This window comes from Malaclemys terrapin, chromosome 1, assembly GCF_027887155.1.
Source record: "Malaclemys terrapin pileata isolate rMalTer1 chromosome 1, rMalTer1.hap1, whole genome shotgun sequence".
Taxonomy (NCBI): domain Eukaryota; kingdom Metazoa; phylum Chordata; order Testudines; family Emydidae; genus Malaclemys; species Malaclemys terrapin.
In genome coordinates, this window is record NC_071505.1 from 349122869 (window position 1) to 349194161 (window position 71293).

Consider the following 71293-nt stretch of genomic DNA (forward strand, 5'->3'; position numbering starts at 1 on the left):
ATTCAGAAATACAACAGAGAAGTGGCTCGTGCCCCCATCCAGAAAACTGGGAAAATTACACCCCCCCCCCTTGGTGCCTCTGAAAGGAAATACTTCTCCACTCGCACGCACAAACTCTGAGTGTAGGAAAGTAACTTTTAATTAAAGGAGAGAAGTCATTCGATATTAATTAGGGAAAATGTCACAAGCAGGATTCTTAAACAAAAAAGTGTGAGAAGGACAGAATGCATGGGGCAGTGTTTTCTGCCTCATATGCTTGAGTTCTACAATGAAAAGTTACTTTACTGTTCCCCTCTCTGCTCCCTCACCTCACCCTACTCACTGTGGTCATCCTTGGTCAGTGATGACACAGGGTTGAGAGGTGCATATGTGTGAGTTCACCTCCCACCTGGGGAAGAAGGCACCTTGCTTGCTCTGCCATCTGAGGACTTGCTCTGTCTGGCCATCCCACCAGACTCAGTTCCTCTCCACTGTCTGACTGTTAGTCTGCTTCTGCTGCCACCACTATCTCTGCTTTGATCTTGGAAGGTCAGTGTCTTAGTGATTATCAGCTCTTAGTGATTTTCAACTTCTAGCAGGCCAGGCAGAAGTGCCGTCCCACCATAAGTGATTTCAGTTCTCATTTGATCACTGAAAATAACAAAAGGCTCCTAATGGTCTCTATTTAGCTCTATCTTTGAACAGTGGGTAGGAACATGTTAAACCAGACCTGGGACCCTTAGGAAGAGTCCACACATCCTGGCTAGGACACCTGTTCCCCCACATTACCCTCAAAGGAATCTGGCATTCGAGTCCCTGGCTTGATGTGATACTTTCAGCTCAGGGTGACTCCCTTATTTGGGGCAGGTTAAGCACAGTTTTGCTCCCCTTTATTCATACAATAAAAACAGTAACATTGATAGCATTTCATCCCCAATGTATTCAGTACTACAGTGATTTGTAACCCAACACTAACCAAAGTTGGTCACTGGATACCTAGGCAGAGTAAATGTGTTAATGAAAATAAAGTTTGCTTCTGAAGTCACTCCCCTCCTGGACAGATGTCAGGGGGAGAACTCACTCAGACCCTGCTTACACACGCTTATTCACAGGATGATATGCCTGGGTCACCTGCCATAACAGGGGGCCAGGCACACTGACCCAGGAGGTCCTTTCCAGGCCTATGTCCATATTGGTCACATTAGCCCATTTTAAGTCACACTGGGAGCTCATGTGGCATTGCTTGTCCAATATGACCCTGCTCTGCGGCCTGGTCGATGGATTTGTCTCTCAGTAGATTCAGGTGAAAGCATGACTTACCGTTATCGTCTGGAAAATGAATTGTTCTTGGGTTCCTGTTTAATGATGTAACAGGAGTTTAGTTCCCTGAGTCCCTGGTAATCTCAACATGCTGAGCTTCCAGCTGCTCCCTCCCCAGCCACTAGAACCAGAGAGGAACAATGGTTTGGTGCCAGGCTCACACAGGTTTCAGCAAAGGCTCCTTCCACAAGAAAGAGGTAAACAGATGGGAAGATGCTGTCAGGGACGCAGGGAAACTAGAATTGGTCCCAAGAACTCCTTGGCTTTTCAAAAGAATGTAACTTGGAAATGTAACTTTTCCTCTTGGAAAACAGACAACTAAGGGGGGATATGATTGAAGTCTATAAAATCATGACTGGTGTAGAGAAAGTAGATAAGGAAGTGTTGTTTACTACTTCTCTTAACACAAAAACTAGGGGCCACCAAATGAAATGAATAGGCAGCAGCTTTAAAACAAATAAAAGGAAGTATTTCTTCACACAATGCACAGTCAACCTGTGGAATTCCTTGCCAGAGGATGTTGTGAAGGCCATATATTCATGGAGGATAGATCCATCAATGGCTATTAGCCACGATGGGAAGGTGTGGTGTCCCTAGCCTCTATTTCCCAGAAGCTGGGAATTAGCAACAGGAAGCTGCTGTCCCCCACACCCAACTAGAGCCGTATGACTGCAATCCTCAGGAAGCTCCTTCTAAAGTTGCAGGGGGTGGTATCTGCAGCCAAGCACAGGACCGCGCAGAGCCACCTGTACACCCCACCAAACTGGACCTGCCCCAGGTCAGCGCCCACACCCCAACTCCCTACCTCAACCTTGAGCCCCCTTGTGGACTTTTACTCCTGCCCAGGCCCCACACCCCAACCCCCAGCATGCTCCTGAACCCTAACTCCCTCCCAGATCCCACACTACAACCCTAAGCCCTCTCCCACACTGTAATTCCCGCCAAGACCCCCAAACCACCCCCCTGCCCTGAGCTCCCTCCTGCACTCCAAACACCTCTTCCTCAGACCCACCCCAGAGCCCACACCCACAGTTGGAGCCCTCACCCCCTCCTGCACCTACCCTCTTGCCTCAACCTGCAGCCCCCTCCCGCACTATGAACCCCTCATCTTTGTCCCCACCCTGGAGCCTAGGGCCACCAAAACTTCTAATAGCCCTGAGCCCCCAGAAGAGTGAATCCAGCCATGCTCACATATCACTACAAGCTAAGTTAGACAGGCTTTGCTCTGGAGATAGAGAAACAGCTTTCAGGTGCCTCATCTCCTGGGGCAGATTAGAGTTTTGTGTGGCCTTGGCTCAGCCAGGAAAACTGAGGTTCCCTCTCCATCCCTTCTGCAGCCCCCCTCCTGCTGGGGAAATGGGGTCAAGGGCGAAGGGGTTTGCACCCGGCACTCCTGCCGGGGAGTGGGGTCAGGACACGTGGTTAGGCAGTGGGGGGTTATTCTGCTTCCCCCACCCAGTAATTCAGAGATGCTCGGCTTAACCCACTCCTACTCTCAGCACAATTCCAGTACCCCGACCTGCTCTCTGGCAGTCGGGTGTGGGGAGAGGGGCAATCCCCCGCACCCAGATCTCGCTTCACCGCAGGAGAAGCAGGTGGGTGGAACGGAGCAGGGTGACACCTTTAGCCAAGGACTAGTGGCTAATCCACTACTGGCCCAAAACCACCCGCATGAGGCACACCCCTATCTGAGGCAAGAGACAAGAGAATCAGTGCTCTGGACCAGCAGGAGAGAGATACAGCTGAGCACGAAACTGGAATCGGGATTAGCAGCTGGTGGATTGGGCTTGGATGCTAAATGGGTAGGCCCTAGCCCCCTAGGACCACTCATGGCTACATCCCTGCTTCAACCCAGCCTTGATTCCCTGTGTCTCTGAGACCATCTTCCCATCTGTTTGCTCCTTTCTTGTGGAAGCAGCATTTGCTGAAAACTGTGTGAGCCTGGGCCCAGTCACCATAGTGCTCTGTGCTCAGTGTGTTACACAGTCAAGATATGAAGCTGAACTTTGCTCTCAGATTACTCTCTGCCAGCCAGACCATCTAAGATGAGGCTCCTGTGTCTGTTGCTCCATTGTTTGCAATGGTTAGCAAACTCCGGTCTGGTGACTGTGGTGAAACTCCCGGCATCCCCGTGACACTCCCACACTCCCCTCCGAAATCCTCTTCCTTATTCCTTGTTCCTCATGGAGAAGGGAAGGGTCCTCCCTTTTTGGAAAGATCTGAGAGAAATTTCCATGTAGGGAACCTTGTGGAATCTCCCTTCCCTGGGCTGCACCCTGGGTTTGTAATGCAGGAAAGGGGCTGCCGGGGAGTAATCAGGCTCCATATTATTACTCTATTTTATTTTGTTTCAGCAAGATCAGAGCTGTGACAGCAACATCGTTACCACTCAGCTGCCCTCGAGGCAGCCATGTCACTAATCAGAACCATATGAACAGTGTGACAAGCCCGGATTCCAGGAATAGAGCCTGCAGCAGGGCTGGCTCTGCCATACAATTAGGTAGCATCACCCCACATCCCCTGTGATTTGACCTCCTGCAGTTTGCCATTGGCCGAGATGGAAGTTAAAACTGGTGCACAGGAAGCCAAGCAGCTGAGATTCCCTGATGGTAAAGTGGCTCCCAAGGGAATGTGCAGACATGCTTCATAAAGACAGTTGCCTCCCTATCTGAACTGATACTGCCTGCAGCCTGTGCAACCTCTCTGATGACTCTTTATCTTATAGGTTGAAGATCTCTGGTGTCAGCGGCTCCCCTTCTAGCAGGAATTGGGTACGTTGGCAGGTTTCACTATCTTTATAATGTGAAGTGAAGGGGAAAGGCTGCAAACTGTTTAAATTTGACGATGTTCTGTGCCACCGCAGTGAACTCGGCTGGGCTGTCAGAGTGTCTCAGTGATGGGGCAGGAGGACAGGCAGCACTAGGTAGCTTGAGAACCCCTCCCCTGCATGTGCCCAAGGTGCTCAGTGCGTTATTCAAGTTACACAGAAACCGGAGCTTGGAGTGTTAAAACCCCGATGCCCCAAGTTAGAATTTCTCAAGTGTCCCATTTCTCGACATGCCATGTGCTCTGGGCCCGATCCTGCCAGGGGCTGAGTGACAAGAGACCCCAAAGAATTTCAGTGGCTAGTTCCCAAATCTATTTGGGTATATTTGCTCCTGGAAATTTAATCAGCAAATGCATTTTCAAAGTTTTTATTCTCTGGCTTGATTGTGAAGGCAGGAATTCAGAGCTGCGTTGCTTTGTGGTAACAGGTCCAAGAGGGCATATTTTTGCCCTAAAGTTACTATAGTTCCAGGGCTACTGGCATCTCTTCCCCCTCTCTGTTCTCTGAGTGCCAGATGTCAGGCCTTGTAGTCTTCCCGCTCATGGGATGACTACAAGCAATCCCTCCATTCTCCCACCCTCAGACTGTGCACTGGGCTACAGCCCACTATGGGTGAACAGTGCTTGCTGAGCAAGTCCGAGTGAGTTCAGGAGCTGTGGTTGACGTGTGTGCTAAGGTACAGAAGTGTAAATGTTAGCCAAACTATTCATTGTAATACAAATATTACAAAAAGAGCACATGAAAGTCTGGCGGGAGGTTGTTGATATCACTGTTATTGAATTAAAAACCTGACCCTAAAAATGTATCCCATATGCTGGAAAGACGCAGCTGCATGACCTGGACTATCAGGAGCACAGAAAAAAATGATTCATACAATGAAGCTATAAAAGACATTTAAAAATAGCTTCAGTGCAGGACAGATAAATACAATGACCGTTTTCACCATAAACATGCCATATATTTACACACATGGCATGATATAAGAATCCACACTCAGAAGTGCAGGGCCCGAGAGGGTGTCTGTGTGAAGGGTGTAGCAGGGTTAAAAAGAGTACTGCATAAATGGACGATGAATCACTTGATGATGACCTGTTCTGTTCATTCCCTCTGGGGCAAGTGGCATAAGCCACTGTCGAAGACAGGATACTGGGCTAGTATCATTTCGTCTCACCCAATATGGCCATTCTTATGTTTGTATGTTCTAAGGTCACAATGGTAAAATCATACAGTGCTCAAGTAGGCTGTGGAATTCACAGCCACAAGGTATCAATGGGGCCAAGAGCTTAGCTGGATTCAAAAAGGGACTGAGTAACCAGAAAATCCAATTACAGTATAGAGAATTGGTCTTTAAAAGTTTTGAGGAGGTTCTCAACCTTACTGATTTACACCGCAAAATATGTCTAACTAGTGGGTATCAGGGGAGCAGGTTATCTCATAGTTGCCTATATTAGGGCTTCTTCCACCTTCCTCTGAAGCATCTGGACATGACCACTGGTTACTGGGGTAGACGGACTACAAGTCTGATCCAGTCTGACTAATCAGAACCATGTAAATCCAACACTATGTTTTTGCTTATCTACCTTGAGATCTGGGAGACTATAGATCTGCCCTGAGAGCAGAATGATTTCATGCTAAATAGCATCTGATCTTTTTTTTTTTTTTTTTTTTTTAGGAAGGACATATCAGCACTTCTCGGACCTGCCCAGTACATTATGTCAGCTGTCAATGACACCAAATTAAAATCTATAAAATTCCTTCTCACCGGGCTACCGAGTCATAGAGACACGCATCTCTGGATTTCTATCCCCTTCTGTTTCATGTATGTTATTTCAATAACAGGAAATTCAGTCATTCTGTTCATTGTAAAAACAGATCCAAGCCTCCATGAGCCCATGTATATTTTCCTTTCCATGTTGGCCGTCACAGACCTTGGCTTATCGATAACCACCATACCGACGATATTGGGCATATACTTGTTTAACTTTAGGGAGATCAGCCTCGATGCCTGTTTAGCCCAAGTCTTCTTCATCCACTTGCTTCAATACATTGAATCCTCTGTGCTGTTGTTGATGGCCTTTGACCGCTTCATTGCGATCCATAACCCGCTTAGATATGCTTTCATCTTAACCCCACCGAGAATAACCAAGATGGGACTGGTGGCTGTGCTAAGAGCGATGGTCCTAATACTTCCACTTCCCTTTCTCCTGAAACGGTTCCAATACTGTCGAGTCAATGTCCTCTCCCATTCCTACTGCCTGTTCCAGGAGGTCATGAAGATGGCTTGTTCAGATATCACAGTCAACAGCATCTATGGCTTGTTTACTAAACTCTTCCAGATGGGGTTGGACTCAATGCTCATCTTCCTTTCTTATGTGATGATCCTCAAAACAGTGCTGAGCATCACGTCCCATAAGGAGTGCCTGAGGGCCCTGAACACCTGTGTCTCCCACCTCTGCGCCCTCCTGCTCTTCTATATTCCAGAGATCAGCTTGTCTGTGATGCACAGATTTGGGAAGGGCTCTTATCCCTTACTTCAGATTCTCCTGGGCTACATCTCATTGCTTCTCCCCCCGCTGATGAACCCAATTGTGTACAGTGTGAAAAGCAAACACCTTCGTGGGAGGATAATCAGGCTGTTCATCAAGTGAAGGGTCAGTTCACCACCTGGCTCCTTTGACATGGGAGATGAAAAACATGGGTCAGCTGTTCCATCCTGGACCCTTACATCTGAGATGACATGAGTTACTGATCTCCACTCTGTAGAGAGGTTCAGATGGGGTCTAAGGCTGGTGAGGGGGGACAGGGATGGTGAGGGAGGACAGGGCACTGGGGGAGGGAGACCAAGGCAGGAATCAGCATTTACAAAGTGACTGTGTTTGCGGAGAGCCGGGGGATTGGTGGGATGTTGGCTCACAAAGAGGAGTATTAGTAGCCGTTCCAACCTCAGAATTCCTGTCTATAATCAATAAAGAGAAGGGATGTGGATGCTGTTTCCCATTACACCTGGCCTGTCACTGTCCTGTCTTTGGCTAAACATCCAAGGGCTATGAAAACAGCAGCAGAGCTGTTCTGTCACAGTTCTGGCCCCTCCTGAGTGCTCTGGGTGCAGCATGCCCCATGGGTTCTGCACCAGCTGGGGACAAGGGCTATTCAAGGGGCACAGACACCCACCCTTTTCCTATGCCCTCAGCCAGGTGCTCGTGACTCAGTGGTGTCAGAGACAGGATTAACGCAGGAGGGCCAGGAGAAATTATTCAGTTAATGGCTTTGCACACAGCACACCTGCTCAGTCCACTCCCCACTGAGGCAGGGCAGAGCTGCATGTGTGAGTAATGGTCTGACACTCAGGAGTCCTGGTAAGAGACTCAGACCGAGGTTCCCTCCCCGTGTGCTCCATTTGTGCTGCCCCAGCAATGCAAAACAGTGGAAACTGGCCTCAGCTCAGGCCCAGCTAGCTCCTATCCCAGCCCAGCCCATTCAGTGTAGGGTGACCACCTTTTCAAAAGGCAAAAGCGGGACATAGGCTGGGAGCCACGTCCACTTGGTGACCCCGTCCCTGCCCCCTTTCTCTCCCCTGGAGGCCCCACTCCCTGCTCCTCCTCTTCCACTGAGGCTGCACCCGCTGTCCAGGCCAAAATGCAGAGACGAGTTATGGAAAGAGCTGATCAGGGAGCCAGAGCTTCTGTGAGGAGCTCCAAATCCTCCAGCTGCCCTGGGCAAGGGACTGGGGGGACATGAGAATTCCCCAGCCTATGTCTCTGCCCCTCAGGACACATCCCCAGAGAAGGTGGAGAGTCTGGGAATCCTCACAGCAGCCTGGGCTCCCGGGGTAGCTGTAACCGTGCTTTTGTGGGTCACAACTGTGAATACCAAATTCAGTGCAAACTGCTGAGAAATAGGGCAGAGAGACCCCAAAACTGGTGGTTAGTCTCCCATGAGATATACCAAAGCAGCAACAAAAAGTAAACTTCTGTTTCACCACAATGGCTAACAAGAAGCACAGTAACTTGCCAGTGTAGACAAGCCCTTAGTGATTGTTGGCTCTTAGATATTTTCATCTTGTAACAGGCTGAGTAGAAATGCTGTCCCACCACAAGTGATTTCAGCTCTCATTTGAGCAATTAATATTACAAAGGCTCCAAATGGGCCCTATTTTGCTCTACCTTTGAACAGTGTGGATGAAGAAGATAAACCAGACTAGGCACCCTTAATGAGAGTCCACACCTCCTTGCTGGGACACCTGTCCCCACCCCTCTTTCTTTCACAGGGCTCTGGCATTCTAGCCCCTGGCTTAATCAAGTCCTTTCAGCTGAGGGTGAACCCATCATTTGGGACAGGGTAAGCCTAGTTCTGCTTCCCTTTATTCATACAATAAAAACAGAAACATTGATAACAACATTTCACTACCCCTGCATTCATTACTACGTGATTTGTAAGCCAGCACCAGCCAAAGTTGATCACTTGGGCAGCACAGGTCGGTCTGCTGGATGCCTAGGCAGAGTAAGTGTGTTCACGTAAATACAGTTTGCTCCTGAAGTCTCTCCCCATTCCAGCCGGCTGTCAGAAGAGAACTCATTCGCACCCTCCTTACACAGGTTTATGCACTGGACGATATGCTGGGGACGCCTGTCCTAGCAGAGGACTGGACTCATTGACCCAGGAGGTCTCTTCCAGGCCTATGTCTTTTTGGGTCACATTTCCCATTTTGTGTCACACTGGGAGCTTACGTGGAGTTGCTTGTCCACTATGACCCTGCTCCGTGCCCAGGCCGATGGATTTGTCCCTGAATAGATGCAGGAGAGAGCAGTTATCCAGCGTTATCGCCTGGAAAAGTAATTGTTCTTGGGCTCTTGTTTAGTGATGTCACAGGAGTTTCTAGTAATCTCAGCATGCTGGGCTGCCAGCTGCTCCCTCCCCCACCACTAGCCCCAGAGAGGAAAGACAGTTCAGCAGTTTAAGTGCTGGCCTGGGACTCAGAAGAACTGGCTTCAGGTCCATGCTGTTCCACCAGCTTCTTCTGTGACCTTGGGCAACTCACTTAGTCCATTTGTGCCTCAGCCAGAGGTGTTTTATTATGGCTCATATCACTACCTTCTTCCCAATTTATAAATAGGAAGGAGGCATTGCTTCAATAAATTCTGCTGTTCCTGAGGTAGCCATTTGGTTCGATTGACTTCAGGTGAAATTGTAGTTGCTGCTCAGTTCCCACCATACGAAAGAAGAAGCAGCAGCACAGCACGTTTTGACAAGGGAGTTCTGGGCCCCTCCTGCAGCTCGGCAATAAGTGGGGGAATCAGGACTTGCTTGCAAAGAGTGAAGGAACTGGAGAACATTGCCTGGCCAAACAGAGCCCTGCTTGGCTGCCCCTCGGTCAGATCCTGACCCCCACCCACGCTCCATGAGCACTGAGAGCCGCTCTAGTGCTGTAGATAGATCTGACACCCTGCATCCAAATTTCCAACATCTAGTTTGGGGTAACTGGATCTGGGGGAGGGGGTTGTTTGTTTCCAATAGAGAGTTACCAGCAGGCATTTGGAGCTGGGCCTCGGTTACCCCCATTTCTATTAAGAATGTGCATGATCTTGCTTATCCTGCATGTGCATGCCTCATGCCAGAAGAATAGGAGAGAGGTAGGCCATAGGTCCCCATTGACTCAGCGAGCCCATCGATGTTATGTGATCCCAGCAATTACAGGCCTGAAAGCGTGATTTCAGTACTGGGCCAACTGGTTGAAACTATAATAAAGAACATTATTGTCGGACATATAGATGAACATAATTTGTTGGGGAAGACTCATCATGGTGTTAGTAAAGGGAAATCATGCTTCACCAATCTACTAGAATTCGTTGAGGGGGTCAACAAGCATGTGGAACAACGGGATCCAGTGGATATAGTGTACTTAGATTTTCAGAAAGCCTTTGACATGGTCCCTCACCAAAGGCTCTTATGCCAGGTAAGCTGCCATGGGATAAGAGGGAAGGTTCTCTCATGGATTGGTAACTGGTTAAAAGATAGGAAACAAATGGTAAGTATAAATGGTGAGTTTTCAGAATGGAGAGAGGTAAATAGTGGTGTCCCCCAGGGGTCTGTTCTGGGACCAGTCCTATTCAACATATTCATAAATGATCTGGAAATAGGGGTAATCAGTGAGGTGGCAAAATTTGCAGATGATACAAAATTTCTAAAGATAGTTAAGACCCAGGAGACTGCCAAGAGCTATAAAAGGATCTCGCAAAACTGGGTGACTGGGCAAAAAAATGGCAGATGATATTCAGTGTTGATAGGTGAAAAATAATGCACATTGGAAAACATAATCCCAACTATACTTATAAAATGATTGGGTCTAAATCAGCTGTTACCATGAAGAAAGAGATCTTGGAGTCATTGTGGATAGTTCTCTGAAAACATCCACTCAATATGCAGCAGCATTCAAAAAAATGAATGTTATGTTCGGCATCATTAGGAAAGGGATAGATAATAAAATAGAAAAGATCATAATTCTATTATATCAATCTATGGTATGCCCACATCTGGAATACCACATGCAGTTCTGGTTGCCCCATCTCAAAAATATATACTGTAGAGCAGTGGTTCTCAAACTTTTGAACTGGTGACCCCTTTCACACAACAAGCCTCTGTGTGCGACCACCCTTCTAAATTAAAAACACTTCTTTACATATTTAACACCATTATAAATGCTGGAGGCAAACTGGGGTTTGGGGTGGAGGTTGACAGCTCGCGACCCCCCATGTAATAACCCCATGCCCCCCTGTTGTTGAGAGTCCAGTGGAGGGCAACAAAAATGATTAGGGGGCTAGGGCACATGACTTATGAAGAGAGGCTGAAGGAACTGGGCTTATTTAGTCTGCAGAAGAGAGGAGTAAGGGAGGATTTTGATAGCAGCTTTCAACTACCTGAATGGGATTTCAAAGAGTATGGAGCTCGGCTGTTCTCAATGGTGGCAGATGACAGAACAAGGAGCAATGGTCTCAAATTGCAGTGGGGGAGATCTAGGTCAGATATTAGGAAATACTATTTCACTAGTAGGGTGGTGCAGCACTGGAATGGGTTACCTAGGAAGGTGTTGGAATATCCATCCTTAAAGGTTTTTAAGACCCAGCTTGACAAAGCCCTGGCTGGGATAATTTAGTTGGTGTTGGTCCTGCTTTGAGCAGGGGGTTGGACTAGATGACCTCCGGAGGTCTCTTCCAACCCTAATCTTCTATGGTTCTATGATTCTATGAATTGGAAAAAGTACAGAGAATGGCAACAAAAAAGTTTAGGGGTATGGAACAGCTTTCATATGAAGAGCGATTAAAAACACTGGGGCTGTTCATCTTGGAAAAGAGATGACTACAGGTGGATATGGCAGAGGTCTATAGAATCATGAGTGGTATGGAGAATAAGGAAGTGTTATTTACCCCTTCACATGAACCAAGGATCACCCAGTGAAGTTACTCGGCAGCAGGTTTAAAACAAACAAAACAAAGTAGTTTTTCACACAACGCGCAGACAGCCTGTGGAACTGTTTGCCATGGGATGTTGTGAAGGCCAAAAGTATAACTGTCCAAAAAATAAAATGGATACGTTCATGGAAAATGGGTCCATCAATAGTTGTTAGCCAAGATGCTCAGGGACACAACCCCATACTCTGGGTGTCTCTAAACCTCTGACTGCCAGAAGGTGGGAGCAGATGAAATGGGATGAATGACTCAATAATTGCCCCATTTTGTTTTTTTCCTTCTGAAGTATCTCCACAGTCCCCTGTCAGAAGACAGGACACTGGGCCAGATGGAGCATTGGTGTGACCCAATATGGACTCTCTTATGTTCTTAAATTTGTCCACTGATGGATGGGCTGCTGCAGACAAGCCTTTTCCAGGGGATCCCTCTGTTACAGAGCTGGCATAGATACCATAGGAGATGTCCAGGGGCAGCTCAGTGTGGGAGGCTGATGGGGGCTAGTGCTGCCACCTAGGGGTCTGGTCCTGTAGCATGAGTGACAGAGGCTTATAGTTGGAGCTACAGCTGGGCTGGAAAACAGAGTTTTTTACCCCTACCAAAATTTTTTGACCCCAATTAAAATGTTTCTTTTTCATCTATGTTTTGGGCTGAGTTTTCATACTTCTTGCCCCGCACCACCACACACACGGACAGACAAATTTTTTGACCGAAACAAAAATGTTTCCTTTTCATTCACTTTTTTGGGTAGTTATTTTCTCTGAAAGCCCAGCTGCCATGAGCTGCCCAGCTGCAGCTGCCTGGATCTCCAAGAGAAATTGGAGTTTTTTCATCTGCTTCATCCTCAGATCATAAATGTAGGTTGCACTGATGGAGTCTATAGCTGCACTCTGGGCATGGAATAGCTTGTGGGTAGGTGGCCCTAGCTACCAGTGGATCACGGAGATCTGTGTATAACTGTGGGGATCCCTGGATTCTGGGTCCCTCTTTTCATTCCTCAGAGAGAAGGGAAGGGACATCCCTTCCTTCAAGGATCCGAGGGCAATTTCTATGTAGGCGCCTTGTGGAATCTCCCTTCACTTCGTCGGCCTGCACCCAGGGTTTGTAATGCAGGACAGGGGGTTGCCAAGGAGAAATCTGGTCCTATATTATATTATTATTATTATTTTATTTTATTTCAGGAAGATCACAGCTCTCACAGCCTCATTGGAACCATTTGGCTGCCCTCGAGGTAGCCATGTGACTAATTGGCACTATATGAACTGTGATGACAAGCCTGGATTCCAGGAATAGAGCCTGCAGCAGGGCTGGCACTGAAGTCATGCTGGGAAGCATCACCACGTGTCCCCTGGGATTTGACCTCCTGCAGTTTGCCCTTTGCTGTGGCGGGGTTAAAGCTGGTGCACATGAAGCCGAGAAGCTGCGGTTCCCTGATGGCCAAGTGGCCCCCAAGGGAATGTGCAGACATGCTTCATAAAGACAGCTGCCTCCCTAGCTGAACAGATTCTGCCTGCTGCCTGTGCTATCTCTTTGATGACTCCTTGTCCTTTACGGTGAAGACTTCTGGTGTCAGCGGCTCCCCTTCTAGCAGGAATTGGGTACGTTGGCAGGTTTCACTATCTTTACAATGCAAAGTGAAGGAGAAAGTCTTGAAGCTGTTTCTATTTGCAGATGTTCTGTGCAGCGGCAGAGGACTCAGCTGGGCTGTCGGGGGGAGTCAGTGATCGGGGGTCCCATTTCTAGAGGTGCCGTGTGCTCTGGGCTAGATACTGCCAGGGGCTGAGTGAGAAGAATCCCCCTGGAGTATCAGTGACCAATTCCCAAATCGCCTCAGGTTTATTTGCTCCTGAAAATTTAATTAGCAAATTCATTTTCAAAGGGTTTATTCTCTGGCTTGATTGCGAACACAGGAATTCAGAGCTGCAGTGCTTTGTGGTAACTGGCCTGATAGGGCATATTTCTGTTTCCTGCCTGGCTGAGGGCTCCAGTATTTCTGCCCTGTAGAGACCGTTCAGAGTTACAGGGCTACCTGCATCTTCGCCCCCGCTCTAGTCTATGAATGCCAGATGTCAGGCCTCATAGCCTGCCCCCTCACAGCGTGGAATCCCATGATTCTTCCACCCTCAGACTGAGCACTCGGCTACAGCACACTGCAAGTTGAATGTGCTGCCCAGCAGGTCCGAATGGGTTCAGCACCTGTGATTGACGTGTGTACTAAAGTACAGATGTGTAAATGTTATACCAAAACTTTTCATTGTAAGACAATATTACAAAGAAAACTTTCATGACATACCTGTATATTTCAAGCCAGCAGTAGAGTCGCTGGAATCTCTGCAGAAAGAAGCAGTGGTAACTTTACTGTTTAATGGCTTTGGCTTTAGAAAGTGTTTCAGAAGTGCTCCACATACTGTTTGCAATGCGTTTGTGCTTTCACTCTTTGTGCAGTGAACAGTTGTATAATAGTATCCCCTGGTAACTGACCAAAAGCTGTTTCTAACATTTACATTTAGGGTCATGCACACAATACCTCTGCAATACCTCTACAACACTTTCGAAAAAGTCATGAGAGAACAGAACCGCTGGTCAGTGTTTCAGCAAAGAGGAAAGCTGAGGTGCAGGAAAGGGGAGTGTTATTGTGGCTGTAAGTAATTTATGCTCATCACCTGTTACAGGAGTACGACTGAAGTAACTTGTACACTGAACTGCACATTAGTGGAACACCAGTATTTTCAGTATTCACCCATTTGTGTCGCCAATCCCTCCCTCCCCCAGCTGAAATAACTGTCTGTGTTAGCTTGTATCTTGCCAAATATCTACAGACCCTTGCATGGAGAGAGGATGCAGGTCCTGTGTGGATGAAGAGAAGCTTCTCTTAGAGGGATTCTTGGGGGGTCAGAGTGTATCACCGGTAGGATTTTGTTAGGGAAAGTTATTAGAGGTTGGTTCTGATCGAATGTACAAAGGTATGTACAATGGAGTGATGCCATTGAAATCATTGTTATTGAATTAAACACCTGCCCCTAAGAATTTATCCTATGTCCTGGAAAGAGGTAGTGGCATAATTTGGACTCTCAGGACTGGGGGAAATAAATAGGATAGTTATTGGGGCAATGAAACACACTTAGAAATAGTTTCAATGCAGGACAGACACATACAATGACCGTTTTCAGCATGCATTAGCCATGTGTTTACCACCTGTGAAGATGCAATGGACCACACTCGGAAGTGGAGGGCCAGAAGGAGTGTCTGTGTGAAGATCACAATTGTAAAATTACACAGTTCTCAAATAGGCTGCAGAACTCACAGCTACAAGATATTGATGGGGCCAAGAGCTTAGCAGGATTTAAAGAGGGACTGAATGTGTCTATGGGTAACCAGAAAATTCAAATACAGTAGTACAGATTAAAAAAAAAAGTCTTGTTACAGACTATAAATCCTCCTGACTTACACCACAAAATATGTCTAACTAGTGGGTGTCAGGGGGTAACTTTCCTAGGAGCAGGTTATCTCATAGCTGTCCATTGCAGGGGTTCTTCCACCGTCGCCTGAAGCATCTGGAACTGGCCACTGGTTACTGGGCTAGATGGACTGCAGGTCTGATCCAGTCTGGCAGTGCCTACTTTCCTATCAGTGCTGTCAATCCAACAGTATGTTTTTGCTGATCTACCTTCAATTCCTGGACATCTCTAGACATGCACTGAGAGCAGAAAGATATTTCTTTAAATATCATCTAATTTCCTGTTCTTTTTCCTTTTAGGAAGGAAAGTGGAAAACTCCTAGGGCCTGTCCAGTACATTATGTCAACTGTCAATGACACCAAATTCCAATTTGCAGTATTCCTTCTGACGGGGCTACATGGGCAGGAAGATTTCCATCTCTGGATCTCTATCCCCTTCTGCTTCATGTATGTTATTTCGATAGTAGGAAATTCAGTCATTCTGTTCATTATAAAAACAGATCCAAGCCTCCATGAGCCCATGTACATTTTCCTTTCCATGTTGGCCATCACAGAGCTTGGTATATCAATAACCACTATGCCAACGATACTGGGCATATTCTTGTTTAATTCTAGGGAGATCAGCCTTGATGCCTGTTTTGCCCAGCTCTTCTTCATCCACTCGCTTCAATGCATTGAATCCTCTGTGCTCTTGTTGATGGCCTTTGACCGCTTCATCGCTATCTGTAACCCACTGAGATATGCTTCCATCTTAACCCTGCCAAGAATACCTAAGATGGGACTGCTGTGTGTGCTAAGAGGCGTGGCTATAATACTTCCACTGCCCTTGTTCCTGGATCGTTTCCAATACTGTCAAGCCAACGTCCTCTCCCATTCGTACTGCCTCTTCCAGGAGGTCATGAAGATGGCTTGTTCGGATATCAGTGTCAACAGTATCTATGGATTGTTTGCTAAATTCTTAACGATGGGGTTGGACTCACTGCTCATCTTCCTTTCTTATGTGATGATCCTCAAAACAGTGCTTAGCATCGTGTCCCAGGCAGAGTGCCTCAGGGCCCTGAACACCTGCGTTTCCCATCTCTGCGCCGTCCTGCTCTTCTACACACCAGAGATCGGCCTGTCTGTGATACACAGATTTGGGAAGAAATCATCTCCCTTACTTCAGATTCTCCTGGGCTACACCTCTCTGCTGGTCCCTCCCCTGATTAATCCAATTGTGTACAGCTTGAAAAGCAAACACCTTCGTGCGAGGATAATCAGGGTGTTCATCAAGTGAAGGGTCAATTCATCACCTGGCTTCAGCGGTGGTGACACTGGAAACGAAAAACATGTGTAACAGCCACATATTACCTCCTGTATCTGTATATCCAAGGTAATATGAGCTACTATTCTCCATTCTATAGAGAGAGGTTCAGTTGTGGTATAAGGCCTGGAAGAATGGGAGAGGGGCTGATGAAAGAGGACAGCGCACCGTGGGAAGGAGACCAAAGAAGGCAGCAGCATTGACAAAGTGACTGTGTTCGTGGAGAGCCAGGGCACATAAAGAGCAGTATCGGTGGCTGCTCCACTCTCAGAATTCCAGTCGATACAGTCAATAAAGAGAAGGGAGGTGGATGTTGTTTCACATTACACCTGACCTGTCACTGTCCCGTCTCTGGTTAAACATTCAAGGGCCATGAAAAAAGTCACAGTCCTGGCTCTTCCTGAGCGCTCTGGGTGCTCCGTGATCCATGGGGACTGCACCAGCTGGGGACAGGGGCTATTCAAGGGACATGGAGCCCCACTCTTCCCCTACGCCCTCAGCCAGGTGCTTGTGACTGAGTCATGTCAGAGACATGATTAATGCAGAATCCCAAGAAGTATCCATCCAAGCAGCTGATCCCTACTCTTGATGGCTCTGTACAGAGTACCCCTGCTCAGCCCACTCCCCACTGCGGCAGGGCAGGGTGTGAGTGAGGGTCTGACACACAGGAGTCCTGGCAAGACACTCAGGCTCAGGTTCCCTCCTCACCCCCTCTGTTTGTACTTCAACAAGGGGCATACTTCCAGGGCCGGATGCAAGGAAGTTTCATGCTCTAGGCGAAACTTCCACCTTGCGCCACCCCCACACCCAGCTAACCCCGCCGCCCCCCCCCCACAGCAGCTAACCATGCCCACCTGCCCCTCCCATGAGAGGAGCCCTCCCCGCAGCAGCTAACCCCGCCTGCCGGGGCAGCTAACCCAGCCTGCCACCCCTTCCCCCCCAGGGAGCCCACCGCCCCCCCGTCCAGGGAGCCCCCCCCCACAACAGCTACCCCCCTGCAGCTAACCCCGCCCAGGGAGCCGCCCTCCACACAGCTAATCCCACCAACCGCCCCACCGCCCCGGAGAGTCCCCGCCCCCCGCGGCAGCTAACACTGCCCGGGGAGCCCACCCCAGCTCACCTCTGCTCTGCCTCCTCCGCTGAGCACACCAGTGCCGCTTTAACTCTTCTCCCCTCCCAGGCTTGCGGCGCCGATTGGAGGTGAATTAGAGCAGGGGCTGTGGGCTCAGGGAGGAGGCGGAGCAGAGGTGAGCTGGGGTGTGGAGCGGTTCCCCTGTGTGCCCCCTCCTCTTACTGCGGGCAGCCCTCCCCGCACTCCCCACTCCAGCTCACCTCCACTCCACCTCCTCACCTGAGTGGGCTTTTAGGCGCCCTCAACCACTAGGTGCCTTAGGTGGCCGCCTAGTTCACCTAGTGGTTGCACCAGCCCAGCATACTTCCCAGTGCCAGGAGCCTGTTTCCACTGGCAAGTTACTGCACTGAAACTTGCTGCTCTCACAGGGATGATTTTTCACATGCCTGAGAGAAAGTTTTAGCACAGTAACGTGCCAGTGTAGACAAGCCCTTCGTGAGTGTTGGCTCTTAGACATTTTCAGCTTGTAGGAGGCCAGGCAGAAACGCGGTCCCATCACAAGTGACTTTAGCTCTCCTTTGAGCACTTAAAATAACAGAGGCTGCTAATGGACCCTATTTTGCTCTACCTTTGAACAGGGGGAGGAACAAATTGAACCAGACTGGAGACCCTTAAGAAGAATCCACACCTCCTTTCTGGAACACTTGTCCCCACCCCTCTTCCTTTCACAGGACTCTGGCATTCAAGCCCCTGGCTTAATCAGGTCCTTTTAGCTGTGAGTGACCCCCTCTTTTGGACAGGTTAAGCACCGTTCTGCTCCCTTTTGTTCATACAGTAAAGACAGCAACATTAATAACAACATTTCACTACCCCTGCATTCAGTACTACAGTGATCAGTAACCCAACACCAGCCACAGTAGATCAATTTGACCCACACTGCTCTATCTGCTGGATACCTAGGCAGAATAGGTGTTTTTGTCTAGTTAGCAGCCGGTTTCAAGCAGAGTGCCCCAAGGGTCGGTCCTGGGGCCGGTTTTGTTTGATATCTTTATTAATGATCTGGAGGATGGTGTGGACTGCACTCTCAGCAAGTTTGCAGATGACACTAAACTGGGAGGAGTGGTAGATACACTGGAGGGTAGGGATGGGATACAGAGGGACCTAGACAAATTAGAGGATTGGGCCAAAAAGAAACCTGATGAGGTTCAACAAGGACAAGTGCGGACTCCTGCACTTAAGACGGAAGAATCCCACGCACTGCTACAGACTAGGGACCGAATGGCTAGGTAGCCGTTCTGCAGAAAAGGACCTAGGGGTCACAGTGGACGAGAAGCTGGATATGAGTCAACAGTGTGCTCTTGTTGCCAAGAAGGCTAACGGCATTTTGAGCTGTATAAGTAGGGGCATTGCCAGCAGATCGAGGAACGTGATCGTTCCCTATTATTCGACATTGGTGAGGCCTCATCTGGAGTACTGTGTCCAGTTTTTGGCCCCATAGTACAAGAAGGATGTGGAAAAATTGGAAAGAGTCCAGCAGAGGGCAACAAAAATGATTAGGGGTCTGGAGCACATGACTTATGAGGAGAGGCTGAGGGAACTGGGATTGTTTAGTCTCCAGAAGAGAAGAATGAGGGGGGATTTGACAGCTGCTTTCAACTACCTGAAGGGGGGTTCCAACGAGGATGGAGCTCGGCTGTTCTCAGTGCTGGCAGATGACAGAACAAGGAGCAATGGTCTCAAGTTGCAGTGGGGGAGGTCTAGGTTGGATATTAGGAAACACTATTTCACTAGGAGGGTGGTGAAGAACTGGAATGTGTTACCTAGGGAGGTGGTGGAATCTCCGTCCTTAGAGGTTTTTAAGGCCCGGCTTGACAAAGCCCTGGCTGGGATGATTTAGTTGGGAATTGGTCCTGCTTTGAGCAGGGGGTTGAACTAGATGACCTCCTGAGGTCCCTTCCAACACTGATATTCTATGATTCTATGATTCTCTCCCCCTTCCAGATAGCTGTCAGGAGAACACTCATCCAGACCCTACCTATACAGGTTTATGCGCTGGGTGATATGCTGGGGACACCTGCCAGAGCATTGACCCAGGAGGTCCCGTATAGGCCTATGTTCCTTTGGGTCACATTAGCCCATTTTGAATCACACCGGGAGCTCATGTGGAGTTGCTTGTCCACTATGACCCTGCTCTATGCCGTCGCTGGTGAATTTGACCCTCAAGAGATGCAGGAGAATGCATGACACAGTGTTATCATCTGAAAAATTAATAGTTCTTGTGCTCCTGTTTAGAGATTTCACAGGAGTTTATTTCCCTGGGTTTCTGTTAATCTCAGCATGCCGAGATGCCAACTGCCCCCTCCCCAGCCACTAGCCCCAGAGAGGAAGGATGGTTCAGGGGTTTAAGTGCTGGTCTGGGACTCAGAAGAACTGGCTTCAGGTCCATGCTGTTCCACAAACTTCTTCTGTGACCTGGGACAACTCACTTAGTCCCTCTGTGTGTCAGCCACAGGAGTTTTATTATGGCTCAGATCACTACCTACTGCCCAATTTCTAAATAGGAAGGAGGCATTGCTAAATTCTGTTATTCTTAGGCCTGGTCTACACTACGAGTTTAGGTCGACTTTAGCAGCGTTAAATCGAATTAAGCCTGGACACGTTCACATGACGAAGCCCTTTCTTTCGACTTAAAGGGCTCTTTAAACCGGTTTCTTTACACCACCTTCAACGAGGGGATTAGCGATAAAATCGGTCTTTGCGGGTCGGAATTGGGGTAGTGTGGACGGAATTCGACGTTATTGGCCTCCGGGAGCTATCCCACAGTGCTTCATTGTGACCGCTCTGGACAGCACTCTCAACTCAGATGCACTGACCAGGTAGTCAGGAAAAGACCCGCGAACGTTTGAATTTCATTTCCTGTTTGCCCAGCGTGGAGAGCACAGGTAACCACGCAGAGCTCATCAGCACAGGTAACCGTGATGGAGTCCCACGATCGCAAAAGAGCTCCAGCGTGGACCGAATGGGAGGTACGGGATCTGCTCGCCATATGGGGAGATGAACCAGTGCTAGCTGAACTCCGTAGCAGTAAAAGAAATGGCAAAGTATTAGAAAAGGTCTCCAAGGCCATGAAGGACCGAGGCCATAACAGGGACACACAGCAGTGCCGCGTGAAAATTAAGGAGCTATGGCAAGCCTACCACAAAGCCAGAGAAGCAAATGGAAGGTCCAGGGCAGAGCCGCAAACTTGCCGCTTCTACGCGGAGCTGCATGCCATTCTAGGGGGTGCAGCCACCACTACCCCAACCGTGTGCTATGACTCCCTCACTGGAGAAACACACAGGGATGAGGGTTCGGGGAATGAAGAAGATGAGGATGGAGGTAATGTAGGTAGCTCACAGCAGCAAGGAAGTGGAGAAACCAGTTTCCCCAACAGCCAGGATATATTTGTCACCCTGGACTTGGAACCAGTAACCCCCGAACTCACCCAAGACCCTGAGGGCACACAGGGGACCTCTGGTGAGTGTACCTTTGTAAATATTACACATGGTTTAAAAACAAGCGTGTTTAATGATTAACGATTAATTTGCCCTGGCAATCGCGGCCAGTACAGCTACTGGAAAAGTCTGTTAACGTATATGGGGATGGAGTGGAAATCCTCCAGGGACATCTCCAGAAAGCTCTCCTTGATGTACTCCCAAAGCCTTTGCAAAAGGTTTCTGGGGAGGGCTGCCTTATCCCGTCCGCCATGGTAGGACACTTTACCACGCCAGGCCAGTAGCACGTAGTCTGGAATCATTGCATAACAAAGCATGGCAGCGTATGGTCCCGGTGTTTGCTGGCATGCAAACAACATCCATTCCTTATCTCTCTTTGTTATCCTCAGGAGAGTGATATCATTCACGGTCACCTGGTTGAAATGGGGTGATTTTATTAAGGGGACATTCAGAGGTGCCCGTTCCTGCTCTTCTGAACAGAAATGTTCCCCGCTGTTAGCCACGCGGTGGGGGAAGGGGTGAAGTGATCATCCCAGAGAATTGGGTGTGTGTGGGGTGGTGGTTTAGTTGGGTTTGTGCTGCATGTTAACCCGGAAACCTCAGCCCCTCCTTTTACATTGAAAACCCATTTTAAATGGCCAACCCAATTCATCCTTGATATGGGAAATGAGGGTGCTGCTGTTTGAAACCATTCCCACATGTTAAGAAGGTTAAAAAAGCCAAAAGACTGTGGCTTACCATGGCTGCCTGCAAGCCGAAATCTGTTGCCTGGCACTGCGTGAGTGATCTCTCATACCAAACCAGCAGGCCCTCACTATAAGAGGAAAAATGCGACCTTGTAACGAAAAAGTGTACCCATTGTTCTCTAAAATGTCTTTTTTAACCACCTCTCCCTTCTCCTCCACCAGCTGCAAATGTTTCTCCTTCACAGAGGCTAGTGAACATTAGCAAGAGAAAACGGAGGACGCGGGACGATATGTTCACGGAGCTTCAGATGTCCTCCCACGCTGATAGAGCACAGCAGAATGTGTGGAGGCAGTCAATGTCAGACATGAGAAAAGCACAATATGAACGAGAGGAGAGGTGGCGGGATGAATTGCGGGATGAAAAGAGCAAGTGGCAGGCTGAAGATGATAGGTGGCGTCAGCTTGCAGATAGAAGGCAAGAGTCAATGCTCCGTCTGCTGGAGCATCAAACTGACATGCTCCAGTGTATGGTTGAGCTGCAGGAAAGGCAGCAGGAGCAGAGACCGCTGCTACAGCCCCTGTGTAACCAACAGCCCTCCTCCCCAAGTTCCATAGCCTCCTCACCCAGACGCCCAAGAACACGGTGAGGGGGCCTCCGGCCACCCAGTCACTCCACCCCAGATGATTGCCCAAGCATCAGAAGGCTGGCCTTCAATAAGAGTTAAAGTTTTAAAATGCAGCGTGTTCTTTTCCATCCCTCCTCCCCACCCATCCCCGGCTACCTTGGCAATTATCCCCCTACTTGTGTGAGGAATTAATAAAGAATGCATGAATGTGAAATAAAAATGACTTTATTGCCTCTGCAAGAGGTGCTCGAAGTGGGGAGGGGAGGGTGGGGTGGTTGGTTTACAGGGAAGTAGAGTGAACCGGGTGGGGGGGGCAGGGTTCATCAAGGAGAAACAAACAGAAGTTTCACACGGTAGCCTGGCCAGTCACAAAACTCGTTTTCAAAGCTTCTCTGATGCGCACCGCGCCCTGCTGTGCTCCTCTAACCGCCCTGGTGTCTGGCTGCGCGTAATCAGCGGCCAGGCGAGTTGCCTCAACCTCCCACCCTGCCATAAATGTCTCCCCCTTACTTTCACAGATATTGTGGAGCGCACAGCAAGCAGCAATAACAATGGGGATATTCTTTTCGCTGAGGTCTGAGCGAGTCAGTAAGCTGCGCCAGCGCACTTTTAAACGTCCAAATGCACATTCCACCACCATTCGGCACTTGCTCAGCCTATAGTTGAACAGGTCCTGACCCCCTGTCCAGGCTGCCTGTGTACGGCTTCATGAGCCATGGCATTAGGGGGTAGGCTGGGTCCCCAAGGATCACAATAGGCATTTCAACATCCCCAACGGTTACTTGCTGGTCCGGGAAAAAAGTCCCTTCCTCCAGCTTTCGAAACAGAGCAGAGTGCCTGAAGACGCGAGCATCATGTACCTTTCCTGGCCATCCCATGTTGATGTTGGTGAAACGTCCCTTGTGATCCACCAGGGCTTGCAGCAGCATTGAAAAGTACCCCTTGCGGTTTATGTACTCGGTGGCTTGGTGCTCCGGTGCCAAGATAGGGATATGGGTTCCGTCTATCGCCCCACCACAATTTGGGAATCCCATTTCAGCAAAACCATCCACTATTGCCTGCACGTTGCCCTGAGTCACTACCCTTGATATCACCAGGTCTTTAATTGCCCTCGCAACTTGGATCACAGCAGCCCCCACAGTAGATTTGCCCACTCCAAATTGATTCCCGACTGACCGGTAGCTGTCTGGTGTTGCAAGCTTCCACAGGGCTATCGCCACTCGCTTCTCAACTGTGAGGGCTGCTCTCATCCTGGTATTCTGGCGCTTCAGGGCAGGGGAAAGCAAGTCACAAAGTTCCATGAAAGTGCCCTTACGCATGCGAAAGTTTCGCAGCCACTGGGAATCGTCCCACACCTGCAGCACGATGCGGTCCCACCAGTCTGTGCTTGTTTCCCGTGCCCAGAATTGGCATTCCACGGCATGAACCTGCCCCAGTAACACCATGATTTCCACATTGCTGGGGCCTGTGCCTTGTGATAGGTCTATGTCCATGTCAATTTCCTCATCACTCTCTTCGCCGCACTGCAATCGCCTCCTCGGCTGGTCTGGGTTTCGCCTTGGCATGTCCTGGCTCTGCATATACTCCAGGACAATGCGCGTGGTGTTCATAGTGCTCATAATTGCCGCGGTGATCAGTGCTAGCTATGGCACCTGGTCTGAAAAAAGGCGTGAAACTAGTATCTGACGGACCAGGGGAAGGAGGGCGGGAGGGAGGGCGGGCCGAGTGACGACATGACATACATGACATACATGACGTACAGGTACAGGGAATTAAAATCAAGAAAGGTGGCTGTGCATCAGGGAGAAACACATACAACTGTCACACAGAATGGCCCCCCCCAAAGATTAAACTGAAAACCCTGGGTTTAGCAGGCCGTTGATTTGACGGAGGGAGGGGGAAGCAAATGAATACAGAACAAATCTATTTTTTACATCTTAAGACGACGGTGCAGCATGACTTCTGGGTGCTTGGCAGCAAATACTGGGCGTTTGGCAGTTAGTGTACTAAGACTGATAGCCACATTTTTCCTGTATGATGACGATGGCCTTCAGCCCTATTGCACGATCTGCTGCTCAGGGAAGACTCTGCTAATGTGCGATGATCCAACTTGTAATAGGACGGTTACCAGTCGTAATACACCATCTACTGCCAAAAGGCAAAAGGCAAGGGGCTGGTGCAATGCAGCCCTACGGCTGCCGGCCCCAGAGCTGCCAGCACCCAGATCACCGATGAAGGCTACCAGTCATGCTGCACCGTCTACCGCCAAAAGGCAGTTAGCTGCTGCTGCTGTGTAGCAATGCAGTCCCACGTCTGCTGGCACCCAGAGGACATATGGTGACGGTGAGCTGAGCTGAGCGGGCTCCGTGCTTGCCGTGGTATGTTGTCTGCGCAGGTAACCCAGGTAAAAAGGCGCGAATCTATTGTCTGCCATTGCTCTGACGGAGGGGGAGGGCCCTGACGACATGTACCCAGAACCTCCCGCGACACTGTTTTGCATCATTCGGCATTGGGATCTCAACCCAGAATTCCAATGGGCAGCGGAGACTGCGGGAACTGTGGGATAGCTACCCATAGTGCAATGCTCCGGAAGTCGACACTAGCCTCGGTACTGTGGACGCGGTCCGCCGACTAGAGCACTTAGAGCATTTTATGTGGGACACACACAATCGGCTGAATACAACCGATTTCTATAAAACCGGCTTCTGTTAATTCAACCTAATTTCGTAGTGTAGACATACCCTTAATGTAGTTATTTGGCTCGATTGACTTCAGGTGAAATAGTAGTTGCTGCTCAATTCCCACCATATGAAAGAAGCAGCAGCACAGCACTTTTTGATGAGGGAGTTCTGGGTCCCTCCTGCAGCTCGGCAGGAAGGTGCAGGAATCAGAACGTGCTAGCAAAGAATCTGGAGAGCATTGTCTGGCCAAACAGAGCCCTGTCCCTCGGTCTGATCCTGACCCCCACCTACTCCAGGAACAGTGAGAGCTGCTCCAGCATTGGGGATAGACCTCTTACCTGCATCCAAATTTCCAACATCACCAAGTTTGGGGGTCGCTAGATCTGGATGGGGCGTTGTTTGGGTTCAACAGAGAACTAGCAGCAGGTATTTGGAGCTGGGCATGGGTTACGTGTGTATGGCCTTGCTTACCTGGCATGTTCATGTCTCATGCCTGGGGGCTCTGTACCCTAGTGCGGAGGGGAAAGTGTCTCCCTCACTGATGAATGAAATGTCCACTAACTTACCCTCAGTGCCTTCATCAGTGGGTGCTCCACTTGAGAGACAGCCAGCAGCGCCCCCTTTGGGATTTCATCAGGAGTCTCGCACTAATTCCTGTTTTTCCTAAAGCCCCAACTTCTGGAATTAAGGGACTGCATGGGAATCTCAGCACCCAGTTTTCTTTAAAATTTTGAAATTATGTGCTGCCTTAGCCTCTCCCCGAAAGCCATATTTGTAAATTCAGTAGCTTATCCCTTTACGACCTGCCTTCTCTCCCTCTCCTCGTAGCAAGTAAATGTTTTAAACAGCAGCCGTGCTGTTGGCTCCACCCCATAGGTGTTCGGCCACATTTTTTTTTATTTTAGGGGAAACCCAGGCCCTCTGCTGTGCTTGCCTAATAGCAGTTGTTGGTTTTTTTGAGCAGTTAGGGTATATAGAGGTAACCTGGAAGCCAGATAAGGGCAATGTGAACCTGACAGTTTTTAGAGTAGCGTAGACTAGGGTTCATTGAAATTTTAACACATTTTGTTTTTGAGAAGGCTTGTACCATATTTGTGGACTGGATAATTGCACATTTTTTGGAAGGCAGCAGCATTAAATGCATAGGAAGGGACATGATGCAATATGGTGCAGGTTAAATGATTAGTTACTGGGAGCAATCCAGTACAGGCATACATTTTTGTGGTGGAGCAAGCCCTTCGGGTATACGTTTGCTTATTTACCAATTGGGTGATGAAATAGCAGTAAGGGCCAACTTTATTTGTTACACTGCAGAGTTTAGGGGCGGCCATTATATTTACCCTGTTATGGAATTTTATAGAACAATACAGTTGCGTGTTTTGGGGCCTATTTGGAGAGATCGCCCTTGGCACTATTACTGCTGTTTTCTTTGTTTTTTACTTAACCACCCACCAATATGAAATATTTTGGATTTTAAAATATATGTATTTTGAACAATAATTGAGTAGGTTACTAAGATGTGAAGGTTTTGGCCATTGGGTTTTATTAGAATATGCTGACACCCTGGGGTTAACAACAGGGATAGACTATATGAACAGTGATGACAAGCCTGGATTCCAGGAATAGAGCCTGCAGCAGGGCTGGGACTGAAGTCATGCAGGGAAGCATCATCACGTGTCCCCTGGGATTTGACCTCCTGCACTTTGCCATTTGCTGTGGCAGGATTAAAGCTGATGCACATGAAGCGGAGAAGCTGAGTTTCCCTGATGGCCAAGTAGCCCCAAAGGGAATGTGCAGACATGCTTCATAAAGACAGTTGCCTTCCTAGCTGAACAGGTACTGCCTGCTGCCTGTGCTACCTCTCCAATGACTCCTTGTCCTTTACGGTGAAAACCTCTGGTGTCAGCGGCTCCCCTTCTAGCAGGAATTGGGTACGTTGGCAGGTTTCACTATCTTTACAATGCAAAGTGAAGGAGAAAGTCTTGAAGCTGTTTCTATTGGCAGATGTTCTGTGCAGCGGCAGAGGACTCAGCTGGGCTGTCAGGGGGAGTAAGTGATCGGGGGTCCCATTTCTAGAGGTGCCGTGTGCTCTGGGCTAGATACTGCCAGGGGCTGAGTGAGAAGAAACCCCCTGGAGTATCAGTGACCAATTCCCAAATCGCCTCAGGTTTATTTGCTCCTGAAAATTAATTAGCAAATGCATTTTCAAAGGGTTATTCTCTGGCTTGATTGCGAACGCAGGAATTCAGAGCTGCAGTGCTTTGTGGTAACTGGCCTGATAGGGCATATTTCTGTTTCCTGACTGGCTGAGGGCTCCAGTATTTCTGCCCTGTAGAGACCGTTCAGAGTTACAGGGCTACCTGCATCTCCGCCCCCACTCTAGTCTATGAATCCCAGATGTCAGGCCTCATAGCCTGCCCCATCACAGCGTGGAATCCCATGATTCTTCCACCCTCAGACTGAGCACTCGGCTACAGCACACTGCAAGTTGAACGTGCTGCCCAGCAGGTCTGAATGGGTTCAGCACCTGTGGCTGACATGTGTGTACTAAAGTACAGATGTGTAAATGTTATGAGAGAACAGAACCGCTGGTCAGTGTTTCAGCAAAGAGGAGAGCTGAGGTGCAGGAAAGGGGAGTTTTATTGTGGCTGTAAGTAATTTATGCTCATCACCTGTTACAGGAGTACGACTGAAGTAACTTGTACACTGAACTGCACATTAGTGGAACACCAGTATTTTCAGTATTCACCCATTTGTGTTGCCAATCCCTCCCTCCCTGAGGTGAAATAACTGTCTGTGTTAGCTTGTATCTTGCCAAATATCTACAGACCCTTGCATGGAGAGAGGATGCAGGTCCTGTGTGGATGAAGAGAAGCTTCTCTTAGAGGGATTCTTGGGGGGTCAGAGTGTATCACCGGTAGGATTTTGTTAGGGAAAGTTATTAGAGGTTGGTTCTGATCGAATGTACAAAGGTATGTACAATGGAGTGATGCCATTGAAATCATTGTTATTGAATTAAACACCTGCCCCTAAGAATTTATCCTATGTCCTGGAACGAGGTAGTGGCATAATTTGGACTCTCAGGACTGGGGGAAATAAATAGGATAGTTATTGGGGCAATGAAACACATTTAGAAATAGTTTCAATGCAGGACAGACATATACAATGACCGTTTTCAGCATGCATTAGCCATGTGTTTACCACCTGTGAAGATGCAATGGACCACACTCGGAAGTGGAGGGCCAGAAGGAGTGTCTGTGTGAAGGTCACAGTTGTAAAATTACACAGTTCTCAAATAGGCTGCAGAACTCACAGCTACAAGATATTGATGGGGCCAAGAACTTAGCAGGATTTAAAGAGGGACTGAATGTGTCTATGGGTAACCAGAAAATTCAATTACAGTAGTACAGATTAAAAAACAAAAAATCTTGTTACAGACTATAAACCCTCCTTATTTACACCACAAAATATGTTTAACTAGTGGGTGTCAGGGGGTAACTTTTTTAGGAGCAGGTTTTCTCATAGCTGCCCATTGCAGGGGTTCTTCCACCGTCGCCTGAAGCATCTGGAATTGGCCACTGGATACTGGGCTAGATGGACTGCAGGTCTGATCCAGTCTGGCAGTGCCTACTTTCCTATCACTGGTGTCTATCCAACAGTGTGTTTTTGCTGATCTACCTTGAATTCCTCGACATCTCTAGACATGCACTGAAAGCAGAAAGATATTTCTTTAAATATCATCTAATTTCCTGTTCTTTTTCCTTTTAGGAAGAAAAGTGGAAAACTCCCAGGGCCTGTCCAGTACATTATGTCAACTGTCAATGACACCAAATTCCAATTTGCAGTATTCCTTCTGACGGGGCTACATGGGCAGGAAGATTTCCATCTCTGGATCTCTATCCCCTTCTGCTTCATGTATGTTATTTCGATAGTAGGAAATTCACTCATTCTGTTCATTATAAAAACAGATCCAAGCCTCCATGAGCCCATGTACATTTTCCTTTCCATGTTGGCCATCACAGAGCTTGGCATATCAATAACCACTATGCCAACGATACTGGGCATATTCTTGTTTAATTCTAGGGAGATCAGCCTTGATGCCTGTTTAGTCCAGCTCTTCTTCATCCACTCACTTCAATGCATTGAATCCTCTGTGCTCTTGTTGATGGCCTTTGACCGCTTCATCGCTATCTGTAACCCACTAAGATATGCTTCCATCTTAACCCTGCCAAGAATACCTAAGATGGGACTGGTGTGTGTGCTAAGAGGTGTGGCTATAATACTCCCACTGCCCTTGTTCCTGCATCATTTCCAATACTGTCGAGCCAATGTCCTCTCCCATTCGTACTGCCTCTTCCAGGAGGTCATGAAGATGGCTTGTTCGGATATCAGTGTCAACAGCATCTATGGATTATTTACTAAACTCTTAACGATGGGGTTGGACTCGCTGCTCATCTTCCTTTCTTATGTGATGATCCTCAAAACAGTGCTTAGCATCGCGTCCCACAAGGAGTGCCTCAGGGCCCTGAACACCTGCGTTTCCCACCTCTGCGCCGTCCTGCTCTTCTACACGCCAGAGATCGGCCTGTCTGTGATACATAGATTTGGGAAGAAATCGTCTCCCTTACTTCAGATTCTCCTGGGCTACATCTCTCTGCTGGTGCCCCCCCTGATTAATCCAATCGTGTACAGCTTGAAAAGCAAACACCTTCGTGCGAGGATAATCAAGGTGTTCATCAAGTTCCAACCCTGATATTCATCAATTCATCACTTGGCTTCAGCGGCGGTGACACTGGAAATGAAAAACATGTGTAACAGCCACCTATTACATCCTGTATCTGTATATCCTAGACAATATGAGCTACTATTCTCCACTCTATAGAGAGAGGTTCAGTTGTGGTATAAGGGCTGGAAGAAGGGGAGAGGGGCTGATGAAAGAGGACAGCGCACTGGGGGAAGGAGACCATAGAAGGCAGCAGCATTTACAAAGTGACTGTGTTCGTGGAGAGCCAGGGCACATAAAGAGCCGTGTCGGTGGCTGCTCCACTCTCAGAATTCCAGTCGATACAGTCAATAAAGACAAGGGACGTGGATGTTGTTTCAGTAGCTATCACTACCTACTGCCCAATTTATAAATAGGATAGCTGCTTTCAACATTCTGAATGGGTAGTTGCAAAGAGGATGGTGCTCGTCTGTTCTCAGTGCTGGCAGATGACAGAACAAGGAGCAATGGTCTCAAGTTGCAGTGGGGGAGGTCTAGGTTGGATATTAGGAAACACTATTTCACTAGGAGGGTGGTGAAGAACTGGAATGTGTTACCTAGGGAGGTGGTGGAATCTCCTTCCTTGGAGGTTTTTAAGGTCCAGCTTGACAAAGCCCTGGCTGGGATGATTTAGTTGAGAATTGGTCCTGCTTTGAGCAGGGAGTTCGACTAGATGACCTCCTGAGGTCCCTTCCAACCCTGATATTCTATGATTCTATGATTCACTCCCCCTCCCAGATAGCTGTCAGGAGAAAACTCATCCAGACTCTACCTATACAGGTTTATGCACTGGGTGATATGCTGGGGACACCTGCCATAGCATTGACCCAGGAGGTCCCATCCAGGCCTATGTCCCTTTGGGTCACATTAGTCCATTTTGCATCACACCGGGAGCTCATGTGGAGTTGCTTTTCCACTATGACCCTGCTCTATGCCGTCGCTGGTGGATTTGTCCCTCAAGAGATGCAGGAGAAAGCATGACATAGTGTTATCATCTGAAAAAATAATAGTTCTTGTGCTCCTGTTTAGAGATTTCACAGGAGTTTATTTCCCTGGGTTTCTGGTAATCTCAGCATGCCGAGATGCCAACTGCCCCCTCCCCAGCCACTAGCCCCAGAGAGGAAGGATGGTTCAGGGGTTTAAGTGCTGGCCTGGGACTCAGAAGAACTGGCTTCAGGTCCATGCTGTTCCACAAACTTCTTCTGTGACCTGGGGCAACTCACTTAGTCCCTCTGTGTGTCAGCCACAGGAGGTTTATTATGGCTCAGATCACTACCTACTGCCCAATTTCTAACTAGGAAGGAGGCATTGCTAAATTCTGTTATTCTTAATGTCGTTATTTGGCTCGATTGACTTCAGATGAAATAGTAGTTGCTGCTCAATTCCCACCATACGAAAGAAGAAGCAGCAGCACAGCACTTTTTGACGAGGGAGTTCTGGGCCCCTCCTGCAGCTCGGCAGGAAGGTGCGGGAATCAGGACGTGCTAGCAAAGAATCTGGAGAGCATTGTCTGGCCAAACAGAGCCCTGTCCCTCGGTCTGATCCTGACCCCCACCTACTCCAGGAACAGTGAGGGCTGCTCCAGCATTGGGGATAGAGCTCTTACCTGCATCCAAATTTCCAACATCACCAAGTTTGGGGGTCACTAGATCTGGGCGGGGCGTTGTTTGGGTTCAACAGAGAGCTAGCAGCAGGTATTTGGAGCTGGGCATGGGTTACGTGTGTATGGTCTTGCTTACCTGGCATGTTCATGTCTCATGCCTGGGGGCTCTGTACCCTAGTGCGGAGGGGAAAGTGTCTCCCTCACTGATGAATGAAATGGGTGCTCCGCTTGAGAGACAGCCAGCAGGGCCCCCTTTGGGATTTCATCAGGAGTCTTGCACTAATTCTTGTTTTTCCTAAAGTCCCAACTTCTGGAATTAAGGGACTGCATGGGAATCTCAGCACCCAGTTTTCTTTACAATTTTGAAATTATGTGCTGCCTTAGCCTCTCCCCGAAAGCCATATTTGTATATTCAGTAGCTTATCCCTTTACGATCTGCCTCCTCTCCCTCTCCTCGTAGCAAGTAAATGTTTTAAACAGCAGCCGTGCTGTTGGCTCCACCCCATAGGTGTTCGGCCACATTTTTTTTTATTTTAGGGGAAACCCAGGCCCTCTGCTGTGCTTGCCTAATAGCAGTTGTTGGTTTTTTTGAGCAGTTAGGGTATATAGAGGTAACCTGGAAGCCAGATAAGGGCAATGTGAACCTGACAGTTTTTAGAGTAGCGTAGACTAGGGTTCATTGAAATTTTAACACATTTTGTTTTTGAGAAGGCTTGTACCATATTTGTGGACTGGATAATTGCACATTTTTTGGAAGGCAGCAGCATTAAATGCATAGGAAGGGACATGATGCAATATGGTGCAGGTTAAATGATTAGTTACTGGGAGCAATCCAGTACAGGCATACATTTTTGTGGTGGAGCAAGCCCTTCGGGTATACGTTTGCTTATTTACCAATTGGGTGATGACATAGCAGTAAGGGCCAACTTTATTTGTTACACTGCAGAGTTTAGGGGCGGCCATTATATTTACCCTGTTATGGAATTTTATAGAACAATACAGTTGCGTGTTTTGGGGCGTATTTGGAGAGATCGCCCTTGGCACTATTACTGCTGTTTTCTTTGTTTTTTACTTAACCACCCACCAATATGAAATATTTTGGATTTTAAAATATATGTATTTTGAACAATAATTGAGTAGGTTACTAAGATGTGAAGGTTTTGGCCATTGGGTTTGATTAGAATATGCTGACACCCTGGGGTTAACAACAGGGATAGAGGTGGTAACAGGTGTAGGGGGAGGGGTGGATGGAATGGTAGGGGAAATACTTGTGGTAGTAAGGTGTTTTTGGTACCTATTATTGGGAAGCCAATTAGGGAGGGCAGTACATTTTGATGGTACTTGTTTGAAACACAGGGCGTAGCCTGTGGAATAAACCCCAAAACCCAATTAATACCACAATTTTAAGAATGGCTTATATATATATATATAAGTGGCAAACAAATATATATATATTTGTTTGCCACTTTATAATACTTTGGATTTTTTTTACCAGGGCCAACTTTTAAGGTTTTTCGTTGTTAGAAATTTTTGAGCTTTAGGGGTTACAACAGCCCAAGCGTTGTTGGTTTTTTGTTTTTTGTTTTTTTTTGGAACGGCCATGGCTTAGCATTGTACCGGGGAGAGGTTACTGGCACGTAACCCAGGTTCGGGTTTAATGACCTTATGGGATTTTTAGCTTTGGGCTTTACTGTAGAATTGCTGGTGGGTTTGGGCATTTAAAAAAAACACAACGGTATTATGGAGGTTTAAGAGTAACAGCAAAAGCATGTTTACCCACATGAACCAGATAGAGGGCATGAGCCACTTTTGTGCCATGGCTGATTTTTTTATTTTTAAAGCAGGATTGGTTATACCAACTGAGTGCCAGTGGGCGCTAGACTTTTCATTGGGCTTTTAAAGGCAGTATTTTGGTCTTTTGTTTTTTTTACTTTTTTGGTTAGTTAGCTGAAGTTTTAGTTGACTAGCGTAGAGGGGGGTGCAGTGACCCCAGTTGTTGCTGATGGGTTCAGGTGCTGAGGTCTATTTTTGTTTTTTGAGGTTATATTTGGGGTTTTGGGGGCGCCCGGAGAGGGGTTACCATTGCTGTTGCTTGGGTCCCTTTCTAAGGCCGGGAATTTTGTAGCGTCCGAGTCCAAGCGCGGCGTTGTTTGTTTACAATGAGAAGCGTGGATTTATTTGATGAGTTTCTTGCATTTGACCACTGTGTGAGTGGTCAACAAGACCTGGTAAGGGCCTTTCCAGCGAGGCTGCAGAGAAGGTTTTTTTTTGGTGTACCTTGATGTAGACCCAATTTTTAGGCTGCAGTGGGTGGCATGGTGCATTGGCTGGTTTAGGCAGGGCACTTTGAACCTTTGAGTGAATAGACCTAACTCACCGAATTAGTGTTCTGCAGTATGCCGTAACAGTATTATTGTTTAGTTGCAAATTTAGTTTGTGAGGGAGTAGGGGAGGGGACACTGGCATCCTTATGGGCCTGTCCATAAGGATTTTATGTGGGGATAGGCCAGGTTTCCATGAGGGGGTGCTTTTTATGTGCATGAGGGCAAGGGGAAGGGAATTAGGCCACTTTAAGTTGGTTTTAACACAGATTTTGGAGATTTTGGTTTTTAGTTTCCCATTTTTTTGCTCCACGGCCCCCACACTTTGGGGGTGGTGGGCACAATACAGATGTTGAGTAACATTGAGAACCTTGCAAATTTGTTGCATGATTTGGTCTGTGAAATGGGTGCCTTGGTTACTATTAATAGAGGCAGACAGGCCAAACCGGGGGATAAAATCCCTTAAAAAATTTTTTTTTGCTACTGTAAGGGAATTGGCCTTGACACAAGGATAGGCCTTTATTGATCCAGAATACATACAAACACAAACAAGAACATATTTGTAAGAACAACATTTTGGCATATTGCTAAAATTAATTTGAATATATCTCTACCCTGATATAACGTGACCCGATATAACACGAATTCGGATATAACGCGGTAAAGCAGTGCTCGGGGCGGGGCGGGGAGGGGGGGGAAGGGAGGGCTGCGCACTCCGGTGGATCAAAGCAAGTTCGATATAACACGGTTTCACCTATAACGCTGTAAGATTTTTTTGGCTCCCGAGGACAGAGTTATATCAGGGTAGAGGTGTATTTACAAAGGGGCCCCACGGGGTGGAGTGCCCAGCAGGTTTGGTTTTTACCAGTCTGCCACTGTTGTGGGCTAGGCAGATAGGAAAGGAGTTACAGTACTGCTGTGCCATTATGGAAAAATTGGGGGCATACCAACATTGCAGCACTGATGCTATCATCCCCCTTTTGCTCACGTGTGCCATTTTTCCACAACAAAGGTATCGGGCTAACTGGAGCCAGGGCCTCTAGCCCGAGTACCCTGCCATTCAGTGTGCGAGAAGGAGGGGCGCCTGGGCCCTTCTTTGAAGAGAGTGGGGGAGTGTTGGGATATTTTAGGGTTAAGTATAACAATAAGCTGCTAATGGGCTGAGTGGTATTAGGGGACAAAGGCATATGTAGGCAGTATTTCTGGGTCTAATACAGATGTTGCAGATTCTTTAATATTTCTTTGTCAGATTCTCCCCTTCTCTCTTGCTTATAAGGATTAATAAGAATGCAGCTGCAGGAGAAATGCCCTTTGTGTAAAAGAGGGTAAAAGGAATGTTATTTTCCCCTCCCTCCCTTTCCCAGCTACATAAACAAGCCCTGGCTCAGGGCCCCTTCCCCCCCTACCCTGAGAACTGCTGATAAGGGAGATGTATGGCAACAAATTGGTGCAGAGAAATTCATCATGTGTAATGCTAGGAGTAATAGATAGGGATGGGTTTCCTAACAGTGGGTGTTTCTATTGCTTAATAAGGGTTTTTGGGGTGTTGTAAAAGATGTAGGCATGTACAAACTAACCTAACCATAAAGAGTGTGTTGGAATTAATTCAGGGCTTACTGGACAATTGGATCCAGGGGAACAAGTATCACAATAAAACAGCCTGTACTCCTATCCGCCTCTGGGTCGACCTGCTCTTTTTCTTCTAACAATTAGGACCTTTTGATAGCAACACACTAGAAATAATAAATAATCATCTCCATTTAATGCATGGAGTGTCTGTGCCCAAGGTCACCCAGCGAATCCGTGGCAGAGCTGGGTCTCTTCACTTCCAGCTCCCTGATGTCTGATGACGCTTTATTTCCAGTTAAATGACTTGGGCCAAATCCTCCTATGGTGTAAGTAGGTGCCACCCCACAGAAATCAGGGGAGATCATCTGCACTATATAAACCAATGGAGAGAGAGCACCAGGCGTTTGAGCTGCTGCATGGACTGTACGTGCCTGGTCTGAGAGAGACTAAGCCTTCTTGCTGCCTTAGTTTCCCCATCTGTAAAAGGATGATACTTCCTGGGAGTAATAAGCAATAGTCGGTGAAGCACCAATGAACAGTCAACTCTGTGTCCATGTGTCACCATGCCTCAGTGGGACACAGCTGAGGAGGCCAAATTCAGGGCCAACTGCTGAGAAATAGGGCAGATTCACCCCCAAACTGTGGTTATTCTATCATTAAATTATACCAAGCTAGTAACAAAAGTAACCTTCTGTCTCGCAGCACTGGTTAACAGAAACCAAAAAAACAGTGTCCTTAGGCATCCCAGCTCTTGGCTCACCACTGGGACAGTGGAGTGTATGATAAGTGGTTACTGAAAACCGGTTTAATCAGATCTAGGGTCCTTCCAATCCCAAGAGATCAGCCGCATAGCCAGGCCAATATAGAACTCAGATCTTACCCTATGATCACACTGCTCCCAATACTTTAGCAATTAAAAACGAAAGGGTTAATAATAAAAGTAAAGAAGAGCTATAAATGGTTAACAGATCAGATACATCCAAGTGATTTTTCAGTGTTCAGAGATCAGGACCACACCAGTGATGGAATAAACTGATAGCTTGCAAAAGTCTCTCTGGAATCACCCCATCAGGTTGGGGGTTATCAATCCTTATTCAGAACTTCCTTGTTAGAAATCCAGTCCAGAGGAATGTAGCAGGAAATGAAGACAAGATGGAGATGTCTTGGGAGTCCTTCTATATCTTCTGCTCTGTGCATGGAATTTTACTGTCCCAAACAAAGCCCACAGCATCAGTTTGTGGAAAGTTACTGGCCCAAGTTGGAGTCCAGGGTCACATGAGCAGGTCACATGTCCTTATGTGCTTTGATGACTCAAAAGGGCAGCCATTGTCCATATTCTTGCTGAGGTGTGTTTCTTCTATGGCCCATTGTTAGGGCTAAGTGTCCTGGAAGGGCCATCAACACAGAGCTGTCTGGCCTTCATGTAAATGCTACCTGTGTGGTGTTACCCAAGCATACAACACAGGTATAAGATAGAAGTCCATGCAAAGATGCAAAGATGATACATCCATATAAACAGGCTAATCGTACTTAGCAACTCATAACTTTCCCATTGACACTTGACATTAACACTACCTTATTTACTTCCTCTATACCACTCATGATTTTATAGACATCTATCATATCACTCCCCTGATAGATGTAGCTAATTCAACTTAACCCCAGTGTAGATGGCATGAGATCCACAAATGACCTAGCTACCGCCTCTCAGGTAGGTGGATTACCCACGCTGATGGGAGAACCCCTGTCGTCGGTGTAAGTAGTGTCTATGGCAACACTGCTGTGGCATTTTGAGTGTAGACAAGCCCTCAAGCAGATCTTCAGAAAAAGCGTCCAGTCTCGGTCTGCAGGCATGGGGAGTTGGAGAATCCACCACTTCCCTTTGCAGTTTGTTCCAACGATTAATCACCCTCAGTGCTAAACATTTGGCCCTTATTTCCTATTGGAATATGTCTGGTTTCAGCTTCCAGCCATAGGGTCTTCCTCAGCCTTTCTCCGCTAGATTACAGAGCCCGTTATTACTATTTAAGATAAATAAACAAAGTTCTTTAATCTCTGTCTCTGTCCGGCATTTTCTGCAGCCTCCAATTATTTTTGTGGCTCTTTTCTCCACCAGCTCAAATTTTTCATCATCCTTTTTGAAATGTGGACCCCAGAACTGGACACAGTCGGTTTCACCAATGCCACATGCAGAGGTAAATTCCTTCCCTGCTTCAACTCACCACTCCCCTGTTTATGCATCCAAGGCAGGGCCATCCTGAGACATACGCAGAATATGCAGCTGCGTAGGGCACCACGTAATTTGGGGCACCAAATTTCATGGGGCCCTGGGCAGCTGCATGCTACATATGTGGCACTGGATCCAGCAGCCAGCCCCATCCTTCAGCCAGCCCCCCTGTTTGCCCCCGCCCTGCCCCCATTTGACCCCTTCCCTCCAAGTCCCTGCCAAGGCTCTGTCCCAACCCATCTCTTTCTGCCCCTGCTCCGCCCTCACCCTGCCCCCATTCCACCCCTTCCCCCACGCCCTCTCCCCAGGGCGGTGTGGCTCACAGGATTAGCGGAGGTACTGGAGCAGGCAGAAGGGGTCAGGTCTGCCCCTGCACTCACCAGGGGCGGCGGCTGGAAGCAGAGCGACCAGGCCCCGGCTTGCTTCGCTCTGCCAGCTCGCAGGCGCGTTGCTCCTGTTTCCCACCACTGGTGAGTGCTGGGGTGGGCCTGACCCCTTCCTCCAAGCAACAGGGCTGGGAGCTGCGGGAATGGAGTGGGCTGGGGTCGGGTCGCTCTGCTTTCCGCTGCCATCAGTGAGTGTGGGGGGCAGGCCTGACTCCTGCTCCCGGCTCCAGGCCCCCCACTAATCCCCTGCGGCCCTGATCCAAGGAGCACATCAGCACTTTTGGCCACAGCATCGCACTGAGAGCTCCCGGTGAGATGATTGTCCACAGTGCTGGCCTAAATCCATTTCAGGGTCCCTGCATTCCATAATACAGTGCCGTAGTCTCGGGCCAGCATTGCCTATTCTGAGAGGATCACTTTTCATGCGACTGTATAAAAACATTTTGTTTGCCCAAGCCCAGCTCACCAAATGCTCCAGATCAATTGGTGTGCCTTCCCTGGATGCCTCATTGCAACCATGCTGCCAATCTTTGGGTCATCCACAAATTTTATCTGCAGTGATTTTCTATTTCATTCCAGATCATTATTGAAAATATTGAATAGCATCAGGCCTAGAACTGATCCCTGCAGAATCCCACTAGAAACAGCCCCATTCAAGGCCAATGGCTTTCTGAGATCTGTCAGTTAGCCAGTTTTTAGTCCATTTTACGTGTGCTCCACTGATATTGTACATTTTTTTTATCTGAATGTTTTCCCCTACTAAATCAAATGTCTCAGAGAAATTGAAGTCTATTGCATCTGCGCAGTTCCCTTGATCAACCAAATGTGTACAGTCATTAAAGGATGAAATTGGGTTTATATGGCAAGACCTGTTTTCCATAAACCATGTTGTTGATTGGCATTAATTATATTCCTAGAGTTTTTTTCTTAACTTTGTCAAGGTCAATCGGTCAGTTCATAACTCTGGTGTTCGTAACTCTGAGGTTCTCCTGTAGATACTGTTTAACATCCTCCTTGACTGCTAATGGACTGGAAAGGGTTTCATCACCGCATGTGATAGGAGTACCTCATACTGCTTCTTTCTGAATGCACAAAGAAATGATTTCTTGAACACACTACCTTTTTTGAAATATTGCGAAGCTTCCTTTCTCCCTTTGGAATTGCCCTACATCTTTTCTATGATTTCTTTTCTATGAATATACTTAATAAGATACTCCTTATTTAGATCCTTAGCTCTGCCAAGCATGGATTTTTCCCTGATGTTTTTAACATCTCTCATCAATTTTCATAGCTTCCAGTTTGTATTATTTGTTTTCTATTTTCCCTTTTCCCCATTTGTTTGATATTGTTTTTCACCTCTAATTGCTACCTCCACTTTGCCACTGAACCAGCGTTTTCTTCGAAGTTGTCCACTTTCTTGACTGTGGACTTGTGGTTTTAAGCTATCTAATAAACTCTTCTTAAAGAATTTCCACATCTCAGTCCCATTTTTCTGTCTACATTTTTCCTCCCAATCAGTTAAGATGATAATTTTGCTCAGCTTTGGGGAATTAGCTCTTTGAAGAACAAAGTATCTATAGACATTACTGCTTGGGAACAGTTCTATGTTCATTTCAATGTAATTAGTTCCATTCTTTATTTTGCTCTCATATGTCATATGCTCCCTTTGTCTCTTCTTTAAACTAAACAGTCCCAGAGTTTTCAGTCTGTCTGCATATGGCAACCTTCCCCATTCTCATTGCCCGTCTCAGAAATCCCCTTTCTATCTTCTATATCCTTTATAGAGACTGGGTGACCAAAACTGAGCACATATCCAGAGCAGGGTATATCCCTTTCATTAGATACACCTCTACCTCGATATAACGCTACCCGATATAACACAAATTCGGATACAACACGGTAAAGCAGAGCTCCGGGGGGCGGGGCTGCGCACTCCGGTGGATCAAAGCAAGTTCAATATAACGTGGTTTCACCTAAAACGTGGTAAGATTTTTTGGCTCTTGAGGACAGCGTTATATTGAGGTAGAGGTGTATCTGAACCTTGTCTTTCTTTTGGCCACAACTGCCAATGAGCAGGTGTTTCTCTGGAGCTGCTATCAGTGGACAGCCACATCTTTTCACTGAGGTGTATTCTAGTTGGGATGTTTCACCCGTCAAAGATTTGCTTTTTTTCCATGCTCAGATTTTGAGCTACCAGGTGAATGGGGAACTCCCTACAGCATGGACTCTTTAACCTGGCATTCATTGGATTAAGGAGCAATGAGGGATAACCAGTATCCACACGTGTTTCCTGCTTGTGCTTTACCACAGTACAGCATGTAGGAATTATAGACACATGCCATCAAATATGGAATTGGCATTATTAGGGTCAATTGTTTATAATTCATTTCTCTGAATAATGAAAATGTCAATTCTTAGTGTGTGAAGAGTGACCAGTCTGCTTCACCCATGAGAACAGTCCCCAGTAGTGCATGTAATTTCTCATATTAACATTGTTTCTCCACCCAGGCATTTGGACTGTGATCATCACCCTAGACTCTGGGCACATACAGAAAGTCAGCATATGGCAGCCTCCCCCATTCTCATAGCCTGTCTTAAGAAATCCCCTTTCTGTCTGCTGTATCCTTAATAGAGACTGGATGACCAAAACTGAGCACATGTCCAGAGCAGGGTATTCTCCCTCGCATTCCTTCAGGCATCCGAACACTGTCTTCAGCCACTGCTGTGAATGAGCAGGTGTTTCCGTGGAGCTGCTATCGATGATGCCCTTTCCCTGAGGTGTGTTCTAGTTGGGTTGTTTGCCCCTGGCACGTCTTGGAAAACGTTTGGTTTCTTTCCACTCTCAGATCTCCCTAAGCATGTGCATGCAGTTTCTCATATTAACTTTGTCTCTCCATTCAGGCATTTGTCCTGTGACGAACACCCTAGACTCTGGGCACATACAGGAAATCAGGGGAACGTACGGTACATACAGGAGACACCATTTTGCCTCAAAGTTGGACACCTTCTCCCCTACTCCATGTCTGATTCCAACACAACCGACTTCACCAACCCCTCCACCTTCATCCTGCTGGGCATTCCTGGCCTGGAGGCAGCCCATGTCTGGATCTCCATTCCCTTCTGTGCCTTGTACTCCATAGCCGTCTTGGGGAACTTTACCATCCTGTTCATCGTGAAGATGGATACGAGCCTCCATGGGCCCATGTACTATTTCCTCTGCATGCTGGCCGTCAGCGACTTTGTCATGTCCATGTCCATCGTGCCCAAAATGCTGAGCATCTTCTGGTTCAATTCCAGGGAGATCGATTTCAATGCCTGCCTCACCCAAATGTACTTCATTCACTGGGCCTCAGCGATGGATTCTGGGATCTTTGTGGCCATGGCTTTGGATCGCTATGTGGCCATCTGCAACCCCCTGAGACATTCCACCATCCTGACAAACCCTGTGGTGGCCAAGATTGGCCTGGCCGTGTTCCTCCGCAGTGGCTTGCTTGCATTGCCCTTGCCCTTCCTGGTAAGGCAATGGCCATATTGCAGAACCAACATCATCCGCCAGCCGTACTGCGCACACGTGGCCGTGGTGAAGCTGGCCTGCGCCGATACCAGTGTCAATAGTTACTACGGCCTCTTTGTGCTGTTCTGTGTGATGGGTCTGGATGTGATTTTTATCATCGTGTCCTATATCAAAATCCTCAGGGACATCTTCAGCCTCCCCACAAAGGACGCCCGGCTCAAGACTTTTGGCACCTGCGGCTCCCACCTCTGTGCCATTTTAGTATTTTACATCCCAGGTCTCTTCTCCTCCCTCATGTACCGGTTTGGGCAGAATGTAGCCCTGCATTTCCATGTTCTCATTGGAACCATATGCCTCTTGCTGCCCTCCTTGCTGAACCCCATCATCTACGGGGTGAGGACCAAACAGATCCGGGACAGGCTGCTCCGGCTCTTTACTCATAAAGGGACCTAAAGTTTTCTCCTGGTGCTCTGGATCTCAGACCGAGCTCCATGCAGAGCTGGCTGGTGACATGGTGCTGGGCCCTCTTCCCTGAATCACTGACTGGGTAGTCAAAGAGACATTAAACCCTTCACTGACCTTACTGCGTTGTCAGTGTGACAGACTGGAGAATCAGTCTGTATACAACTCATTAACTCATTGGGTTGCCATTTTTCTAACTGCTGGTAACTGGACCCCATAATTCCCCCTTCTGCCCCCCCTATTCCCTTAAGACCCTGACCTCTGCCCTACATATTTCCCCTAGGCCCCTTCTCATGCCCCACCTAGTCCATCGAGACCCAGCCCCATTCTCCATTTCTTCCACCATTGCCCTGCCCTTGTCCCTGGCTTCTCTACAACCCTCCCCTCATCACTCGCTAGTTCTTCTCCACTTCCATCTCTGCCACAAGTGGGATCCCTCTTCTCTGGGACTGGTTGGGAGCTGCTGAAACCTAACAAGGGGTTTGCCTGTTGGTATGATGAGGCCCTGGCTGAACAGGGGCAGGAGTAGGTTAATGACCCAATGTCTCCACCCTGCCCTGCAGGAACCAGACACAGCCAGATGCCCTTATTGGCCGGACTTTCTAGTTCAAAACCAGGCACCCCGACTGTGACAGATTTTTGTTACCAATCCACCCAGGACCACAGTTGATCAGGCTGTGGCCACGGGATCTTTTGGGGAGGAGATGACGATTCACACACCAAGTGTCTAAATTTTAAAGGTTTATTGATAAAATAATAAAATAACAGCAGAGAGTGCTGGGAATGCTCCCATGTCACTCAGGGGAAGAAAGAAAGTGTTAATGCCCTCAGGCTGTAATCCACTTTCATACTCACACACTTGCTATCCAAACTGGCCAAGTCTGGGTGTAACGTCAGAAGAAGATGGGACGGGGAGTGGGGGAAGGTGGTCAGAAGTGCTGTCCTGGGCCCAGGCCATCCAAGAATCTGTTGTACTCTCCAAATTACACCAGCTCTCATGGGGGTTTTAAGTCCTGGGCTTCTTTGGGGGTGTTTTCATCCAGAGCTCTCATTTCATGGTGCTCTTTGCACCAGTCCAAACAGGCTTGCTATGTATTAGAGGGGTATCCATGTTAGTCTGGATCTGTAAAAAGCAACAAAGAGTCCTGTGGCACCTTATAGACTATCAGACGTATTGGAGCATGAGCTTTCGTGGGTGAATACCCACTTGGTCAGATGGATGTGGTATTCACCCATGAAAGCTTATGCTCCAATACGTCTGTTAGTCTATAAGGTGCCACAGGACTCTTTGTTGCTTTTTACAGATCCAGACTAACACGGCTACCCCTCTGATACTTGACAGGCTTACTATGGTCTCTTTCCCTTTCCCAAAACATTCTAGCTTCAGGGATGCCTGACATGGCTCTCCTTTTTGTTGTCTCACCTGTGTTTTCAGACTGGCAGCCCTGGGTTTTGTTTTCCTCTCCACTGGCTTTGCTGTCCAGCAGGTGCAGATCAGTGTAGTTTGTTTCCCATGGCCACTTGGGCAATTTTCAAGCCCCCGTCTTTCTCAGCTGTCAACTAAGTTTCTGCTGTGAGCAGTGTCCTTGGGCGGAGGCCAGGTTATTATCTTCAGACAGCCTGCCAGCTGCAGGACTGAGTTCACCCATTCCCTGCTCTCTTTTTCCTCCCCTTTCATGCTCTTCTACCCACAAAGGAAACTTCCACTCACACCTTTGACCCTCCCCAAAATGCTTTATGATGCTTGCAACAGCATTAGCCACATACAATACTGATCTTCCCCGGGGAGGGGGCCATTGGGGTGTGACACGACAACCCTGCATTGCACCCAGACACAGAAGCCAAAAAACGGAGTGTCCGGATAAAACCTAGATGGGTGGAAACCCGATTATCTCACCCTTTGTTATCGAAACCGTCTGTATCCCCTATGTCTTTTGGGCTTTTCCTGTACTCTTCTCTCACACACCTTGTATGAAGGGGCAGAAGGGTGAGGCAGAGGCATCTCTCTATAAATAGGTCATTGACTCTCAGCCCTAGCGAGAGCTCGCCCAGTAGAAGAAGGGAGTAACTGAATTCTAGATAAATGCAGTTTTCTCCAGCTTCTCTGCAGAGGGGTTGCCATGGAAGGAATGGAACCTCCCCAGAAGAGGAAACAGAGAAAGGAAGTGTTGTTCCAGCCCTTCAAAAACATAGAGACTGGATGAGTCCGAAGAGGGGTAAGAGGAGAGAGGCACCAGGGCGTCAGAGGGGACTGTTTGGTTGCAGGGCTCTGGCCGCAGCAGAGACAGGTTTCAGCTGGAGAAGAAGCCAGGAGTTCCAGGAGGTGGCCCCTGAGTACTCTAGAGGGCTCTGACCAATCCCAATGATGCTCCAGGATGATGTGGACAAAGTAATGCATATTGGAAAACATCATCCTAACTATACATATAAAATGATGGGGTCTAAATTGTAGCCAAAAATTTTAGATCATTATTCATTTATTTTGTGAATTTGTGATTAATCAATACTATACTATATTTTCACTGTATGTTAATTAGGGTTAAATTGTGGAATTATAGAAGTGTGAGACTGATCAGTATTTAGAGGAACCAAGTACTAGACATGAGTAAGACAAGTTGAAATGCAAGAACCTGTAGGTTGAGGCCTGCAAGATTTTAGTTTAGCTATTGTAGGCGTTGGAGACAAGAAATGATGGCATAAGTGATTGGAAAATAACCTGCTGCCCTAAGATTAGGGAAAAGAGGCACTAAGTGATAATATTGTGCAAAATTACCCAGAAGTTTAATATTAGATCATAAAAGTATTGTAAAAGCATGACTGTCTCAGACATATGTCTTAATCACAGGATACAGGTGTGCGTCAATGGTAATGAGAATAAAGGGAACTTACCACACCTATAGAAAATTGGGGTCCCTTATGTTTCCAGGGGACAAAATGTAGGTATAGAGAGAATCACATTATAAAAAGAGGATGCCCAGAGTGGGGAAATTCAACTCCCTATGGAAGACTCCAGCAGGATCCACCCATCTTCTGATGATCGAGCTATGACAGACCCATCAGATCCTAACACTATTGTTAAGGATGGGAATATAAAGCTATATTTCAGAGTAGCAGCCGTGTTAGTCTGTATCCACAAAAAGAACAGGAGTACTTGTGGCACCTTAGAGACTAACCAATTTATTAGAGCATATACGTTCCACTCTATATGCATCCGAAGAAGTGGGCTGTAGCCCACGAAAGCTTATGCTCTAATAAATTTGTTAGTCTCTAAGGTGCCACAAGTACTCCTGTTTTTTTAAAGCTATATTTGTAAGTGGTGCATAGGTGTGTATAGAATATCTATATGCTTGGGTAATTGTAACTTTAATAAAACTTATAAAATAGACCAGATCTTGTACTGATGAATGTATGTGCGGTCACTACCTTTGGTTTTTATGTGTTCCTAGAGACTCTAAATCTCAAGCAAGCAGCAGAAGTGACTTTCACTCTGTTAAGATTGAAACTGTAGTCACCAAAGCCGAAGCCACGGTGGTGTAACACCACATTACAAAATTTACTTTAAATAAAATAAAAGGCAATAAAATCAATGTTCCAGCTTATTCTTTCCCATCCATTTGCAGAATGAATTTTGCTCTTTTCACCAATATCAAGGTAATGTGCAGATGTGCACCACCAGTAGAAACAAAAAATCTCTCTCTCTCTCTCTCTCTCTCTCTCTCTCTTTCTTTATATATATAAAGTTACCATCAGGCTAATTACTCGAGCCAGGACAGGTTAGGTATTTTAGAACTCACTCACTACTCAAAGAATTAAATTTAAGCGTAAGAGAGAAATAAAATTTTGAAATGCACAGACCAGTCAAAAACCTAAAATAACAGCACTTGGAAAGAATAAAATGACAGAGCGTATATGTGCACTGCAGGAAGTATCAAGAAGTAAGAACAACAAGAACACATGTGTTTATTTAACTGCAAGCCTTCCTGTGTACCTGTGGGCCATCCCGTGGATAATGAAGAATGAGGTCTCACAGGGATATGTAACCATGTCACCTGACACTGAAATCCATCTTAAATCTTGTATTTTTCCTTTTAGAAGGAGGGGTGTGGGCCAAGCACAGACAAAAGATTCCCACCTTGTGCCAAAGATATAAAAGAGGGTGGAGCAGGACAAAGGGGGTGGCAGTCATGAGAAAACCCATCCTTACCACCTGAGATGTCTGCTGGAACTAACAAGGACTGTACCAGAGGAAAGGATTGGGCCCAGACTAGGAAGGAGTCTAGTCTGTGAAAGAAGCTTATTGGAATATCTTTGAGGGTGAGATATTACCAGTAATCAGTTTCTTAATGTATTAGGCTTAGACTTGCGTGTTTTGTTTCATTTTGAATTGTGACTTACTTTGTTCTGTTGTGACAGATTTTTGTTACCAATGTGCCTGGAACATCAGCTGATCAGGCTGATGCCACATGCAGGGCCGGTGCAAGGAAGTTTTGCACCCTAGGCGAAACTTCCATCTTGCACCCCCCCCCCAGCCCTGTGGCAGCTCCCTGCCCCTCCTCCGCCCTGAGGCGCCCCCCCATGGCAGCTTCCCCCCTGCCCTGAGGCGTCCTCCCTGTGGAGCTCCCCACCCCAGCTCACCTCTGCTCCGCCTCCTCCCTGAGCACGCCGCCCCCACTCTAATTCTCCTCCCCTCCCAGGCTTGTGGTGCCAAACAGCTGATTGGCACTGCAAGCCTGGGAGGCGGGAGAAGTGGAGCGGCGACCGCGCACTCAGGGAGGGGTGTAGGAATGATGTACAAAAAACTGGGGGCACCGCTTTTTGGCACCCTCAAATCTTGGTGCCCTAGGCAACCGCCTAGTTTGCCTATATGGTAGCACCGGCCCTGGCCACAGGATCTTTTTGTGGGGAGGAGATGACAAGGCATGCACACCAAGGGTCTAAATTTTAAAGCTTTATTAATAAAATAATAAAAAAACCAGCGTTGAGTGCAGGAACTGCTTCCACGTCACTCAGAGGAAGGAAGAAGCGTTAGTGCTCAAACCCTGACCCACTTTCATACTCACAGCAAGGCCTGGGGGTACCATCAGAAGAGGAGGGGGGGGGGGGAAATGCACGGGAGTCTGTCCTGTGCACAGGTTGTCCGGGTTTCCGCTGCAAAGTCTCCAACTTGCTTCTACTCTTGAGAGGGTTTTATGCCCTGGGGTCTCTTGGGGGCATCCCCTTCAAAGACCTTTGTCCCTGTACTTGGTATTCCAGTCCAGACCGCCTTTTGTGGCTTCTTCAGCTTTCCCAAAAACAACCAGCTTCAGGACCATGAGACAGTCATGTTTTTCTCTTGCTGGCCTTCATTGGTCTTGCTTCTTTTTGCAGCCTCTGCAGTTTGTTCTGTGATTCTCCTTTCTCACAGCAGGGCAGGGTTGAAATCTCACCCCTTCCCCTTCTTTCTTGGCAGGTAGCAGCACATCTGCGGCCTTGAGCCGGCTGAAGTCAACGTCTTATCTTGGGTCTAGGAGGAGCGCAGAGTTAACCCATTTTCTGTTTTCTCTCTCTCGCTGCTGTTTTTTTCTTCCCCCCACTCCTTGGCCTCCTGAAACTTGCAAAGGAATCTTCCATTCCACACTCATACCTTTAACCCTTTCCATAATGCTTTGTGATACTTGCAGCAGTGTTAGCAACATACAACATTGATCTGCTTCCCCAGGGAACTTGAGGGAGGGGACCACTGGGGTGTGGCACTGTCTGTTATTACTTGAAACCACTTAAATCCTACTTTTTATACTTAATAAAATCACTTTTGTTTATTAATAAACCCAGACTAAGTGATTAATACCTGGAGGGGTGGGAGGTGGTGCAAACATCTGTGCATATCTCTCTATCAGTGAGATAGAGGGTGGGAATTTTATGAATTTAACATGTATACAGTGGTATCCCAGCACATCAAGTGACAGTCTTAACAGGGTCTCTGTATCCGAACCCGTCACAAGGGGGTAGGGCTGACCTAGGAGAGAAGGCCTTAAAAGCCAGAGTTTAAGTGAGCAGGGGGAGCTAGTGAACAGGGGACTGCAAATAGGGGAGGTTGAGAGGGAGTTTGTAAGAGGATGTCCTGCGATAGTCACTATGGTTAGGAAGGTCCACATCGCCTATGCCAACGCTGCTCGTGTCTCCTCCACCTGCTCCAGTATCCAGACAGACAACCTGACCATGGACGCCTCTACCCAGATTCTGGTGTGGCTTTGCGGAGCCTGTGGCCTGCATTTCCCTTTCTCAGAAAACCAGGCTGGGAGGGGGACATCCAGTGTGAAAGGTGCCTGCTGGTGGAATCTCTCAGGAAGCAGGTGACAAAGCTACAGGAGGAGGTGGCTAGGCTGGGGCGCACCTGTGCCCATGAGGAATTCCTTGAGAATATTGGTGTGGAGACGTCCAAGGCAGGGGAAGCTATCCAGCTACAGTGGCACACCACTGGGGGAGGGTGAGATGGCTCTGTCAGAGGGAGATCTCTGCCTGCTAGTTACTTCTGGCAGCAGGCAGTGCTACACCCCTACACCCAACCCATCCACTGTGGTGATGGAGAACCGTTACACTGCCCTGGCAATGAGAGATGAAGAATCACCCCCTAAGGTATGGGAGGAGAAGCCGTGTACCCCCAAGGCTGTGATGTCTTCAGCCACCACTCCCAGGAGGAAACGTAGGGTAGTGGTAGTTGGAGACTCTTCTGAGGGGGACCGAGGCACCTCTCTGTCACCCTGACATGGCACCCTGGGAGGTATGCTGCCTGCCAGGGGCCCATATCAGAGACGTTATGGAAGGACTGTTGAGGATCATCCAGCCCTCTGACTACAACCCCATGCTACTCATGCATGTGGGCACTAATGACATTGTGAGGTATGACCCTCAGCTGATCAGAAGTGACTCCCAAGGCTCTGAGGGTACAAGTGAAGGAGTTTGGGGCACAGGTGGTGTTCTTTTCAATCCTTATGGTCAAAGGTAGGGGCCTGGGCAGAGACAGATGCAGGTGAATGCCTGGCTTCAAAGATGATGTCACCAAGAGGGCTTCAGCTTCCTTGACCATGGGATGCTGTTCCAGGAAGAAGGACTGTTAAGCAGAGATGGGGTCCACCTATCGAGCAAGGGAAACAGCATATTTGGATATAGACTGGCTAACCTAATGAGGAGGTCTTTAAACTAGGTTCGAAGGGGGCATGTGACCAAAGCCCACAGGTAAGTAAAAGACATGGATATCTGGAAAAAGGGTCAGAAATGGGGGGAGCATGGGCTCTAATAGCAGGGATCAAGGAGAGACAAGACAGAAATGGGGGGGGGATCAAATCAGTAACTTAGAAAGGCCAAGGCACAAAAGAAGATCAAACTAGCTAGAGACATAAAGGGCAACAAGAAAACATTCTACAAATTACATTTCTTTTATACTTCTATAACTAGCTAGTGAGAAGAATGCACATAAATTCTTAAAGTATAGGCCTTTGCAGACAGGCCTGAACATCTATATCCTAACACTCAGTGGTGGCTCCAGCTCCAAGCGTGTGCCTGGGGCGGCAAGCCACGGGGGGCGCCCTGCCGGTCCCTGTGAGGGTGGCAGTCAGGCAGCCTTCGGCGGCATGCCTGCGGGAGGTCCGCCGATCCCGTGGATTCGGTGGCAATTTGGTGGCTGGTACGCCAAAGCCACGGGACCAGAGTACCTCCCGCAGGCATGCCACCAAACGCAGCCTGCCTGCCAAGCTTGGGGCAGCCAAAAAGCTAGAGCCGCCCCTGCTAACACTTCCAATGTATTACAGCAAATGAAAGAGGACTGGTGGACATGTAAAGCAGTCAAACTTCAAGACGCAGCCAACAGACTCGATTTTAAAGCATTCTATGATGGACTGAAGGCAGTCTGTGGGCCATTCATTTCTGGCCCCATGCCAGTGTGCTCTGCTGAGGGCAGCACTTAGGTTACAGATAATATTAAAATCCTTGATCACCAGGCTGAACATTTTCTCAATTTATTAAACCAGACATCAACTTTTGACAGCAGCATTCTTGAAGAGATTCCTCAGTGGGCTAATGATTCACAGCTCATTATGCCAACAACTCCTGATGAGGTACAAAAAGAAGTAAAACAGATGAAATCTGGAAAGGCGGTGTTGTGATTCCATGAGAGATTTACAAAACTCTTGTATCTGAAACTAGAAGTGTGAAATATAACTCCGAGAGCCTATTGTAATTATGCAAAGTGTGGGCCATTAATGGTGGTTTGGAATCTTGATGACTCCCATTAACCAGGACGATTGACTGCAGATGGCTCTGTTTTATCTGTAAGTCTTCCTGTATTTGTGTGTGCTGGCAAGTGGGTAATGAAGTCTTACAGTGACATGTGATCATGTCACCTGAACTGGAATCCATCTTTAAACTGGTGTCTTTCCATTGAGTAGGAGGGGGTGGGAACCCAGAGAGGGACAAAGGATTCCCGCCTTATCAAAAAGATATATAAATGGGTGGAACAGAGAAAAGGGAGCAACCATCATGAGAAATGCCCTAGCTACCACCTGAGCTGGAATAAGAGATGTACCAGGGGAAAGGACTGTGCCCAGACTAGAAAGGCATCCAGTCTGTAAAAGAAACTTATTGAAACATCTCTCAGTGTGAGATTTTTATCTGTACTCAGTTGTATTACTGTATTAGGCTTAGATTTGCGTGTTTTATTTTATTTCACTTGGTAATTCACTTTGTTCTGTCTGTTACTACTTGGAACCACTTAAATCCTACTTTCTGTATTTAATAAAATCACTTGTATTAATTAACCCAGAGTATGTATTAATACCTGGTGGAAGGGCAAACAGCTGTGCATATCTCTCTATCAGCTGTATAAGCTTTATACAGGGTAAAACGGATTTATTTGGGTTTTGGACCCCATTGGGAGTTGGGCATCTGAGTGTTAAAGACCCATTGGGAGTTTAACATCTGAGTGTTAAAGACGGGAACAACCCTTCTGTGAGTTGCTTCCAGTTAAGCCTGCATCTTTTGGGCACTTGGTTCACTCCCTGGGTCTGTGTTGGAGCAGACGGGCGTGTCTGGCTCAGCAAGACAGGGGGCTGGATTCCCAGGCTGGCAGGGAAGGCAGGGGCAGAAGTAGTCTTGGCACATCAGTTGGCAGTTCCCAAGGGGGTTTCTGTGATCCAACCTATCACACCCTCCTTTAATTCTTTATCTGTATCAGCTGCTCCATCACCTTGCCTGGCATCTATCAGATTGGCAGGCCTATAATTATCTGTGTTATCCTGTTTACTCTTTTAAAAAAATGGTACAATATTTGCTCTCTCAGTCTTCTAGGACTTCCCCAGTTCTCCAACTTATTGAAAATTAACATTAACTGCCTTTTGAGCTCTTCAGCCATCCCTTTTAAAACTCTTAGATGCAAGTTATCAGAATCTGCTGATTTTAAAATGTTTAACTCTAGTAGCTTCCATTTAACATCCTACTGAGATGCTAGTCAGGGCCAGCTCTAGACAGCAGCACAGCAAGCAGGTGCTTGGGGCGGCCCAGGGGAAGGGGCGGCATGTCCGGGTCTTCAGCGGCAATTCAGCAGCGGGTCCCTCGGTCCCTCTCGGAGGGAAGGACCTGCCGCGGAAGTGCTGCCAAAGAAGAAAGCGGGGCTCCGATTGGGGTGGCAAAAACCCTGGAGCTGGCCCTGATGCTAGTGGAATGTAAAAAGTGTTATCATCACCATATGATAAGCCTATAGCATCTGTTTTTTCACCAAATATAGAACAGAAATATTTAGCAAACATTTTTGCATTTTCTGCATTATTATTGATAATTCTACCATTTTCATCTAGTAACAACCAATACCATTGTCTGGATTTTTTTTTTGTTCCTAATATATTTTAAATACTCCTTCTTATTGTCCTTAACTTTCTTGGCCATGGATTTCTCCTTGTGTCCTTTGGCTTCCCTTATCAGTTTTATAGACTCCATAAGTTCCCCTTTCTTCCATTTATTTTTAAAACCTACCTTCACTTCCCCTTTAAACAGGGTCAGATATTTTAGCCAGCATGAACTTCTTTCTTGATTGTGAGATTGTGACATTTGGGGCATCTAATGAGGGATTTTTAAAAGAGTCTCAATTATAATTCACATCTTTCTGATTCAATTCTTCCTCCTGTTCCTTTGGCTCAGAATTGTTTTCAGCCTTGTGAAACTGGCCTGGTTAAAGCCCCAAGTGTATCCATTGCTGGTCTGGAATTCCCCCAGGTTAGGTGCGCACTTTCTGAGCAAGGAAACTCTCCTCTGTAAGATTTAGAAATTCCAAGGACATTGTAGTACCACAGTCCCTCCTGTCTGTCCCTCCTCATGGCCTTACTGTCCCTGGTGTGAAAGTCTTCTGCTCTGGGGCTCCTGCTGTCTTTAGAGGCCTCCCTGGCTCTCACTGACTCTCTGTCTCAGCTGACAACTTCCCTTTCTTCGCTTGCTTCTTTCTCTTCCTGTAGTTTCTCTTTGGGGCACTGAAGTACAGTTTGGATGAGCGACACTAAGCAGAATAAAGCAGCACTGTTTTTACTTGCAGGGAGCGTCTGTGCCAGCAGCACAGACATCAGCAACCACTGGAGATGCCACTGCTCAATTATACCTACTTCCACCCTTCCACATTCATCCTGCTGGGCATCCCAGGGCTGGAAGCTGCACAGGTCTGGATCTCCATCCTCTTCTGCACTGTCTACATCATACCACTGCTGGGGAACTGCACCATCCTGTTCATCGTCAAAACAGAGCCCAACCTCCACCAGCCCATGTTCCACTTGCTGTGCGTGCTCTCAGCCATCGAGCAGGGCCTCTCTACTGCAACAGTGCCTAGAATGCTGGGCATCTTCTGGTTCAACTTCAGAGAGATCAGCTTTGGTGGCTGCCTCACCCAGATGTTCTTCTTTCACATGTTCAGGGGAATGGAGTCAGCCGTTCTTCTGGCCATGACCTTTGAAAGATACGTGGCCATCTGTGACCCTCTAAGATACATTGTGATCTTAGCAAAGAAGAGAATTGCACTGATGGGCCTGGTGATTATATTGAAGCCCGGACTCATCATTTTCCCCATGGTATTACTGGTTGACCGTCTGCCTTTCTGTAGAGCCCGTGTCCTCGCCCATTCGTACTACGAGTACATGGGAATTGCAAAGCTGGCCTGTGCAGACATTAGGTCCAATGGAGAATGACTGGTTTTTAGTTTCCCTCTTAGTGATGGATCTGATCATGATTTTCTTGTCCTATGCTCGTATACTACAGGCCGTCTTCTGACTCCCATGCAATGACGCATGCCTCAAGGCTCTCAGCACCTGCGGCTCCCATGTGGCCGTGATGTTCATATTCTACACTCCGGTGCTTTTCTTGTACCTCACACACAAGTTCAGCCAACAGAATCCCCATTCTGCCCACATTCTGGTTGCCAGTTTCCATATCCTCATGTCCCCCATGCTGAACCCAGTCATTTACGGGGTGAGGGTGAAGGAGATCTGTGAGAGGGTGCTGAGAAAATTCCCCAGAGAAAGCGCTACTTACTCCTGTTTCTGCTGATCAGTGTGACCTCTAATAGAGCTTCTCACATCCCAAAGCAATATGTTTGTCTGGGGCCTTTTGAACCTGAACTCGGTAATGATGCATTGTTGCCATTTCTCTTCTGCTCTGTGCCTTGGTGAGCTGGGGTGAGACTGGCAAAGGCAAGGCAATATTCTCCTGTCACCAGTGACTTTGCCACTTATATGTGGATCACTTCAACAAAACCAAATTGGTCAAGAGGCTGTGGGAGAAATATAGAATCAATGTGGCCAGCGATAGGAGAGAGACCAATAGATTTATGACCAGTAGCCTCTGGAAAGTGACCTTGGAGTGCTGGGGAAAGGGCTAAAGTTCTTCAATCCAAAGCATGCTAAGGAGAACTCAAGTATGGCCTTTGCATCAATCCTCACTGCAGGGGATATGAGGTAGATTCCCACACCTGAGCAGTTCTGTTTACAGCTGCCCATACTAGCTAATAGCCATTGGTGGGCCTGGCCTTCAGGAATTTCTCTGGTTCTCTTCCGAACCCAGTTAGACTTTTGGCCTTTACAACATCCCCTGGCTCAGAGATTCCCATGGATTTGAAGCAATCTCTTCTGAGATTCTTCAAGTTCATCTTGTTTTCAGTGTGAGACTGTTTGGGTTAAAATACTCATGGGGAGCAGGCACGGACAAAGGAGGCTGTATCAGCAAGAACATAAGAACACAAGAATGGCCGTACTGGGTCAGACCAAAGGTCCATCTAGCCCAGTATCCTGTCTACCAACAGTGGCCAATGCCAGGTGCCCCAGAGGGAGTGAACCTAACAGGTAATGATCAAGTGATCTCTCTCCTGCCATCCATCTCCACCCTCTGACAAACAGAGGCTAAGAACACCATTCCTTACCTATCCTGGCTAATAGCCATTAATGGACTTAACCTCCATGAATTTATCCAGTTCTCTTTTAAACGCAGTTATAGTCCTAGCCTTCACAACCTCCTTAGGCAAGGAGTTCCACAAGTTGACTGTGCGTTGTGGGAAGAGCTTCCTTTTATTTGTTTTAAACCTGCTGCCCATTAATTTCATTTGGTGGCCCCTAGTTCTTGTATTATGGGAATAAGTAAATAACTTTTCCTTATCCACTTTCTCCACGTCACTCATGATTTTATATACCTCTGTCATATCCCCCCTTAGTCTCCTCTTTTCCAAGCTGAAAAGTCCTAGCCTCTTTAATCTCTCCTCATATGGGACCCGTTCCAAACCCCTAATCATTTTAGTTGCCCTTCTCTGAACCTTTTCTAATGCCAGTATATCTTTTTTAAGATGAGGAGACCACATCTGTACACAGTATTCAAGATGTGGGCGGTACCATCGATTTATATAATGGCAATAAAATACTGTCCGTCTTATTCTCTATCCCCTTTTTAATGATTCCTAACATCCTGTTTGCTTTTTTGACCGCCTCTGCACACTGCGTGAACATCTTCAGAGAAGTATCCACGATGACTCCAAGATCTTTTTCCTGATTTGTTGTAGCCAAATTAGCCCCCATCATATTGTATGTACTGTTGGAGTTATTTTTTCCAATGTGCATTACTTTACATTTATCCACGTTAAATTTCATTTGCCATTCATTTGCAAGGGGCTGTCGGGGGAAATCAGAGAAATTAGAAAAGCCTCAGAGACACAAGGGGCTGGTGGCGTTTTGTTGGTGTTTCTCCTCTATGGATCTAATGGGTGAGCCTCATGCCTCCAGGGTATCCTGGGTTGAAATTTAAATGAAAGCTGAGATTCATAGATTACAAGGTGTGCAGGGCCCCTTGTGATCCTCTAGTCTGACCTCTTGCACAACACAGCCTAGAGCCCAGCCCCCAAACCATTCCTGGAGCACAGCTTTTAGAAAAACACCCAGCCTTGATTTAAAAATGGTCAAGGATGGAGAATCCACCACGACTGTTTATACATTTTTCCAAAAGTTAATGATGATCACTGTTAACAATGTGCACCTTATTCTAGTCTGTGTTTGTCTCGATTCCATTTCTAGCCATTGGCTCGTGTTAGACCTTTCTCTGCTAGACTGAAGAGCCCATTCTCACATATTAACTTATAGGCTGATGAAATCACCCATCAGCCTTCTTTGTTCTGCTAAATGGATCGAGCTCCTTGAGTCTGTCACTATAAGGCAGGTTTTCAAACTCTTTATTCATTCTTATTGAGTTACTTAGGCACCTGAAAACGATAGGTTTTTTTGGCAGACAGAAGCACTGTATCTAATGTCTATAGAAAGGAATATATACAGATCCATTAAACACCTGTTTAAACACCCGTTAAAGCCCTATTTTAAGGCGGGTCGGTCCCCCTGGGGCTGGAGCCGCTTGCTGCTGAGGGGCTGCTGGCCAGAAGCCAGGCCCTCGCAGCACTCCTACTGTTAGTCCACCCCCCGTCAGCGTATATTTAGTAAAAGTTAGGGGCAGGATGCAGGCTTCTGTGAATTGTTGTTTATTGCCTGTGATCTGTCCCTAACTTTTACTAAAAATACCTGTGAGAGACTCTTAACCTTAGTGATGGGATCACCTACCCACAGGGAAAGTTCCTTCCTAACCCCAGGAGTTACACGGTGGGTGATGCCCTGAAGCAGGGGGGTGAATAACTCCTGGGTTTTCATCTGCAACTCCAATTTATTGGCTGTCCCCTGGCGCTTGTATTCTGAGACAGGGTGAATAGGAGGACCCGACTACTTCTCACTCCTAGGCAGTGCTCACATTCTTCTGTCACATCCCCTCCTGCTTACCTCCATTCCAAACAGGCCCAGGTGGGTTCTCCTGTCAGAAGTCACTGGCATCTGCTTATTCTTGTTGCCTGTTTCTGAATGCTCTCTGGATCTCTTGTAGCCGTTCTCAGACAGGGTGACCAGAACTAAGCAGATGGTCCAGCGTAGGATGAACAACTGACTTCTATAGTAGCATTCGAACACTCTCCATTGTTTTTCTACATCCCATTTCATATGCACCCTAACATTTTCCTTGCTTTTCTTAATGTGCTACCCACTGAGCAGGGATCTTGGCTGAACTCTGGCCCTGGCTTTTCCTTGTGTTTTGATGCCAAGAACCCAGTAAGATGTATGAGCAGTGAACATTTGCCATCACATTTGCATTATATTGCCTTTATCAACACTAGATTCCACCTGCCATGGGGCTGCCCACCCCTCTGGTTCAGTGGGTTTTTCTCAAGCTCCTCACGATCTTCCCCAGTCTTGATTATCCCAAATCATGTTCTGTCATGTGCAGAGTGGGCCCGCTCCCTGCTCTTTCTTCCCAGGTCAGTAGTAACTCTACTGCAATATTATTAATAGATGGGCAGATTATAAGGCCAGAAGGAACCACAGTGATAATGTAGTCCAAAGATTCTCAAACTGTTGGACAGGTCACTATTCTAGGGGGGCGTGACATGCTTTGAGGGAAAATAAATTTCCTGCACACATTTTACCCACAACAATGAATAACTAGCAGATCTGGTATTCAGACGGCACTGTGCGTTTGACAATAGGTGGTGCTGCGCATTTTGACGGATTTCTGTTAAACCTGACTTCAGTACCAGGCAAATTGGTTGAAACTATAGTAAAGAACCGAATTGTCAGATACATAGATGAACATAATTTGTTGGGGAAGAGTCAGCATGGATTTAGTAAAGGGAAATCATGCCTCAACAATCTACTAGAAATCTTTGAGGGGTCAACAAGCATATGGACCAAGGGGATACAGTGGATATAGTGTACTTAGATTTTCATAAAGCCTTTGACAAGGTACCTCACCAAAGGCTCTTAAGCAAAGTAAGCTGCCATGGGATAAGAGAGAAGGTCCTCTCATTGACTGGTAAGTGGTTAAAAGATAGAAAACAAAGGGTAGGTATAAATGGTCAGTTGAGAGACAACCCTCCTGCCAGAATGGGTGCCCCTCCATTCCACAGAAACTGAGATTCACTCAGCCCAGCGGCTTCTCAGTTAACAGGGACTTTCCCAGTATTTAGCCTTCCTGAGAGCCTGAACCCCAAATAAATCTATTTTACTCTGTATAAAGTTTATACAAAGTAAATTCATAAAATGTCCTCCCTCTATATCACTGGTGGAGAGATATGCACAGCTGTTTGCCTCCCCTAGGTACCAATTACTTACTCTGGGCTTATTAATAAACAAAAGTGATTTTATTAAGTGTAAAAAGTAGGGTTTAACTGGTTTCAAGTAATAACAGACAGAACAAAGTAAGTCACAAAGCAAAATAAAACAAAACAGGCAAGTCTAAGCCTAATGCATTAAAAAACTCATTACAGGTAATATCTCACCCTGAAAGATGTTCCAATAAGTTTCTTTCACAGATTAGACTCCTTTCTAGTCTGGGCTCAATCCTTTCCCCTGGTAGAATCCTTGTTATTTCCAGCAGACATCTCAGGTGGTAAGCAGGGGTTTTCTCATGACTGGCCTCCATTTTGTCCTGCTCCACCCCCTTTTATAGCTGTGGCACAAGGGGGGAATCTTTTGTCTGTGCTTGGCCCCCACCCCTCCTCCTAAATGAAAAAGTACAAGATTTAAGATGGATTTCAGTATCAGGTGACATGGTCACATGTCCCTGTGAGACCTCATTCTTCATTACCCAGGGGCTGACCCACATATACAAAGGCAAGCTTGCATGTAAGTGAGCCATTTACAACTCATTGATTCTGAAGCACCCTTAATGGTCTCCACTTAATCTGATTACATTAGTAGTACAAGTTTATACCTTATATTTCTAACTTCAGAAATAAAAATTATACACACATACAAATAGGAAAATGAAATTTAGCAGATAATAACTTTTCCAATGATATGTTACAAGAGACCTTTTGCATAAAGTGTATTCCAGCTGTCATTTTCAGATTCATATGCCTATTTTCATAGAGCATATGGAGTTCAACGTCACAGTAATGAACTATAATTTTTAAATATACACAGATAAAGAGAGCAGCCAGTTCCTCTCGGCCTCAGCACAAACCCCAAGAGTTCTCATCTCCCTTTGGAAAGGTCCTATAATTGCTGTTTACTGCTAAACCTGGATAAATAGCACAGAAGTGCAGATATGGAACAAGACACATTAGCTAGAGTGTCTCCAGACTCCATCCTGTTTCCACCCAGATGCCGCTTCTCCCCTAGAGGCTGAGCAAACTCCACTGGGATTGCACAGAGCTATATTATAAACAGTGCACACCTCTGTGTCGGCATTCAGCGTGAGATGCTGCTGCAGATGCCTGAGTGAGAGAGGTGTGGGACAAGGCTACCTCAGGGGATTCCCAGGGAAGACACTTCCAACTCAGGATTCACAGGTACCCATCTCTTGCTAAGGAGCTCACCTGGTCGACAAACCCAGTGCAACATGGGCGTGATGGAATAGAGAGTAAGACTGTGCTCCTTTCTGCTTTGTGCAGCCATTACATTTTCTTTTATCAGTGTTATCTGTTCGGACTTTCAGTGTAACTGAATGTTCCCTTGTTCGTGAGTAGTGAGTGTTAGAGGGCTTATTCCTTAACCCGCTTACTTCCCTGGTCCTTCTCACATGAACAGAGAGCAACAATACCCGAAGTCCGAAGGTGCAAACAATTTGATGTTTATTGGGGTCAACTTCCAGCAAGCATGATTTCAGTTTCCTTCCTCAGTGTCCCCCTTCCCAGCTCTAACACCACAGAGCCTTGCCTGTGTCCCTGTCCCCATTCCCCCCCTTAGTGAAACATGATTTCAATTTCCCCATGTCCATTCCCTGTTCCCATTCTCCCCTTACTTCTTGATTGACTGCAGACTATATAGTAAAACTTGAGTTCTGCTTAGCTATACCCTAACCAATCATTTTACTGAAATTTAAGTAACCAATCCTAACATATTGTAACATGATTATCTAACCAATTATATCCCACCATCTTAATTGGTTTACAGCCAACAAAATTAATTATACAGCAGACAGAAACAATCACAGAACAAGACAGAGACCATGCAAATAAACAATAGCAAAGTGGAAACTCTAATGACAAAACAATACAGAAGTGAGGATTTTACAACTACATCTATAAAGACATAAGGGTTTCCCAGCTGTGTCTATTGATAAGTGAGTTCTTACCAGACAGAAAACTATCAAACTAAATTTCATAGATTCATAGATTCTAGGACTGGAAGGGACCTCGAGAGGTCATCGAGTCCAGTCCCCTGCCCTCATGGCAGGACCAAATACTGTCTAGACCATCCCTGATAGACATTTATCTAACCTACTCTTAAATATCTCCAGAGATGGAGATTCCACAACCTCCCTAGGCAATTTGTTCCAGTGTTTAACCACCCTGACAGTTAGGAACTTTTTCCTAATGTCCAACCTAAACCTCCCTTGCTGCAGTTTAAGCCCATTGCTTCTTATTCTGTCCTTAGAGGCTAAGATGAACAAGTTTTCTCCCTCCTCCTTATGACACCCTTTTAGATACCTGAAAACTGCTATCATGTCCCCTCTCAGTCTTCTCTTTTTTAAACTAAACAAACCCAGTTCTTTCAGCCTTCCTTTATAGGTCATGTTCTCTAGACCTTTAATCATTCTTGTTGCTCTTCTCTGGAACCTATCCAATTTCTCCACACCTTTCTTGAAATGCGGTGCCAAGAACTGGACACAATACTCCAGTTGAGGCCTAACCAGAGCAGAGTAGAGTGGAAGAATGACTTCTCGTATTTTGCTCACAACATACCTGTTAATGCATTCCAGAATCACGTTTGCTTTTTTTTGCAACAGCATCACACTATTGACTCATATATAGCTTGTGGTCCACTATAACCCCTAGATCCCATTCTTTCGTACTCCTTCCTAGACAGTCTCTTCCCATTCTGTATGTGTGAAACTGATTGTTCCTTCCTAAGTGGAGCACTTTGCATTTGTCTTTGTTAAACTTCATCCTGTTTACCTCAGACCATTTCTCCAATTTGTCCAGATCATTTTGAATTATGATCTTATCCTCCAAAGCAGTTGCAATTCCTCCCAGTTTGGTATCATCCGCAAACTTAATAAGCGTATTTTCTATGCCAATATCTAAGTTGTTGATGAAGCCATTGAACAGAGCCAGTCCCAAAACAGACCCCTGTGGAACCCCACTTGTTATATCATTCCAGCAGGATTGGGAACCATTAATAACTATTCTCAGAGTACGGTTATCCAGACAGTTATACACCCACCTTATAGTAGTCCAATCTAAGTTGTATTTGCCTAGTTTATTGATAAGAATATCATGCGAGACCATATCAAATGCCTTACCAAAGTCTAGGTATACCACATCCACCACTTCTCCCTTATCGACAAGACTCGTTATCCTATGGAATATCAAAGGGGTAGCCGTGTTAGTCTGGATCTGTAAAAGCAGCAAAGAGTCCTGTGGCACCTTATAGTCTAACAGACATATGGGAGCATGAGCTTTCGTTTGTGAATACTGTGACAGACACAGACCAGTGGGGTACAGGAGTCTGGTAGAGGGCAAATATAATGGTCAATGGATGAGTAGTTTTCTGTTCCCTGAGTGACCAGAGCAGGGGCTATACTAGAGTAATCAGGAACCTGCTAGAACCAGTTAAGGCAGGCAGGCAAATTAGGACACCTGGAGCCAATTAAGAAGAAGCTTCTAGAATCAATTAAGGCAGGCTAATCAGGGTATCTGGGTTTTAAAAAGGAGCTCACTTCAGATTTGTGGTGTGAGTGTGAGGAACTGGGAGCAAGAGGCGCAAGGAGCTGAGAGTGAGAGGGTGTGCTGCTGGAGGACTGAGGAGCACAAGCGTTATCAGACACCAGGAGGAAGGTCCTGTGGTGAGGAAGGAGGCCATGGGGAAGTAGCCCAGGGAGTTGCAGCAGTTACAGGAGGCACTATAGACAGCTGCAGTCCACAGGGCCCTCGGCTGGAACCCGGAGTAGAGGGTGGGCCCGGGTTCCCCCCAAACCTCCCAATTGACCTGGACTGTGGGTTCTTCCAGAGGGGAAGGTCTCTGGGCTGTTCCCCAACCCACATGGTGAATCTCTGAGGCAAGAAAATCTGCCAATAAGCGCAGGACCCACCAAGATAGAGGAGGAACTTTGTCACACTGGTGTAAGAAGTGGGATCTTGGGGTGCACAGCGTGGTGGAAGAAGGACGATGATTTAAAAAAAAAGCAACAAAAAAAAAGGGAGAGGGTTTATTTTTTTTCACCACAATGGATGACGTAGTGCGGGCACTGATACAAGCTATGGCAGCCCAGCAGGAGGCTACCCGTGTCCAGGCAGCCGCCCAACAGGAGGCAGTGCGGCTGCAGCAAGAGACTAATCACCTGACGATGGACCAGGCTGCTCAAGACCGAGCTATGTTGCAGGAACTGGTAAACCAGGTAAAGTCCCTTACAGAGCTGAATCGCGGCCATGATGGGACGCGGCTCATGCGGGTCAGCCATTGGCTGCAGAAAATGACATGGGAGGATGATGTAGAGGCATACCTTCTGGCCTTTGAGAGGACAGCCCTACGGGAGGCCTGGCCTTGAGATCAGTGGTCTGGCATCCTTGCCCCATTCCTGTGTGGGGAGGCCCAGAAGGCCTACCATGATCTGCCTGAAGAGGCTGCAGCAGACTACCCCCAGCTGAAAGCAGAGATCCTGGCCAGATATGGGATAACGACAGCAGTGTGGGCCCAGCAGTATCACGGTTGGAGGTACCAGGAACACAAAACCCCAAAGTCCCAGTTGTATGACCTTATCCATCTCACACAAAAGTGGTTGCAAACAGAGTCCCGGAGTCTGGAAGAGATACTAGCAGTTCTGGTCATCGACCGATACATAAGGGGAGTACCACCAGACCTTCATGCCTGGGTAAGCCAGAACGAACCCTCCACCTATGACGAGGTTGTCGCCCTGTAGAGAGGCGAAGGACAGCGAGGGAGCTGACCCGACCAGTTAAGGAAGAGGCACCCCGGGTTAAACTAGCAGCACCAAGCCCTAATGTTCGGGTGACTGGGCCACCAGGAGGGCCCAGGTGAAAAAAGAGAGACGCTGAAGGCCCATCAGAGGCCACAATGAGTCGGAGCACTGAGGGAGAAGAGGATCGTGATGTTAGACTGCCCAAACCAAGAGACCGTGGAACGCCTAGGGCTCCATACAGATGTTATGCCTTCGGGAAGTGGGGACACATAGCTGCACAGTGTCCCAATGCTGAGGAGTCTATGCAGTGTAACCTGGGGAACTGGGCAGATCCATGCTCCCTAATCCACCTTGTGGGGGTCTCACTAATTCCACATATGTATACCAGACCAGTGAAACTAAATGGGGTAGGGACCATGGCATGGGTTGATTCAGGGAGTGCTATCACACTTATCTCAGGGAAGCTCATGAAGTGTAGTCAGCTGCTGCAGGCTAAACGTACGGGGATAACATGTGTCCATGGGACAGTTAGTTACTACCCCACCATCCCAGTAAAAATCGAGATCCAAGGGAACACTACTGAGGTAGCAGCAGGGGTAGTCCCTAAACTCCCATACCCGGTGCTCATAGGGAGGGACTTCCCAGGGTTTGGAAACTTACTCCCAGTAGTGGGATTGGAGAAAGACGGGGACCCTAAAATTGGTGAGGCATCCACAGCAGACTGTCAACCCCCAATCTTCTCTGAAATATCCCCAGATGTGTTCTCCACTCCCAGACAGGGTAGAAAGCCAAAAAGGGAAAGAAGGGCAGCTAAGGCCTTGGGAACCCGAATACTGACCCAAAGCCAGAGGGTTGCTCTTGTAGGTAGGCGGACCCGCGCAGCTGAAAAGGAGGCCACGCAGGAGGGAGAAGCACCTGAGTCTGACCCCCACCCTAATGCTTCTGAACTAGTAGAGGCAACAGAGACTAGGCCCCTAGATCTTGGGGACATTAGCCCCGGGAGAGGAAATTTTGGACGGGACCAGGCAGAAGACCCAAGGTATGACAACATTAGGAAGGAGGTGACTGAAATAGATGGGGTCCCCGTGGTAGGGAAAATCCAGGGACCAGGACCCTACTTCATCATGAAGAAGGATCTCTTATACAGGGTTGCACCAGTACTGGGGCAAGAAGGTACAGCAGATCCTAGTACCTCGAAAACACCAGAGCTGGTGGGAATCTTTGCCTGAATCGGGCTACTGAGGGAGATATTAACCGACCAAGGAACCCCATTTATGTTGAAGCTAATGAAGGGCCTCGGTACGCTGCTCCATATAAATACCCTGACAACTTCAGTGTACCATCTGCAGACTGATGGGTTGGTAGAAAGGTTTAACCGAACCCTCAAGGCTATGATAAGGAAAGTGGTAAGTCGGGACGGGAAGGATTGGGACACCCTACTATCCTACCTTATGTTTGCTATCCAGGAGGTACCTCAGGCCTCAACTGGGTTTTCCCCCTTCGAGTTATTATACGGGAGTCGCCCCCGTGGCATACTAGATATCGCCAAAGAGATTTGGGAAGAGGAACCCAATGAGGGGAGAAATATAATAGAGCATGTAATGCAGATGCGAGACCGGATAGCCTGGGTTACCCCTATTGTACGGGAACATTTGGAGAAGGCCCAGGAGGACCCATTACAATCACAAGGCAAAAGTGCGACAGTTCCAACCAGGGGATCGTGTTATGGTGTTGGTACCCACGGCAGAAAGCAAGCTTCTGGCCCAATGGCAGGGGCCCTGTGAGGTGGTTGAACCCGTAGGGGAAGTAACCTACAAGGTGCGGCAGCCAGGACACAGAAAACAAGAACAGATTTATCACATTAACCTTCTGAAACCCTGGCATGCACAAGAGGCATGCACAACAGTCCAAAAAGACCTAACCCAGGAAAACAAGCCTTCCAAACAGGTGACAGTGTCTCCCGATTTAAACAAGACCAGAAGAATGAGGTGTCTGAGATGATCATCCGGAACCAAGATGTCTTCTCGATGAAACCAGGTCGAACAACCGAGACACCTCACCACATCGTCACTAACCCTGGGGCCAGAGTAACAATGAGGCCCTATCGGGTGCCAGCAGCAAAAAGGGAGGAAATAAAAGCAGAAGTACAAAAATGCTGGAGTTGGGGATCATTGAAGAATCCCCCAGTCAGTGGTCCAGCCCAATCGTGCTGGTGCCCAAAGCTGATGGCACTGCAAGATTTGCAATGACTTCCGGTGACTAAACGAAGTATCCCAGTTCGACGCGTACCCCATACCTCGCATAGTGGACCGTATGGCTAATGCCCGGTACTTGACTACCCTAGACTTGACAAAGGGGTACTGGCAGATTCCCCTTGCAGAAGACGCAAAGGAAAAGACTGCGTTCTCTACACCAGAGGATCTTTTTCAATATACCGTCCTCCCTTTTGGACTACATGGGACCCCAGCTACCTTCCAGCGCCTCATGGACAAGCTATTACACCTATATAACAGTTATGCTGCTGCCTACTTGGACGATGTGGTTATTTATACCCCTGACTGGGAAACCCACCTGGAGAAGGTGGAGGCAGTCCTCGATACCTTCAGGCAAGCTGGCCTTACAGCAAACCCTGCTAAGTGTGCTGTAGGGTTTACTGAGGCCAAATATCTTGTCTACATTGTGGGAAATAGTCTGGTAAATCCCCAAGTGAACAAGTTAGAGGCCATCCAAAATTGGCCCCGACCAAGTCGCAAGAAACAAGTCTGGGCGCTCCTAGGTGTGGTGGGGTATTACCGATGATTTATCCCCCACTTTGCCACAAGGGCAAGCCCCCTGACAGACCTAGTGAAAGCCCATGGACCTGATCTGGTGAGATGGTCTGACACAGCAGAGGAAGCATTCACAGACCTACTGACTGCCCTCTGCAGTAACCCCGTACTGATAGCCCCTGATTTCACCAAGGAGTTTATCCTGCAGATGGATGCATCGGAAGTAGGGTTGGGGGCAGTTCTATCACAGATGGTCGGGGAGGAGGAACACCCAATTCTATTCCCCAACCCACATGGTGAATCTCTGAGGCAAGAAAATCCGCCAATAAATGCAGGACCCACCAAGATAAAGGAGGAACTTTGTCACAATACCCACGTCTTCGGATGCATGCATGCACGAAAGCTCATGCTCCTATACGTCTGTTAGTCTATAAAGTGCCACAGGACTCTTTGCTCCTTTATCCTATCAAAGAAAGCTATCAGACTGGTTTGACACGATTTGTTCTTCACAAATCCATGCTGGCTGTTCCCTATCACCTTACCACCTTCCAAGTGTTTGCAGATGACTTCCTTAATTACCTGCTCCATTATCTTCCCTGGCACAGAAGTTAAACTAACTGGTGTGTAGTTTCCTGGGTTGTTTTTATTTCCCTTTTTATAGATGGGCACTATATTTGCCCTTTTCCAGTCTTCTATAATCTCTCCTGTCTCCCATGATTTTCCAAAGATAATAGCTAGAGGCTCAGAGATCTCCTCTCTTAGCTTCTTGAGTATTCTAGGATGCATTTCATCAGACCCTGGTGACTTGCAGGCATCCAACTTTTCTAAGTGATTTTAACTTGTTTGTTTTTTAAAGTTTATCTTCCAAACCTACCCCATTCCCATTGGCATTCACTATGTTAGGCATTCCTTCAGACTTCTCGGGGAAGACCAAAACAAAGAAGTCATTGAGCATCTCTGCCATTTCCAAGTTTCCTGTTACTGTTTCTCCCTCCTCACTAAGCAGTGGGCCTACCCTGTCTTTGGTCTTCCTCTTGCTTCTAATGTATTGATAAACAGTCTTCTTTTTTCCTATATTCCTGTAGCTAGTTTGAACTCATTTTGTGCCTTTGCTTTTCTAATCTTGCCCCTGTATTCCTGTGCTGTTTGCCTATATTCATCCTTTGTAATTTGTCCTAGTTTCCATTTTTTATATGACTCCTTTTCATTTTTTAGATCATGCAAGATCTCGTGGTTAAGCCAAGCTGGTCTTTTGCCACATTTTCTATCTTTCCTAACCAGCGGAATAGCTTGCTTTTGGGCCCTTAATAGCATCCCTTTGAAATACTGCCAACTCACCTGATGTTTTTCCCCTCAGTCTTGATTCCCATGGGACCTTACCTATCAGCTCTCTGAGCTTACCAAAATCCGCCTTCCTGAAATCCATTGTCTCTATTTTGCTGTACTCCCTTCTACCCTTCCTTAGAATTGTGAACTCTATGATTTCATGATGACTTTCACCCAAGCTGCCTTCCACTTTCAAATTCTCAACGAGTTCCTCCCTATTTGTTAAAATCAAATCTAGAACAGCTTCCCCCCAGTAGCTTTTTCCTTTTACATCTTCTAGGCTCTTCCCTTTCCCTGGAGTTGATAGATCGGATCATATTTCTAGCAGCCCCAGATCGCTTTATTAGTTTGGGATGTGAGGATGTGACCGTTCGCTTCCCAGCTTACGGCTGCCTCTGCTGCTTGGCCAAAGGCATTATCCGAAGAGCAGGACATCAGACCTTACACAGGCCTTACACAGATTCTTTCTTTTACACCAGGGGTCCCCAACACAGTGCCCACCGGGGCATCCATGTGCGCCCACCTACTGGCCGCCGGACAAGCAGCCACCGAAATACCGCCAAGAAGCGGCAATGTCAAGAAACGACGCATCTTGACGTTTCCGCTTCACGGAGGCATTTCGGCGGCTGCTTGTCCAGTGGCCACTGTCCTCGGTGGGTAGTCGTTCGGCGTCCGCCCCACGGAAAAGGTTGGGGACCACTCTTTTATACCTCTATAACTAGCTAAATGATGAACATATACCTAAATTCTTAAAGCATAGGCCTTTACAGGCAGGGCTGAATATCTATATCCTAACAGTGAGACAGAGTAAATATAAATGGTTGATCTAGTTTATTTATCGACAGATTCATAGGCTTCACTGTCAGAAGGCACCAGTAGATCATCCTGTGTTACCTACTGTATAATACAGGGTGTTACATTTCACCTAGTTTCCCCTGTATTGAGGCCAAAGACTTGTGTTTGACTAAGACTGGTCTATGGTATGATTTCACGTCATAAAATCATAGATCCCACAGGGGGAGAAGGGACTGTAAAGGTCAGCTAGTCTAACCCCCTGCCAAGATGCAGGATTTGTTTTCTCTAAACCATGCAGGACAGATGAGTATCCAACCTTCTTTGGAAAACTTCTAGCAAAGGAGCTTCCACGTCTGTTCCATTGTCCTCCTGGTCTTAAAGTAAGGAAGTTTTTTCTGAGATTTCATCTAAATCTGCTCTGTTGTAGTTTGAACCCATTGACTCTTGTCCTGCCTCTGTGGCAAGAAAGAAGAACTTTTCTCCATCTTTTTTTATGGCAGCCTTTCAAATATCTGATGACCTCTCTCATGCCCCCGCTCAATCTCTTCTTTTCCAAACTAAATATACCCTTTTCCTTCAGCCTTTGCTTGTATGGCTTGCATTCCATCCCTTTGATCATCTTTGTCTCTCGCCTTTGGATCCTTTCCAATTTCTCTGGATCCTTCCTATACATTGGTGACCGAAACTGGACACAATGCTGCAGCTGAAGCCTAACGAGCGCTGAACAGAGGAATACTATCACTTCTGGAGATTTGCACGCTGTTAATGAAACCTCAAACTGTATTTTCTTTTTTTGCAAAAGCAAATAAATTCACTCTTCCAAGACGTGTAGATATATCAGCCTAACACTGGTGTAGATCCCACTATGAAGTCAACCTAGCTACCGCTGCTCTCTGAGGTTGATTCCCTATGCTGATGGTATAGCAGCACCGCTGTGGCATTTGAAATGTAAACAAGCCCTCAAACAGATCTTCCAGTAAAGCATCCAGTCTGGATCTGCAGACATGGGGACTTGGAGAATCCACCACTTCCCTTCGCAGTTTGTCCCAATGGTTAATCAACCTCAGTGCTAAATGCTTGGCCCTTATTTCCAGCTGAAATTTATCTCACTTGGGCTTTGCTCTGCCTTTCTCCGCAATATTACAGAGCTTGTTATTACCCATGGCTTTCTCCCCATGAAATTTTCCATTTGATCATCCTTTTGATAAGATAAATAGATGAAGCTCTTTAACTCTCTCACTGGCCGGCATTTTTTGAAGCCTCCAATCCTTTTTGTGGCTCTTTTCTGAACGTTCTCCAAATTTTCAAATTTGATGCAGTAGGTTTCACCAATGCCATATGCAGAGGTAAAATCGTTCCCCTGCTCCAACTCACCACTACGATGAGTTGGTTGTCCACAGTGCCCCCTAAATCCTTTTCAGAGTTCCTCAATTCTATAAGACATTGATCGAGTCTGTGGGTCATTCCTGCGTTCCCTGTTCCGAAATGATAACTTTGTATTTGATCGTATTAAAACATTTGTGTCTGCCCTGACTACCTCATTGTAACCACTCTGCCAATTTTTGGTCCCCTGCTATTTTATCTGCAGTGATTTTCTATTTGCTTCCATATCATTGATGAAAATATTGAATAGCATCGGTCCAAGAACTGATCCCTGAAGAACTGCACTAGAATCACCCCCATTCCCTGCAATGCCCCATTGACAACTGCTTCCTCAGATCTATCAGTTAGCCAGTTTTTAGCCTATTTTACGTCTGCTCTGCTGATATTGGATAGTGTTTTTATCTGAATGTTTTCCCCGACTACATCAAATGTCTCAGAGACATCAAAGTCTATTGTATTTGTGCAGTTCCCTTGGTCAACCAAACGTGTACAGTCATTAAAGGATCAAAACTTATTTGGCAAGACCTGTTTCCATAACCCTGTTGGTGACTCGCATTAATTATATTCTTAGACTTTTTGTTAACTAATCCCATGACAGATTTTCCATTTTTTCCTAACCTTGTCAAATCCTTTAAAAAACCTTTCCCTTTAATTTTTAATAGTTTATGTTTCTGGTGTTCATAACTCTCAGGTTCTACTGTAGATGCTGCTTAACATCCTCCTTGACTGCTAATGGACTAGAAAGTATTCCATCAGCTCATCTGATATGAGATCTTCACTTGCTTGACTGTGAAATTGTGGCTTGTTAGCTATCTATAAACTCTTCTTAAAGAACTCCCAATTTTCATTCCTGTTTTTCTGAATATTTTTTTCCTCCCAATCAGTTTTGTGGATAATTTGTCATCTTTGAGGAATTAGCCCTTTTGAAGCACTAATAATCTATAGATATTACTGGTTGAGAGCTGTTCTCTGTTTGTCCATTGGAATGTAATCAGTTCCATTCTGTTATTTTGTTCTCTTCTATCGTATGCCCCCTTATTTGTGGCTTCGCTAAACTAAACAGTCCCAGACTTTTCATTCTGTCCGCATATGGCAGCCTCCCCCTTCTCATAGCCTGTCTCAGAAATCTGCTTTCCATCTGCTATATCTTTTATAGAGACTGGGTGAGCAAAAGTGAGTGCATTTCCAGAGCAGGTTGTTCTCCACCCCAATCCTTTGGCATCTGAACATTTTATTTGTTTTGGCCGCTACAGTGAATGAGCAGGTATTTCCATGGAACAGCAATCGATGACACCCTGGTCTTTTCCCTGAGGTGGTTCTAGTTGGAACGTTTCCCCTGGCACATGGATTGGCAAAGGTTTTTTGTTTTGTTTTTTTACAATTTCAGATTTTGAGCAACCGGGTGCCTGGGGGAATAACGTGGACTTTCTAGCCTGGCTTTCATTGCATTAAGGAACAATGAGGGATAACCAGTATCCACACTTGTGTTTCTTACTGGTGCCTATTAAGGTTTCCCAGACCACGAAATGTAGAAATTATTGATGCATGGTGGACCATCAAATATGGAATTGACATCAGTAGGGTCAGTTTTTCATAATTCATTTCTCTGAAAAATGAAAATGTGTGCGAAGAGCAACCAAGCAGCTTTACCCATGAGAAAAGTATCCATTAGTGCATGTAGTGGCTCATATTAACATTGTCTCTCCATCCAGGCTTTTGTACTGCGACCATCACCCTGGACCCTGGGAACGCCTCAGAGTTGAACAACTTCTTCCCTACTACATGTCAGATTCCAACAAAACTGACTTCACCAACCCCTCCACCTTCATCCTAGTGGGCATTCCTGGCCTGGAGGCGGCCCATGTCTGGATCTCCATCCCCTTCTGCACCATGTACACCATAGCTGTCTTGGGGAACTTCATCATCCTGTTCATCGTGAAGACAGAACCAAGCCTCCATATGCCCATGTACTATTTCCTCTGCATGCTGGCCATCACTGACCTGGTCCTGTCCACGTCCACCCTGCCCAAAATGCTGAGCATCTACTGGTTCAATTCCAGGGAGATCAATTTCAGTGCCTGCCTCACCCAGATGCACTTCATTCACTGCTTCTCAGTGATGGAGTCGGGGATCTTTGTGGCCATGGCTTTTGATCGCTATGTGGCCATCTGCCATCCCTTGAGACATTCCACCATCCTGACAAACCATGTGGTGGCCAAGATTGGACTGGCCTTGGTGCTGCGTGGCATGATGGTCATACTGCCCCTTCCCTTCCTGGCGAGCCAATGGCCATATTGCAGAACCAACATCATCCCCCACTTGTACTGTGAGCATATGGCCGTGGTGAATCTGGCCTGTGGCGATACCCGTGTCAGTAGTTACTACGGTCTCTTTGTGGTATTCTGTGTGAGGGGTCTGGATGTGATTTTTATCGCCATGTCCTATACCCAGATCCTCAGGGCCATCTTCAGCCTCCCCACAAAGGACGCCAGGCTCAAGGCTTTGGAGACCTGCAGCTCCCACCTCTGGGCCATCTTAAGCTTTTACATCCCAGGTCTCTTCTCCTCCCTCACACACCGATTTGGCCACAATGTGCCTCTGTATTTCCACGTTCTCATTGTCAGCGTGTACCTCCTGGTGCCCCCCATGCTCAACCCCATCATCTATGGAGTGAGGACCAAACAGATCCAGGACAGGTTACTCTGGCTCTTCACTCATAAAGGGATTTAAAGTTTTTTCCTTGTGCTCTGGCTCTCAGACTGAGCTCTGTGCAGAGCTGGTTGGTGAGTTGGTGCTCTGCTCTCTTCCCTAAATTACTGCCTGGGCAGTC

The 71293-nt window shown here is 47.1% G+C and overlaps 5 protein-coding genes and 1 pseudogene across 5 annotated transcripts; all 6 read left to right on the forward strand.

Annotated features, from left to right (window-relative positions):
* Positions 1-5838: 5838 nt before the first annotated feature.
* Positions 5839-6774, forward strand: LOC128832664 (olfactory receptor 51G2-like). The gene has a single exon (XM_054020215.1). The coding sequence runs from the start codon at positions 5839-5841 to the stop codon at positions 6772-6774; it is 936 nt and encodes a 311-aa protein (XP_053876190.1).
* Positions 6775-15383: 8609 nt separating this feature from the next.
* Positions 15384-16319, forward strand: LOC128832670 (olfactory receptor 51G2-like). Its single transcript, XM_054020226.1, has one exon. It carries the CDS (start codon positions 15384-15386, stop codon positions 16317-16319), a length of 936 nt encoding a protein of 311 aa, XP_053876201.1.
* A 12394-nt stretch (positions 16320-28713) lies between these two features.
* LOC128832679 (olfactory receptor 51G2-like) lies at positions 28714-29658 on the forward strand. The gene has a single exon (XM_054020238.1). The coding sequence runs from the start codon at positions 28714-28716 to the stop codon at positions 29656-29658; it is 945 nt and encodes a 314-aa protein (XP_053876213.1).
* An 11089-nt stretch (positions 29659-40747) lies between these two features.
* Positions 40748-41740, forward strand: LOC128832686 (olfactory receptor 52K2-like). Its single transcript, XM_054020251.1, has one exon. The coding sequence runs from the start codon at positions 40793-40795 to the stop codon at positions 41738-41740; it is 948 nt and encodes a 315-aa protein (XP_053876226.1). The 5' UTR covers positions 40748-40792.
* Positions 41741-52347: 10607 nt separating this feature from the next.
* LOC128844376 (olfactory receptor 52E8-like) lies at positions 52348-53305 on the forward strand (annotated as a pseudogene).
* Positions 53306-70245: 16940 nt separating this feature from the next.
* On the forward strand, positions 70246-71193 carry LOC128832694 (olfactory receptor 52R1-like). Its single transcript, XM_054020260.1, has one exon. The coding sequence runs from the start codon at positions 70246-70248 to the stop codon at positions 71191-71193; it is 948 nt and encodes a 315-aa protein (XP_053876235.1).
* The last annotated feature ends 100 nt before the right edge of the window (positions 71194-71293 follow it).

What these genes read in the sequence shown, in the direction of transcription:
- LOC128832664 (XM_054020215.1), top strand. Translation starts at nt 5,839, where the DNA reads ATGTCAGCTGTCAATGACACCAAATTAAAATCTATAAAATTCCTTCTC.
- LOC128832670 (XM_054020226.1), top strand. Translation starts at nt 15,384, where the DNA reads ATGTCAACTGTCAATGACACCAAATTCCAATTTGCAGTATTCCTTCTG.
- LOC128832679 (XM_054020238.1), top strand. Translation starts at nt 28,714, where the DNA reads ATGTCAACTGTCAATGACACCAAATTCCAATTTGCAGTATTCCTTCTG.
- LOC128832686 (XM_054020251.1), top strand. Translation starts at nt 40,793, where the DNA reads ATGTCTGATTCCAACACAACCGACTTCACCAACCCCTCCACCTTCATC.
- LOC128832694 (XM_054020260.1), top strand. Translation starts at nt 70,246, where the DNA reads ATGTCAGATTCCAACAAAACTGACTTCACCAACCCCTCCACCTTCATC.